At 43.4% G+C, this 66,894-nt stretch overlaps 3 protein-coding genes across 6 annotated transcripts; 2 read left to right on the top strand and 1 right to left on the bottom strand.

Annotated features, from left to right (window-relative positions):
• Positions 1–17,711: 17,711 nt before the first annotated feature.
• LOC109900330 (NXPE family member 3) lies at positions 17,712–35,719 on the top strand. Of its 4 annotated transcripts, none has more exons than XM_031837607.1 (6): positions 17,712–18,237; positions 32,014–32,129; positions 32,562–33,343; positions 33,489–33,559; positions 33,837–34,058; positions 34,167–35,719. In XM_031837607.1, the coding sequence occupies exons 2-6, from the start codon at positions 32,037–32,039 to the stop codon at positions 34,706–34,708; spliced, it is 1,710 nt and encodes a 569-aa protein (XP_031693467.1). In that variant the 5' UTR covers positions 17,712–18,237; positions 32,014–32,036; the 3' UTR covers positions 34,709–35,719. The 4 variants fall into 4 exon arrangements, with proteins under 4 accessions (XP_031693467.1, XP_031693465.1, XP_031693466.1 ...); XM_031837605.1 differs by having other exon boundaries at positions 18,201–18,237; positions 32,559–33,343; XM_031837606.1 differs by lacking the exon at positions 17,712–18,237 and adding an exon at positions 18,530–18,724.
• A 3,647-nt stretch (positions 35,720–39,366) lies between these two features.
• Positions 39,367–55,103, top strand: ufsp2 (ufm1-specific peptidase 2). Its single transcript, XM_020497028.2, has 12 exons — positions 39,367–39,475; positions 45,483–45,552; positions 49,198–49,381; positions 49,683–49,746; positions 49,925–50,079; positions 50,478–50,670; positions 51,733–51,879; positions 52,141–52,305; positions 52,767–52,891; positions 53,069–53,145; positions 53,524–53,648; positions 54,914–55,103. Exons 1-12 carry the CDS (start codon positions 39,473–39,475, stop codon positions 54,998–55,000), a joined length of 1,395 nt encoding a protein of 464 aa, XP_020352617.1. The 5' UTR covers positions 39,367–39,472; the 3' UTR covers positions 55,001–55,103.
• On the bottom strand, positions 55,092–58,458 carry ankrd37 (ankyrin repeat domain 37). The gene is made up of 4 exons (XM_020497029.2): positions 58,281–58,458; positions 57,619–57,768; positions 56,799–56,890; positions 55,092–56,430 (listed from the first exon to the last, which is right to left on the bottom strand). The coding sequence occupies exons 1-4, from the start codon at positions 58,305–58,307 to the stop codon at positions 56,187–56,189; spliced, it is 513 nt and encodes a 170-aa protein (XP_020352618.1). The 5' UTR covers positions 58,308–58,458; the 3' UTR covers positions 55,092–56,186.
• Between the last annotated feature and the right edge of the window lie 8,436 nt (positions 58,459–66,894).

The raw sequence follows: 66,894 nt of genomic DNA, 5'->3' as shown, positions 1-66,894 counted from the left end.
AGGAAAAAAAGAACAGCGAAAGTTAGCCAACTTTTGGCTAGCTCTCTTTAACAGTAACGTTACATCGATTAGCAAAAGCTTGCCAAGTTCATTTACCTCTGTTGAAATGAGACAAAACAAAGTCGACAAAACATTTTCATACACACAACAGCTATTATATAGCACTATCTGACAGATAGCTAGAGCCGAGGTTAGAGCTGAACTGGTTGTAGTAGCTACTACTAGCTACGTTAGCTAATTCATTCACCTCAGTTGAGAGGGGATGACACATTACCTAAAGTTACACCACTAGCTCAGCACTGGGAATAAACACAAGTTTAGTTTTTTTTCTTCAGTTAAATCAAACAGCAGTTCTCTTGCCAGCTACATCAGTCAACTAAAGAGTGGCCAGTTTCTCCTCCACTTGCTTTTACAACTCGGAAAAAGAACTCAACACATACACACTGATAGTAGCTGCCTCTGTTCAACTCTCCCGTGCTTGTCCTATAAGCCAGCTTTTCAGAAGCTTTGCCTTCACAGGGGAGGACTGAAAAAAATCATTCAGGCTGGGAATTTGACTCCATCCCAGGCCACCCTGTTCACGCAAACCATCAGAACGCTAATTTTGTAGGCTAACCCTATTTGTTGATGTAACGGGTACCAAACTAGTTATACAATTGGCCACTATGTTCATCTGGGAAGAAAGTTATCCACATTACAATATACAAACATTTGGGACTGACCAACAAGTAGCCCGAGTTTAAGGTATGCTATGGCTATGGGTGCACCCTCAAAAACTCACTAGGAATACACCAATCATACCACATACAAATGTACAAGGCTAGACGCACAAAACAATTAGCCTAAACTTTTTTTAAAAGAGAATGAGATATACAGAGTTAGCTCAAATGTTCAAATGATTATCTTTATATTCAAGCATTAAGCATATAAAAAAACTTCACACACACACACACATTCACTGAACTTGAACATAAGCTACAACAAATGTAAGTAATACATGTATAATACAAAAGTTGAAAAAGCACTCCTCTACAAAAAAAAAAATGTAGATTACAATGTTCACTCATTGGTGTCCATAAAGCAAGCAGCACAAAACTTAACACATCTATACACCGAGCCAATGAAATTGAACATTGCTGCAAGTATAATACGAATGAACTCACAGCAACCTTTCTTTCGCCCTTGTCAGCCTGTTAAGGAAGAGTCATAGCATAGCTGCTTCAGAGTAAGCAGTAAGTAATTACCACTAGTAAACCAGTAGGTGGTGCAGTAACTCACTGCTCGCTGCCTTCTTGTCAATGATGTCATCTTGGTCAAGTTCCATGAGAATCTCCTTCTCTGTTGCCATCAAAAGGAACCCTTCAAGATTATTTTGAGTGAGGAGGATTCTTAGGTGGTTCTTCACGAATTTCAGGGTGGAAAAGGTCCTCTCACAAGCCACCTGAGTGATGGATAGGGTGAGGAGGAACTTGTAGCCCAAACCGATGATGTGATAAGCATTTGTGAGCGATTGTACTGAGACAGGAGAAGATAACTGCCCGATATGCTGCTTTTACACGTGGAACAACTTCTGCTCACCAACTCCACACTTTCATCAAGATCCTCAAAGCCTTCCCCTGATTCATCACTGGCAGCGGTGTAAAAAATTGTCATTTTAATCCATAGAGACGTGAAGGAGAAGCTCGTCGGATGTTGATCTCTTCTCGGCTGGGTCCTCATTTGGGACCAAAGTTCCTGCTGTTGTGCTCCTCCAATGCTGACTATCAGTCTTTCCCACTGTTGTGCAAGGCTGATCAGTTCAGCCTGCAATGCCTCAACAGTGGCATGTTCATCACATTCCAGTAAGCATTTGCTGAGCTCCTTCATGGCTGTCTGTGATAACATGCGTCTTCGTGAGAGGTGTAGGAGTCAGGCGCAGGAGAGCAGGGATGTCTGAGAAGCGTGTTTTAATAATATAGTCCACCAATACAAACGGCACAGAAAAAAATCCCAAAACTACGCTCTCGAATACTCACGGAGGAACAAACACAGTTCCGACACTTTACCTACACGTGCGTAATAGCGAAAAAACAACAAACATCAAATACACTCCAGCGCAATACACACAAGTCTAATCCTGCACGAATTACGGCAGGTAACAGGTGCCCTATATACCAACAGAAATCAAAGCAATTGAAAACCAGGTGTGAAAAGGAACACAGACAAAACAACCAGAAAAAGAAAAAGGGATCGGTAGCGGCTAGTAGACCGGCGACGCCGAGTGCCGAGCGCCGCCCGAACAGGGAGAGGAGTTACCTTCGGTAGAAGTCGTGACACTGTCTTTGGAAGGCCCTTTTCTCTGATCTCAGGAAAATGCTTCGAATTCATGCAGCAGACATCTGCACACAGCACTGCATTTGCTGCATAACGGCGGTGAATACTTTCAACAACAGTGTCCAGTACCACATTGTGAATCTTGATTTTGTAATCCATGTCTGCATTAGCAATGGGCTCGTCTTCTGCCAACTCACCTTGCTTCTCTTCTTTTTTTTGTTCTCTTCTCTGGGAGAGCAGTCTGAGCTTCGGCATCACAGTCCTGCTGCTCCTCGAGAATGCCATTGGCCGAGTCTTGGGCGCACTTTCTCAGTTTATCCTCCGTTCCCGTCACCAAGTGCTGTGCTGTTACGATATCCATGCCACTTGTTTGCAAGTATTTAGAGAGAGGGGACGTCTGCTCAAAAATCCAGAGAAAATCCTCAGCTGTAAGTACAGTTTCATACTTTAGGAGAGCATCCTTGTACCCTTGGGCCTTGCTTCGGATGGCAGGTTTTATGGTCACATCCTTTTCAATTATTTCCATAGTGATGACCACATCCGTGTAAAGTGCACGGCCAGGCTTTGCAAAGCTTACAAATACTTTCCTCAAGGCCTCGTCTTTGATATGCAGCTTTGTGTCCTCTATAGCTAAGCCTACATTTACCAATAACTACACCAATCACACGTTCCATGACCTGCCTCCTCTTTCTGACCTGGTCTCGTTGAACTGACATCTGCTTATCCCTTAGAAGGGTACGGATGTCTGCTTTGCTGGCTCTGAGGAAAAAGGCTTCTGCACTTTCTTTTGCTTCTCTCATGTTCCTGTACTCTCTGATGGGAATGTTTCCAGGCCTTTGACAAATGCCCTATCACTGGCTGAAGGTTTTGCGAATGCAAGACATACTGAGCAGAACAAGGAGTGAGTTACTTCATTGTATGTCAGCCATTTTCTGTTTGTGCCATCTTTGGAGTGGAATACTCTGGGAATGACTCTTCGAGGGGTTTGTTTTGGGTGGTCCTGAAAAAATAAGTCAAAATCCTTGGACTGAGGACGGGCCAAATAATCAAATGGATTTTCAGTGCTTTCACTGTCCCTTTCTATTTTCCCTGTACTGGGCCTCTGAACCTCTCTCTCTCTCTGCACATCTGGTTGCTCTACAGAATGAGATTAACATTGTAAATAACCTAAACTTAAACTTGTATTACTTGTGTAGTCATCGATTGTATGCCCCCTGATTTTACAGTCCTACTGATAATCTCATAAATAAAGCACATATTAATCTAAAATCATGTTTAGGTTTGTGCTCTTAAGTTGTACCTACCTGAGTCTGAACTGACCACCATCTCCAGTTCTGCAGGAGCACCTGAAGCTCTAGTGCTACTGCTGCTTCCTTCGCCACCTTTGCAAAGAAAAGACTCTATTATCATACTCACTATCATTAGTGTATCAGTAGGCTACATGAATACAGCTTTGGAAAAAATTAAGAGTGGTCTCTTAATTTGGAGTGGTGTCACGCCCTGACCTTAGAGAGCCGTTTTATTTCTCTATTTGGTTAGGTCAGGGTGTGATGTGGGGTGGGCATTCTATGTTTTGTTTTTCTATGATTTTGTATTTCTAGGTTTTGGCCGGGTATGGTTCTCAATCAGGGACAGCTGTCTATCGTTGTCTCTGATTGGGAACCATACTTAGGTAGCCCTTTCCCTCCTTTCCTTGTGGGAAGTTAACTTTGTTTGTGGCACATAGCCCTTAAGCTTCCCTTAAGCTTTGTTTTTGTATTGTTTATTGTTTTTGTCGGCGTCATCCTAATAAAAAGGAATATGTACGCTCACCATGCTGTGCTTTGGTCTACTTCATTCGACGGCCATGACAGAACTTCCCACCACCAAAGGACCAAGCAGCGTGGTAAAGAGGACTCCTGGACATGAGAGGAGATCCTGGACGGTAAGGGACCCTGGAGGCAGGCTGGGGAGTATCGCCGTCCAAAGGAGGCGATGACGGCAGTGAAGGAGGAGCGGCGGCGATATGAGGAGGCACGTCAGCGAAGCAGGCACGAGAGGCAGCCCTTCAAGGTAAGCACGGGGGGCACACAGGGAGTTTGGCTGAGTCAGGTTGGAGACCTGAGCCAACTCCCCGTGCTTACCGTGGCGAGCATCATACTGGTCAGGCACCGTGTTATGCGATGGAGCGCACGGTGTCTCCAGTGTGTGTTCACAGCCCAGTGCGCTACATCCCAGCTCCCCGCATCTGCCGGGCTAGGGTGAGCATCCAGCCAGGATGGATGGTGCCGGCTCAGCGCGCCTGGTCTCCAGTGATGATCCATGGCACGAAGCCTCCAGTGATGATCCATGGCACGAAGCCTCCAGTGATGATCCATGGCACGAAGCCTCCAGTGATGATCCATGGCACGAAGCCTCCAGTGATGATCCATGGCAAGAAGCCTCCAGTGATGATCCATGGCAAGAAGCCTCCAGTGATGATCCATGGCACGAAGCCTCCAGTGAGGAGTCATGGCACAAAGCCTCCAACGACGGCCTCCAGTCCGGAGCCTCCAGCGACGGTCTCCAGTCCGGAGCCTCCAGCGACGTTCTTCAGTCCGAAGCCTCCAGCGACGTCCTTCAGTCCGGAGCCTCCAGCGACGGTCTCCAGTCCGGAGCCCCCAGCGATGGCATTTTGTGAAAGTGTGATATGTGGTGCAGTTATGTGTGTCTGATGGCAGGGTATTCCAGACATGGGAAGCTCTCACAGAGAAAGCGGTTTTAATAAAGGTGCTTTTCCTTGTTTGGGATAGGAGGCAGCATTTTCATGTTTGGATGAAAAGCGTGCCCAGAGTAAACTACCTGCTACTCAGGCCCAGTTCCTAATATATGCAAATCATTAGTAGATTTGGATAGTATAACAGAACTCATATGGTAGGCGAAAACCTGAGAATATTTCCAACCAGGAAGTGGGAAATCTGAGGTTTGTAGTATTTCAACTCATTGCCTATCGAATATACAGTGTCTATGGGGTCATATTGCACTTCCTAAGCCTTCCACTGGATGTCAACAGTCTTTAGAACTTTGTTTGATGCTTCTACTGTGAAGGAGGGGGGAATGGGAGCTGAATGAGTCAGAGGTCTGCCAGAATGGCATGAGCTGGTCACTTGCGTTCACGTGAGAGTTAGCTTGCATTCCATTGCATTCCATCCAGGAATTCTCCGGGAATTCTCCGGTTGGAACATTATTGAAGATTTATGATAAAAATATCCTAAAGATTGATTCTATACATTGTTTGACATGTTTCTACGAACTGTAATATGACTTTTCTTCTGAGTTTGGATTTGTGAACTGAACGCGCTAACAAAAGGAGGTATTTGGACATAAATGGTGGACTTTATCGAACAAATCAATTTACAGGTCTGTTACAGGTCTGTGAGAGCCAGAAATCTTGCTTGTTTGTAGGTGACCAAATACGTATTTTCCACCATAATTTGCAAATAAATTCATTAAAAATCCTACAATGTGATTTTCTGGATTTTTTCCTCATTTTTTCTGTCATAGTTGAAGTGTACCTATGATGAAAATTACAGGCCTCTCTCATCTTTATACGTTGGAGAACTTGCACAATTGGTGGCTGACTAAATACTTTTTTGCCCCACTGTATGTGTTTTGTGACTAGGCTCTGACCTAACATAATCATATGTTGTGCTTTCGCTGTAAAGCCTTTTTGAAATCGGACACGATGGGTAGATTAACAAGAAGTTAAGCTTTAATTTGGTGTATTGCACTTGTGAATGTATGAAAGTTACATATTTCAAAAACTTTTTTTTTAATTTCGCGCACTGCCTTTTCAGCGGAATGTTGTCAAGGGGTTCCGCTAGATAAGAAGAGAACTATACCTCTCATGGCAGACCTTGTGTATCTGCTGCCATATGTTTGGGTTTTCTGTTTAACAAAAATACTGAGTGGAAGGGGAGCCAGGCCATTTAGGATCTTGAATGGCGTCAGTGTATTGCACAAGATTTTCCCAACTCAGGAGCTCATGCTTTCTGAGGATGTAACAGTGATGGTGGCTATTGGGCTTCCTGTCAAGCACTTTGAGAGCCTGTTTGTAGACCGACTGAATAGGTTGTAATGTTGTACAGCAAGCTTGGGCCCAACTAGTCAGGCAGTATGTTAAGTGGGGGAGTATCATATATTTGAAGTACAGTTTTGCTACCTCTGTAGTCAAACAATTTCGTATAAATCGGAAATTAGCTAGGTTGAATTTGATTATCGGACCCAAAGACCGCCGGAGCGGTCTTCTAGTGAGGCTTCAGATGCGCACACACCACCCACTGCTCCCGAATATATTACTCGCTAATGCTCAGTCCCTACTTAACAAAGTCAACGAAATATGGGCAAGAGTTGCTTTCCAAAGAGATATCCGGGATTGTAACATACTCTGTTGCACGGACACATGGCTAGCTGGGGACATGCTGTCGGAGTCCATACAGCCAATGGGATTTTCAGTGCATCGCAACAACAGGAATAAACATCTCTCCGGTAAGAAGAAGGGCGGGGGTGTATGTTTCATGATTAACCACTCATGGTGTAATTGGAACTCAAGTCGTTATGTTCACCTGACCTAGAATTCCTCACAATCAAATACTGACCGTACTATCTCCCAAGAGAACTCTCCTTGTTTATCGTCACTGCCATGTATATCCCCTCGCAAGCGGATACCAAGACGGCCATCAAGGAACTTAACTGGACTCTATGCAAACTGGAAACCATATATCCTGAGGCTGCATTTATTGTAGCTGAGGATTTTAACAAAGCTAATTTGAGAACAAGGCTACCTAAATTCTATCAGCATTTCAATTGTTGTACACGAGCGAGTAACACGCTCGACCATTGCTACTCTAACTTCCACGATGCATACAAAGCCCTCCCCCGTCCTCCTTTTGGAAAATCTGACCATGACTCCATCTTGTTGCTCCCATCCTATAGGCAGAAACTAAAACAGGAAGCGCCCGTGCTTAGGTCTATCCAACGCTGGTCTAACCAATCGGATTCCACACTTCAATATTGCTTCAATCACGTGGAAAGGGATATGTTCCAGGTATCCTCAGATAATAACATGGTACGCTGACTCAGTGAGCGGGTTTATAAGGAAGTGTATAAGAGATGTTGTACCCACTGTGACTATTAAAACCTTCCCTAACCAGTAACCATGGATTAATGGCACCATTCGCGCAAAGCTGAAAGCGTGTACCACCGCATTTAATCATGGCAAGGCGACTGGAAATATGACCGAATACAAACAGTGTAGTTATTCCTTTTGTAAGGCAATCAAACAAGCCAAGTGTCAGTCTAGAGACAAAGTGGAGTCGCAATTCAACGGCTCAAACACGAGATGTATGTGGCAGGGTGATACTGGGTCCGTAGTAATCTTTACTATTATAGCTGTGTTTACTATAGTTCTGTTGCACTACTTTACAGTGCAGACTAACTATCATAGTTTCCACTAACTATCCTGGTTTTCCTTGGAAATGTACTTTTCAGCTATATTACACTGCGGTATTGTCCAGTGTGTAGCTGGGTTTACTATAGTTATGTTACACTACTTTACAGTACAGACAGGAACTATCCTAGTTTCCCTTAGAAACTCACATACAGCTAGATAACACTGCTGGTCTTACACTGTGTGTAGCTGGGGTTGCCATATTCTTCTGTTACACTGCAGGGTATACACTACCCTTCTCTTCTTCCAACAAAAAGAAACTACCATTTCCAGTATGGCATCAAGTGCAGGCTTATGCAATTGTAGGCCTAATAAAACAAACTCAAAGTCTATCATCACTATTATGTTGATTGATTAGTTCCAGTTAATCATTTGGGATTGAAAAGATGTAGGCAACCCAAGTTTGCATATAAACCAAATGTGATCATTCACATTTTCTCCTGACAAACAATTGGACTATAAATACATAACGTTACCAATTAGTTTACCCTGACCAGTTGGCCAGGGTGCATAGGCTGTATGCAGCTGCTATTATTAGTAGCCTACAGTTGATCAGACTGAAAAAATTTATAATTTGCATCCCATACAGCATGTCAGATCTCTAATGTTTAGGTGTAGCCTGGGCTGCTGCAACATTTATGTAAAGTGTTTTTGCTTGTGTCTGTGTCTAAATACCGAAGGAAAGTGGAACAAAATGCACTACTTCAACCTGTCTTTTTAATCTCACTTTTAAAGGATGATGCGATGGAAGTGATCAAATCATTCTGAATTGATTTCGACTTAATGATTAATGATGATTTCGGGTTCTTCAACAAAAACAAATCCACTTTGTTGTTAGCATTAGCTAGCCATTCTGTCTGAGAAAACTGCACTCTGGTTGGTAGCTAGCTACTTGCTACTAAAGTTAGTGCAATTTATTTCAATTTACCTTGCTAACGACACAAAAATACAGATGTAAAACCAAAACTAAATATACACTGAACAAAAATAAACCATTGAAAAGATTTTAGTGAGTTAAGGTTCATGTAAAGGAAATCCGTCAATTGAAATGAATTCATTCGTCCCTAATCTATGGATTTCACATGACTCGGAATTCAAATATGCATCTGTTGGTCAAATATATATATTTTTTAAAGTAGGGACATGGATCAGAAAACCAGTCAGTATCTGGTGTGACCACCATTTGCCTCATGCAGTGCGACATCTCCTTCACATAGACTTGATCAGGCTGTTGATTGTAGCCTGTGGACTGTTGTCCCACTCCTCTTCAATGGCTGTGCGAAGTTGCTGGATATTGGCGGGAACTAGAACACGCTGTCCAACACGACGATCCAGAGAATCCCAAACATGCTCAATGGGTGACATATCTGGTGAGTATGCAGGCCATGGAATAACATTTTCAGGAATTGTGTACATAGGAATTGTGTACAGTTTTAGAAACTTCCAGGAATTGTGTACAGATAATGCGCGACATGGGGCCGTGCATTATCATGCTGAAACATAAGGGTGATGGCAGTGGATGAATGGCACGACAATAGGCCTCAGGATCTCGTCACGGTATCTCTGTGCATTCAAATTGCTATCAATAAAATACAATTGTGTTCATTGTCCGTAGATTTTGCCTGCCCATACCATAACCCCACCACCTCCAGGGGCACTCTGTTAACAACTTTGACATTAGCAAACCGCTCGCCCACACAATGCCATACATGTGTCCTGCGGTTGTGAGGCTAGTTGGACATACTGCCAAATTCTCTAAAACAACATTGCAGGTGGCTTATGTTAGAGAAATTAACATTGAATTCTCAGGCAACAGCTCTGGTGGACATTCCTGCAGCCAGCATGCTAATTGCACGCTCCCTTATCTTGAGGCATCTGTGGCATTGTGTGACAAAACATCATATTTTAGAGTGGCCTTTTATTGTACCCAGCACAAGGTACTCCTGTGTAATGATCATGCTGTTTAATCAGCTTCTTGATATGCCACACCTGTTAGGTGGATAGATTATCTTGGCAAAGGAGAAATGCTCACTAACAGGGATGTAAACAAATTTGTGTAAAACATTGAGTGAAATATTTCTGGGATCTTTTACTTCAGCTGATGAAACATGGGATCAACACTTTACATGTTGCGTTTAGATTTTTTTGTAGTGTATAATCTACCTTCGGTAGATTGAAGAAACTAATTTGAATTGAATAATATCCTAGAAATGCTCAACTATCCCTCTTCACTTTCAATCTTTATCCAATATGTCACCAACTCACCAAGCTTCTCAACACATAAAACTCCAATATTGCCCTGTGGCACAATGTAACGGTTGTTGTAGGTGGAAGAAGAGGAGGACCAATGCGCAGCGTGGTAAGTGTCCATATTCTTTAATAAAATAATTGAACACTGAAACAAAACAATAAAACGACAAACGAGCAGTCCTGTATGGTGCTGAAACCAGGCCACCTAAGTATGGTTCTCAATCAGGGACAATGATTGACAGCTGCCTCTGATTGAGAACCATACCATGCCAAACACAGAAATCCCAAATTATAGAAAAAAGAACATAGACTGCCCACCCCAACTCACGCCCTGACCATACTAAAACAAAGACAAAACAAAGGAACTAAGGTCAGAACGTGACACACAACCCCAATCCTCCACATTGTTCATTCTCTGATCCTAATCATATGATAGGATGGACAACATGTCAGTTCATGTTGCAAAAGCTTGGATTTGGTTGGAGGACATCCTCCGGAAGTGGTCATAATTACCATGTAGATATATGGAAGGGTGTAAGGCCTACGAGCCTCCTAGGTTTTGTATTTAAGTCAATGTAGCCTGAGGAGGATGGGAAAAGCTGTCCTCTGGCTACACCAGTACCTTCCCACCGTGTACCCTTTGACTTCCACGTCAAGCCTAGAGACCACCAAGATGGAGAAGATCGCCAGCAAGCAGAGGTAGGAGAGAATACATTATTCAGACTCCTTCACTTTTTCCACATTTTGTTACGTTACAGCCTTATTGTAAAATGTATTCAATTGTTTTTTTCCTGATCAATCGACACACCATGATGACAAAGCAAAAACAGGTTTTTTTGAAAATTTTGAAAATGTATTAAAAAAAATATACAAAATAAATAGCTAATTTACATAGGTATTTAGACCCTTTGCAATGAGACTCAAAATTGAGCTCAGGTACATCCTGTTTCCATTGCTCATCCTTGAGATATTTCTACAAATTGATTGGAGTCCACCTGTGGTATATTCAATTGATTGGACATGATTTGGGAAAGCACACAGCTGCGTATATAAGGTCCCACAGTTGCAAAAACCAAGCCATGAGGTCGAAGGAATTGTACGTAGAGCTCCGGGGACAGGATTGTGTCGAGGCACAGATCTGGGGAAAGGTTACAAAAAACACAAAAAAAAATTTGCAGCATTTAAGGTCCCCAAGAACACAGTGGCCTCCATCATTCTTAAATGGAATAAATTTGGGACCACCAAGACTCCTCTTAGGGCCCAGACAAACTGAGCAATCACGGAAAAGGGGCCTTTGTCAGGGAGGTGACCGAGAACCCGATAGAAAATGGGAGAACCTTTGTGGAAATGGGAGAATCTTCCAGAAGGTCAAAAATCTCTGCAGCACTCCACCAATCAGGCCTTTATGTTAGAGTGGCCAGACGGAAGCTACTCCTCAATAAAAGGCACATGACAGCCAGCTTGGAGTTTACCATAAGACTCTCAGACCATGAGAATAAAGATTCTCTGGTCTGATGAAACCAAGGTTGAACTATATGGCCTGATTGCCAAGCGTCACATCTGGAGGAAACCTCACCACCCCGTGAGTTAAGCATGGTGGTGGCAGCATCATGCTGTGGGGATGTTTTTCCAACATCAGGGACTGGGAAACTATTCAGGATCGAGGGACAGATGAGCGGAGCAAAGACATCCTTGATGAAAACCTGCTCCGGAGTGCTCAGGACCTCAGACTGGGGCAAAGGTTAACTTTCCAATAGGACAACTACCCTAAGCACACAGCCAAGACAATGCAGGAGTGGCTTCGGGGACAAGTCTCTGAATGTCCTTGAGTGACCCAACCAGAGCCTGGACTTGAACCCGATCCAACATCACTGGAGACCTGAAAATAGCTGTGCAGTGATGCTGCCCATCCAACCTGACAGTGCATTGAGAGGATCTGCAGTGAAGAATGGGAGAAATTCCCCAAATACAGGTATGATAATCTTGTATCGTCATACCCAAGAAGACGAGGAATCGCTGCTAAAGGTGCTTCAAAAAAGTACTGAGTAAAGGGTTAATTACTTATGTACAGTGGGGCAAAAAAGTAACTTCTTCTTTAAGAGGCTCCTCTGTCCTCCACTCGTTACCTGTATTAATGGCACCTGTTTGAACTTGTTATCAGTATAAAAGACACCTGTCCACAACCTCAAACAGTCACACTCCAAACTCCACTATGGCCAAGACCAAAGAGCTGTCAAAGGACACCAGAAACAAAATTGTAGACCTGCACCAGGCTGGGAAGACTACATCTGCAATAGGTAAGCAGCTTGGTTTGAAGAAATCAAGTGTGGGAGCAATTATTAGGAAATGGAAGACATACAAGACCACTGATAATCTCCCTCGATCTGGGGCTCCACGCAAGATCTCACCCCGTGGGGTCAAAATTATCACAAGAACGGTGAGCAAAAAACCCAGAACCACACGGGGGGACCTAGTGAATGGACCTGCAGAGAGCTGGGACCAAAGTAACAAAGCCTACCATCAGTAACACACTACGCCGCCAGGGACTCAAATCCTGCAGTGCCAGATGTGTCCCCCTGCTTAAGCCAGTACATGTCCAGGCCCGTCTGAAGTTTGCTAGAGAGCATTTGGATGATCCAGAAGATTGGGAGAATGTCATATGGTCAGATGAAACCAAAATATAACTTTTTGGTAAAAACTAAATTCGTTGTGTTTGGAGGACAAAGAATGCTGAGTTGCATCCAAAGAACACCATACCTACTGTGAAGCATGGGGGTGGAAACATCATGATTTGGGGCTGTTTTTCTGCAAAGGGACCAGGACGACTGATCAGTGTAAAGGAAAGAATGAATGGGGCCATGTATCGTGAGATTTTGAGTGAAAACCTCCTTCCATCAGCAAGGGCATTGAAGATGAAATGTGTCTGGGTCTTTCAGCATGACAATGATCCCAAACACACCGCCCGGGCAACGAAGGAGTGGCTTCGTAAGAAGCATTTCAAGGTCCTGGAGTGGCCTAGCCAGTCTCCAGATCTCAACCCCTTAGAAAATCTTTGGAGGGAGTTGAAAGTCCGTGTTGCCCAGCAACAGCCCCCCAAAACATCACTGCTCTAGAGGAGATCTGCATGGAGGAATGGGCCAAAATACCAGCAACAGTGTGTGAAAACCTTGTGAAGACTTACAGAAAACGTTTGACCTCTGTCTTTGCCAACAAAGGGTATATAAAAAAGTATTGAGATAAACTGTTGTTATTGACCAAATACTTATTTTCCACCATAATTTGAAAATAAATTAATGAAAAATCCTGCAATGTGATTTTCAAAAAAAATTTCTTCTCATTTTGTCTGTCATAGTTGAAGTGTACCTATGAGGAAAATTACAGGCCTCTCTCATATTTTTAAGTGGGAGAACTTGCACAATTGGTGGCTGACTAAATACTTTTTTGCCCCACTGTAATTGTGATATTTACATTTTATTAATTTTTTTTGCAAAAACGTCTAAACCTGTTTTGGATTTGTCATTATGGGGTATTGTATGTAGATTGGAAAAACAATTTAAACCATTTGACAATAATGCTGTAACGTAACAAAATGTGGGAAAAATGAAGGGGTCTTGAATACTTTATGAATGCACTGTATTTTTTTTATTTTATTTATTTTACCTTTATTTAACCAGGTAGGCAAGTTGAGAACAAGTTCTCATTTACAATTGCGACCTGGCCAAGATAAAGCAAAGCAGTTCGACAGATAAAACGACACAGAGTTACACATGGAGTAAAAACAAACATACAGTCAATAATGCAGTATAAACAAGTCTATATACAATGTGAGCAAATGAGGTGAGAAGGGAGGTAAAGGCAAAAAAAAGGCCATGATGGCAAAGTAAATACAATATAGCAAGTAAAATACTGGAATGGTAGTTTTGCAATGGAAGAATGTGCAAAGTAGAAATAAAAAAATAATGGGGTGCAAAGGAGCAAAATAAATAAATAAATACAAATTAAATACAGTTGGGAAAGAGGTAGTTGTTTGGGCTAAATTATAGGTGGGCTATGTACAGGTGCAGTAATCTGTGAGCTGCTCTGACAGTTGGTGCTTAAAGCTAGTGAGGGAGATAAGTGTTTCCAGTTTCAGAGATTTTTGTAGTTCGTTCCAGTCATTGGCAGCAGAGAACTGGAAGGAGAGGCGGCCAAAGAAAGAATTGGTCTTGGGGGTGACTAGAGAGATATACCTGCTGGAGCGTGTGCTACAGGTGGGAGATGCTATGGTGACCAGCGAGCTGAGATAAGGGGGGACTTTACCTAGCAGGGTCTTGTAGATGACATGGAGCCAGTGGGTTTGGCGACGAGTATGAAGCGAGGGCCAGCCAACGAGAGCGTACAGGTCGCAATGGTGGGTAGTATATGGGGCTTTGGTGATAAAACGGATTGCACTGTGATAGACTGCATCCAATTTGTTGAGTAGGGTATTTGAGGCTATTTTGTAAATGACATCGCCAAAGTCGAGGATTGGTAGGATGGTCAGTTTTACAAGGGTATGTTTGGCAGCATGAGTGAAGGATGCTTTGTTGCGAAATAGGAAGCCAATTCTAGATTTAACTTTGGATTGGAGATGTTTGATATGGGTCTGGAAGGAGAGTTTACAGTCTAACCAGACACCTAAGTATTTGTAGTTGTCCACGTATTCTAAGTCAGAGCCGTCCAGAGTAGTGATGTTGGACAGGCGGGTAGGTGCAGGTAGCGATCGGTTGAAGAGCATGCATTTAGTTTTACTTGTATTTAAGAGCAATTGGAGGCCACGGAAGGAGAGTTGTATGGCATTGAAGCTTGCCTGGAGGGTTGTTAACACAGTGTCCAAAGAAGGGCCGGAAGTATACAGAATGGTGTCGTCTGCGTAGAGGTGGATCAGGGACTCACCAGCAGCAAGAGCGACCTCATTGATGTATACAGAGAAGAGAGTCGGTCCAAGAATTGAACCCTGTGGCACCCCCATAGAGACTGCCAGAGGTCCGGACAGCAGACCCTCCGACTTGACACACTGAACTCTATCAGAGAAGTAGTTGGTGAACCAGGCGAGGCAATCATTTGAGAAACCAAGGCTGTCGAGTCTGCCGATGAGGATATGGTGATTGACAGAGTCGAAAGCCTTGGCCAGATCAATGAATACGGCTGCACAGTAATGTTTCTTATCGATGGCGGTTAAGATATCGTTTAGGACCTTGAGCGTGGCTGAGGTGCACCCATGACCAGCTCTGAAACCAGATTGCATAGCAGAGAAGGTATGGTGAGATTCGAAATGGTCGGTAATCTGTTTGTTGACTTGGCTTTCGAAGACCTTAGAAAGGCACGGTAGGATAGATATAGGTCTGTAGCAGTTTGGGTCAAGAGTGTCCCCCCCTTTGAAGAGGGGGATGACCGCAGCTGCTTTCCAATCTTTGGGAATCTCAGACGACACGAAAGAGAGGTTGAACAGGCTAGTAATAGGGGTGGCAACAATTTCGGCAGATAATTTTAGAAAGAAAGGGTCCAGATTGTCTAGCCCGGCTGATTTGTAGGGGTCCAGATTTTGCAGCTCTTTCAGAACATCAGCTGAATGGATTTGGGAGAAGGAGAAATGGGGAAGGCTTGGGCGAGTTGCTGTTGGGGGTGCAGTGCTGTTGTCCGGGGTAGGAGTAGCCAGGTGGAAAGCATGGCCAGCCGTAGAAAAATGCTTATTGAAATTCTCAATTATGGTGGATTTATCAGTGGTGACAGTGTTTCCTATCTTCAGTGCAGTGGGCAGCTGGGAGGAGGTGTTCTTATTCTCCATGGACTTTACAGTGTCCCAGAACTTTTTTGAGTTAGTGTTGCAGGAAGCAAATTTCTGCTTGAAAAAGCTAGCCTTGGCTTTTCTAACTGCCTGTGTATAATGATTTCTAGCTTCCCTGAACAGCTGCATATCACGGGGGCTGTTCGATGCTAATGCAGAACGCCATAGGATGTTTTTGTGTTGGTTAAGGGCAGTCAGGTCTGGGGAGAACCAAGGGCTATATCTGTTCCTGGTTCTAAATTTCTTGAATGGGGCATGTTTATTTAAGATGGTTAGGAAGGCATTTTTAAAAAATATCCAGGCATCCTCTACTGACGGGATGAGATCAATATCCTTCCAGGATACCCCGGCCAGGTCGATTAGAAAGGCCTGCTCGCAGAAGTGTTTCAGGGAGCGTTTTACAGTGATGAGTGGAGGTCGTTTGACCGCTGACCCATTACGGATGCAGGCAATGAGGCAGTGATCGCTGAGATCTTGGTTGAAGACAGCAGAGGTGTATTTAGAGGGGAAGTTGGTTAGGATGATATCTATGAGGGTGCCCGTGTTTAAGGTTTTGGGGAGGTACCTGGTAGGTTCATTGATTATTTGTGTGAGATTGAGGGCATCAAGTTTAGATTGTAGGATGGCTGGGGTGTTAAGCATGTTCCAGTTTAGGTCGCCTAGCAGCACGAACTCTGAAGATAGATGGGGGGCAATCAGTTCACATATGGTGTCCAGAGCACAGCTGGGGGCAGAGGGTGGTCTATAGCAGGCGGCAACGGTGAGAGACTTGTTTTTAGAGAGGTGGATTTTTAAAAGTAGAAGTTCAAATTGTTTGGGTACAGACCTGGATAGTAGGACAGAACTCTGCAGGCTATCTTTGCAGTAGATTGCAACACCGCCCCCTTTGGCAGTTCTATCTTGTCTGAAAATGTTGTAGTTTGGAATTAAAACTTCAGAATTTTTGGTGGTCTTCCTAAGCCAGGATTCAGACACAGCTAGAACATCCGGGTTGGCAGAGTGTGCTAAAGCAGTGAATAGAACAAACTTAGGGAGGAGGCTTCTAATGTTAACATGCATGAAACCAAGGCTATTACGGTTACAGAAGTCGTCAAAAGAGAGCGCCTGGGGAATAGGAGTGGAGCTAGGCACTGCAGGGCCTGGATTCACCTCTACATCGCCAGAGGAACATAGGAGGAGTAGAATAAGGGTACGGCTAAAAGCTATGAGAATTGGTCGTCTAGAACGTCTGGAACATAGAGTAAAAGGAGGTTTCTGGGGGCGATAAAATAGCATCAAGGTATAATGTACAGACAAATGTATGGTAGGATGTGAATACAGTGGAGGTAAACCTAGGTATTGAGTGATGAAGAGAGAGATATTGTCTCTAGAAACATCGTTGAAACCAGGAGATGTCATTGCATGTGTGGGTGGTGGAACTAATAGGTTGGATAAGGTATAGTGAGCAGGACTAGAGGCTCTACAGTGAAATAAGCCAATAAACACTAACCAGAACAGAAATGGACAAGACATATTGACATTAAGGATAGGCATGCTTAGTCGAGTGATCAAAAGGGTCCGGTGAGTGGAGAGGTTGGTTGGTGATTTAGACAGCTAGCCAGGGCATCGGTAGCAAACTAGCATAGGATGGAGGTCTGTTAGCCACCCCTTACGTTCCGTCAGTAGATTAGTGGGGTTCCGTGTGGTAGAGGGGATTAATCCAAATCACACAACAACAACAAAAATAAAAACAATAGATATAGTTATAGAGGCCCAAGAAGAAAAGATAATAATAATAATTTTAAAAATAATTTAAAAAAAATAATAATAAAAAAATTGTCCGATTGTCTATTCAGATAGCAGCCGGTAAGACAGCTAACGGTTAGCAGGCCGCAGATGGGCGTTCAGGTAACGTCGCGACGGAGGAGCCGGCCGAATAACTCCTTCGGGTAGATAACGTCGGCAGTCCAGTTGTGAAGGCCCGGTGGGGCTCCGCGAAGGCAGTAAAACGGGTCCGGATAGGTGACTGCAGCCCAGGTGTGATTGATGGAACTCAGGAGTGATTGACGGAGCTTGCTAGCTCCGGAATAATTGATGTTTGCTCCGGAATCGACGAAGGCCGATGGTCACACGGATAGCAGCTAGCTAGCTGTGAGATCCGGGTATGAATGTCCAGGGACATGGAGAGAAAAATTGGTCCGGTATGTTCCGTTCCGAGCCGCGCTGCGCCGTACAGAACTGGCGATAGATTTTCGAGCTAAAGGATAGCTGATGACCACAAACCGTGGTTAGCTGAATATTAACGATTTGCCAGTAAAGGAGCTAACTAGCTTCTGAACTAGCTTCTGGATTAGCTTCTGGCTAGTTTCAGGCTAGCTTCTTGGAGTTTCTGGCTAGCTTCTTGGAGGATTACAGATCTGAGGTAAATAATACTTTTTTATAAATATACATTGGTGAGGCGGGTTGCAGGAGAGTGTTTTGAAGATGAGTTGATGGAAAATAAAAATAAAATGTATGTGAAAAAGTTGTAAATATATATATATACAGGACACGACAAGACGAGGACAAAAGACGTCTGAACTGCTATGCCACCTTGGAGTATACTCACACTATTTATCTGCCATTTTTAGGTTAATGATTAAATCACTCAGTTGTGCCTATCTTTCATGCTCAGAGGGTTGTAAACATAGGAGCAACTGTATCTCCATTTTGTAGTACAACATTTCTTCTCAATGGCCCTGCCCATGGTAACACTGGTTTTGTTCCTATTGCACCCTATACCAACATGTATGGTTATTAAGGACATGTGATTGCTCTTCAAACAGACAGCTTCAAATAACAGTGGACAGGACATTAACTTCGTTAAGTATTTCTTCTATACAAAGAGAAAGAGGGACCATACATAAACGGTAAGCCATAATAGCACAATTAACACAATCATTCAGAACAAGAACCACAGGAACATGTTGGTACAGACTGCATTTCATTGGTATTTTCATGCTTCCTCTTACTCCATTCTTCAATCTATTCCTGCTCTAAACATTTAAAAGAAGTCAGGAGAGGAGTCGACCAGAGTGAATGTGGAATCAAGGATTGGAAAATATATTTTTTTTAAAGAAATGACAAGTAGTTCGGGCTACTCTATAATTTTAGTTTTGTCTGTTCCTTGACGGGTTATTGATATATGTGTTGTTGGTCAGAGTTTGCAGTGGCTTGCAGCCAAATATATTTCTGGTATCAAGGCCATTTTTTTATTTCACAAAACAATATGGAAACAGAAGTAAAAGGCCCACTGTACAAAACATTCTCTAAGATGGTCAACATACGATTTCCAAATTCTGTCAAATGTGTCTGGTTTATGTTTGATTTTATTAGAGTCTAATGGGATTTTATTTTATTTTTATTTTACCTTTATTTAACCAGGTAGGCAAGTTGAGAACAAGTTCTCATTTACAATTGCGACCTGGCCAAGATAAAGCAAAGCAGTTCGACAGATAAAACGACACAGAGTTACACATGGAGTAAAAACAAACATACAGTCAATAATGCAGTATAAACAAGTCTATATACAATGTGAGCAAATGAGGTGAGAAGGGAGGTAAAGGCAAAAAAGGCCAAGATGGCAAAGTAAATACAATATAGCAAGTAAAATACTGGAATGGTAGTTTTGCAATGGAAGAATGTGCAAAGTAGAAATAAAAAAATAATGGGGTGCAAAGGAGCAAAATAAATAAATAAATTAAAATTAAATACAGTTGGGAAAGAGGTAGTTGTTTGGGCTAAATTATAGGTGGGCTATGTACAGGTGCAGTAATCTGTGAGCTGCTCTGACAGTTGGTGCTTAAAGCTAGTGAGGGAGATAAGTGTTTCCAGTTTCAGAGATTTTTGTAGTTCGTTCCAGTCATTGGCAGCAGAGAACTGGAAGGAGAGGCGGCCAAAGAAAGAATTGGTTTTGGGGGTGACTAGAGAGATATACCTGCTGGAGCGTGTGCTACAGGTGGGAGATGCTATGGTGACCAGCGAGCTGAGATAAGGGGGGACTTTACCTAGCAGTGTCTTGTAGATGACATGGAGCCAGTGGGTTTGGCGACGAGTATGAAGCGAGGGCCAGCCAACGAGAGCGTACAGGTCGCAATGGTGGGTAGTATATGGGGCTTTGGTGATAAAACGGATTGCACTGTGATAGACTGCATCCAATTTGTTGAGTAGGGTATTGGAGGCTATTTTGTAAATGACATCGCCAAAGTCGAGGATTGGTAGGATGGTCAGTTTTACAAGGGTATGTTTGGCAGCATGAGTGAAGGATGCTTTGTTGCGAAATAGGAAGCCAATTCTAGATTTAACTTTGGATTGGAGATGTTTGATATGGGTCTGGAAGGAGAGTTTACAATCTAACCCTCAATGGGTTAGCTAGATGTAGCTAGATAGTTCAGCTTTCCAATATGGGTCCACATTTTTTTTGCAGCAGCAATTACACCTAGATTACAAAATGTTCTTATATTGATCGACAATATTTACATTTCTCAATGATAGGATATGCATTATCGCAGAATGGTATTTGTCACAGGCAGTGGTGGGACTAGAGATTTATACATGGGGTGGACAAGGCTACTTCAGGGGGTCCATAGACCATGACAGAAAATTAGTGTGTAACCCTAACCTGGCATCTAAGGAGCATGAATGAATCGTATGATTGCTGATTAGAGGTTGAAGTGATCATTCACTTGACCCGGAGTTCTTCAATGTGGCAGATAGTGTGGTCCAAAAGGGTTACTTCACTAGAATTCTTTAACATACTATGAATAGTCAGTGTCTCTACCTCGGAACTGCAGCTCAATTTCTTTCTTTCTCACTCACTCACTCACTCACTCACTCACTCACTCACTCACTCACTCACTCACTCACACACACACACACACACACACACACACACACACACACACACACACACACACACACACACACACACACACACACACACACACACACACACACACTTATATTTATATATACTGGAGAGACTTAGGTCACTCTGTTTTCATGAATATATAATCTGGGTCTATAAGTGTTGAACATCTAAAATATTTTCAGAAAATAAAGCTCAAGCACCAATGAGATAAGATAGCATGTGTGTTACTGCATAGTTTATTTACAAAAAATGTAATTGACAAAAAAACACTGCAAGTTGACATACCAGGTACAGTTGAAGTCGGAGGTTTATGTACACCTTAGCCAAATACATTTAAACAAATTTTTTCACAATTCCTGACATTTAATCCTAGTAAAAATTCCCAGTTTGGATCACGACTTTATTTTAAGAATGTGAAATGTCAGAAAAATAGTAGACTGATTTATTTCAGCTTTTATTCCCTTCCTCACATTCCCAGTGGGTCAGAAATGTACATACAGTCAATTAGTATTTGGTAGCATTGCCATTAAAGTGTTTAACTCTGGTCAAACGTTTCAGGTAGACTTCCACAAGCTTCCCACAATAGGTTGGGTGAATTGTGGCCCATTCCTCCTGACAGAGCTGGTGTAACTGAGTCATGTTTGTAGGTCTCCTTGCTTGCACACGCTTTTTCAGTTCTGCCCACAAATTTTCTATGGGATTGAGGTCAGGGCTTTGTGATGGCCACTCCAATACCTTGACTTTGTTGTCCTTAATCCATTTTGCCACAACTTTGGTCATTGTCCATCTCCAAGACCCATTTGCAACCAAGCTTCCTGACTGATGTCTTGAGATGTTGCTTCAATATATCCACATAATTTTCCTTTTTCATGAAGCCATCTATTTTGTGAAGTGCACCAGTCCCTCCTGCAGCAAAGCACCCCCACAACATGATGCTGCCACCCCCGTGATTCACGGTTGGGATGGTGTTTTTCGGCTTGCAAGCCTCCCCCTTTTCCCTCCAAACATAACGATGGTCATTATGGCCAAACAGTTCTATTTTGTTTCATCAGACCAAAGGACATTTCTCCAAAAAGTACGATCTGTGTCCCAGTGTGCAGTTACAAACTGTAGTCTGGCTTTTTTTATGGCGGTTTTGGAGCAGTGGCTTCTTCCTTGCTGAGCAGCCTTTCAGGTTATGTCGATATAGGACTCGTTTTACTGTGAATATAGATACTTTTGTACCTGTTTCCTCCAGCATCTTCACAAGGTCCTTTGCTGTTGTTCTGGGATTGATTTGCACTTTTCACACCAAAGTACGCTCATCTCTAGGAGACAGAACGTGTCTCCTTTCTGAGCGGTTGTCACGCCCTGACCTGAGATATCTCTGTTTTCTTTATATTTTGGTTAGATCGGGGTGTGACTAGGGTGGGTACACTAGTTTTTGCATTGTCTAGGGGTTTTGTATTGTTTAGGGTTTTTGTAGGTCTAGGTGATTTGTATGTTTAGGGTGGCCTGATATGGTTCCCAATCAGAGGCAGCTGTTTATCATTGTCTCTGTTTGGGGATCATATTTAGGTATCCATTTCCCTTTGGTGTTTGTGGGATCTTGTCTATGTGTAGTTGCCTGTCAGCACTCGTTTGTATAGCGTCACGTTTTGTTTTGTAATTTTGTTAGTTTGTTCAGTGTTCATTCTTTAAATAAATAAGAATGTACGCATACCACGCTGCGCCTTGGTCCGATCCTTATAACGAACGTGACAGCTGTATGACGGCTGCGTGGTCCCATGGTGTTTATACTTGCGTACTATTGTTTGTACAGATGAACGTGGTACCTTCAGGTGTTTGGAAATTGCTCCCAATGATGAACCAGACTTGTGGTGGTTTACAATTATTTTTCTGAGGTCTTGGCTGATTTCTTTTGATTTTCCCATGATGTGAAGCAAAGAGGCACCGAGATTGAAATACATCCACAGGTACACCTCCAATTGACTCAAATTATGTCAATTAGCCTATCAGAAGCTTCTAAAGCCATGACATTTTCTGGAATTTTCCAAGCTGTTTAAAGACACAATCAACTTAGTGTATGTAAACTTCTGACCCACTGGAATTTTGATACAGTGAATTATAAGTTAAATAATCTGTCTGTAAAGAATTGTTGGAAAAATTCCTTGTGTCATGCACAAAGTAAATGTCTTAAACGACTTGCCAAAACTATAGTTTGTTAAACAAGAAATTTGTGGAGTGGTTGAAAAACGAGTTTTAATGACCCCAACCTAAGTGTATGTAAACTTCAGGCTTCAACTGTATCAAGCAGAAATAGACATTAAAAATGATTTGTGCCCATCAATATTCAAATTTACAGTATCATATTTATAATATATATATATTATATTATGTTAACTAATAGCAAAGAAAAGTGTTGGAATTGGCCTAATCAAGACCAAATTAAATCTGTGTGACATGATACCCTTTGGATATATCATTTTAGAATTCAGTGTACTTATTAGTACACAGTGCAGGTTTTAATCATGACCAGAGGGACAGCCTTAGTGCCAAATTATTCTAGGTAGATTTAAAACAGCATAATTCTGCGGTTCTGGTGAGAATTGGCAATATGTTTCAAAAACTCCTCCATGTTGAGGGAGCGTGCCCTCCTTGACTCAACACTGAGAATTCCGAGGTGACTTAACCTGTCATTAACCATTGTTGTCCTAAGGTGGGTTTTAATCCGTTTTAAAGCTGAGAAGCTTCTCTCGCAAGAAGCACTGCTGACTGATGTAACAACAGAAATCTTACAAAGTCGAAATAGCTCATGGAAGACCTCTTTATAAGGTTCTAGAAACACTACAAAGTCAAGGAGAGTAGACTGTCTGTCCCTTCCACTTTTCTCTCTCCTATCAAGAAGCCGCTTGGTTTGATGATCCTCATGTTTGTGGTCCTCTAAATCTGACTCAAAAGTCTGAGCAAAGGCGAACAGAGGCTCCTCATTCAAGAATGTTGTACTCTTTGGGTTTTGCATTATCTCGCAATTCTTCTTTGAAAAACGCCTCTGCAGCTCAGCTGTAAGACTGTCAAGCACCTGATAAATAATAGCTCTTTGGAAGCTCTCACCATCACTTTGGTCACTTTTGTCCTACAGTGCTCATCATCAATGAGTCATGAAATCTTTAGCTTGTTTTAGGCTGTCTTTTACACACTGTTTTTACACTTATTTTGCAGTGCTCTGCAATCTCTTCAACCTCGTTCCATAGTTCTCCAAAGTAACCCTCACTTCTGTAGTTCTGTAATGTGTCTGTAAGGGCACCTACTAGATCCACAGCCCTTGATTGGTCAGAAAGACATTTGGCATCACCAAGCACTTTACAAAAGGTAACCAAAAGCCCTATGAAATGTAAATCTATCTTAGAAAGAAGGCCCCTTGCCTCCACTGATCGATAACCACTATTTTCAAGTTGTTCCTGTTCCCAAGAAAGCTAAGGTAACTGAGCTAAACGACTACCGCCCCGTAGCACTCACTTCCGTCATCATGAAGTGCTTTGAGAGACTAGTCAAGGACCATATCACCTCCACCCTACCTGACAACCTAGACCCACTCCAATTTGCTTACCGCCCAAATAGGTCCACAGACGATGCAATCTCAACCACACTGCACACTGCCCTAACCCATCTGGACAAGAGGAATACCTATGTGAGAATGCTGTTCATCAACTACAGCTTGGTATTCAACACCATAGTACCCTCCAAGCTCGTCATCAAGCTCGAGACCCTGGGTCTCGACCCCGCCCTGTGCAACTGGGTACTGGACTTCCTGACGGGCCGCCCCCAGGTGGTGAGGGTAGGCAACAACATCTCCTCCCTGCTGATCCTCAACACTGGGGCCCCACAAGGGTGCGTTCTGAGCCCTCTCCTGTACTCCCTGTTCACCCACGACTGTGTGGCCACGCACGCCTACAACTCAATCATCAAGTTTGCGGACGACACAACAGTGGTAGGCTTGATTACCAACAACGACGAGACGGCCTACAGGGAGGAGGTGAGGGCCCTCGGAGTGTGGTGTCAGGAAAATAACCTCACACTCAACGTCAACAAAACTAAGGAGATGATTGTGGACTTCAGGAAACAGCAGAGGGAACACCCCCCTATCCACATCGATGGAACAGTAGTGGAGAGGGTAGCAAGTTTTAAGTTCCTCGGCATACACATCACAGACAAACTGAATTGGTCCACTCACACAGACAGCATCGTGAAGAAGGCGCAGCAGCGCCTCTTCAACCTCAGGAGGCTGAAGAAATTCGGCTTGTCACCAAAAGCACTCACAAACTTCTACAGATGCACAATCGAGAGCATCCTGGCGGGCTGTATCACCGCCTGGTACAGCAACTGCTCCGCCCTCAACCGTAAGGCTCTCCAGAGGGTAGTGAGGTCTGCACAACGCATCACCGGGGGCAAACTACCTGCCCTCCAGGACACCTACACCACCCGATGTTACAGGAAGGCCATAAAGATCATCAAGGACATCAACCACCCGAGCCACTGCCTGTTCACCCCGCTATCATCCAGAAGGCGAGGTCAGTACAGGTGCATCAAAGCTGGGACCGAGAGACTGAAAAACAGCTTCTATCTCAAGGCCATCAGACTGTTAAACAGCCACCACTAACATTGAGTGGCTGCTGCCAACACACTGACACTGACACTGACTCAACTCCAGCCACTTTAATAATGGGAATTGATGGGAAATTATGTAAATATATCACTAGCCACTTTAAACAATGCTACCTTATATAATGTTACTTACCTTACATTATTCATCTCATATGCATACGTATATACTGTACTCTATATCATCGACTGCATCCTTATGTAATACATGTATCACTAGCCACTTTAACTATGCCACTTTGTTTACATACTCATCTCATATGTATATACTGTACTCGATACCATCTACTGTATCTTGCCTATGCTGCTCTGTACCATCACTCATTCCCCACTCATTCATATTTCGTAAAAGTTGTTCAGGAAACTTAAACCCGATGCTAAACCTTAAAACTTGCTTAAAATATTGTAACGACCCTGGGTTTATAAGCGCGGAAATCGACTCTGCCGTATGAGCGTGCTTTTGCGGCACAGTCGATAGCGCGCCGGATCTCGGGCTCGAAGGTCCAGGGTTCGAGACCTGCTCCCTGCCTGTTTCATTACATTGGTGTCGGAAGTGATCGGCCCTCGCATCCACGACAGTGCGCGTGCTTGGCCTGTGAGCGCGTTCCTATAAACTCTATAAGCACAAGCATTTCGCTACACTCGCATTAACATCTGCTAACCATGTGTATGTGACAAATAAAATTTGATTTGATTTGATTTGATTTGATGTCCTGTAGTAGCACTCTCAGAACTGCTGGAAGCCTGTCCCTCAGATTACTGCATGCCATGTATCTGCATGCCCACCTTACATCCGTAAGTCTCTGTAGTTCCCTGGGCTGCTGCTGTGGATACAGCTCTTTCTGAACTGCAAGCCAGATACAAAGTTATAAAGCTTCTGCAGGAAAGCAATAAAATGTAACTGCCTCAGGCAGTGCCCATAAAATGCAAATCTTGTATTTACGCTCATGACGGATGCACCGTCATAGCCTTGCCCAACAAGATTATTTCTGTAGTCTAGACCATGTTTTTCAAAAATTATGATTTTTTTGAGACCTGCTGCATCTAAGCTTTCAGCTGACTGAAAGTGTAAAAAGCTTTTGTTGATGGCCCCGCCCCATTGTAATAGTACCTCACAACTAAATATATGTGTTCTTTTACTTCTCTTATTATTTCACTTTGCACCATCTCAGCTAAGCCCTCAAGAACTTTGTTCTGGATTTGGTGGCTTGTGTACTTAGCATTGCCACATGCATTCATCCTTTTCTCTATAAGAGGGATATGCTTTGCTATTTTTTCTAAGATTGTAAAAAAATGACCCTTGTTGTGAGAGTCATCAGATTCTCGATGACCTCTCTGCGCTATATTTTGAGTGGCAGTTAATAGGTGCACATCTGCAATTGTTTTAATGTAAGTCCAGTTTTCCTCTACTTTCTTTTTCCGGTCCTCATTCATGAGTTGCTATCAATAGCCCTTTTATGCTGAATCCAAGCATACATAGCATTGTTATGATGCTCTGCCTTCGAATGGAGCTTAAACCCAGAATCTTTAAACAATGCCTTTTTCCAGTTACAAAACCTTGACTGTGATGTGCAGGCAGATTCAGGTGTATTGGGCAGAGAAAAATGCCTACAGGAAAAACAATAAGTTGAATCTTGGCTTACAGAATATTCAAGCCATGAATTGTTCTCATACCGGGAGCTGTTGAAAGCCCTTTTCCTAATACCATACTCAGTTCTGGGAAATGTTTTCAAACACGGCTGTACAGGACCCTCTTCTCTGGATCTTGAAATGTCTTAAATACACGTTAAATAATGTGTCATATATCTATAGAAATGTATAATTAATGGATCCACAAGATTAGATACTAACAGCTGCTAACTAAAATGTGTAGTTTAAAGTATAGGCCTGGCCTACCATTGGGTCCTTCTGGAACAGCATATCTGGTGCTTGATGCAGTTGGGAGGAGCTCGATGACACCTCCTGGCAGCTCTGGCTCACTGTCTTGCTCAGAGTCAGAGGTCTCTGTGTCATCCCTTGATACATCTATTACATTAAAATAACACAAGAACCATTAGTGTATAATCAAAATAAAAATGCCACGGCCATCAAAACAAGAACACACAATGAATCAACAACCAACATTTTAAAGTGAGGCTTAATCTGACAAAACCATCTATTACAAGCTGAAGCTAAACTTACATTCTGAACTGGGCATGTGACTGACTGCCTGATAGATGCTCTGACCTGGTGGTGGTAGACTGGGTCCTTGTGAAGTCTGACCACACTGACTCTGACGAGCCTCATGTAGGGAGCTGCTCTGGGGTCCAGTGGTGATGCAAGGGCTGGGGTCTGTTTGCACCTGATCTGCCTGTTTGTGCTTCTTTAAAAAGAAGTCTGATATCTCCCTTTCTTTTCATGTGTAATTGACCCTATGCAAAAATAAGACAGTCTATGGTTACATCTAAGCATCCAATTACCCAAATGTTTGTCCAATCTCAAGTACAAATCCCCATTATCATAACTGTACCTTAAAATCAACTACCAGCCTTAGGTACTAGTTAGATCATGGCTAGCCCTACTCTGCAGTAAGTAACTTAGTTAGCTATAATTTCTTACACCTTTACGATAGCAAACAGGCTATCTGCAAATTGTGGTCATCTTTTGAGTAACATGATTGTTCGTTTTGAGTTCAAGTACGAAAATCTAACTGAGTTCATGGATTTCAAATGGCTGAATGTTAACTTGCTTAACAGTTGTTAACTTGCTTAACACTAGTAGCCTACTAGTTACCACACATTAACTAAGCATTCATATACTGAAACAGATGTAAATATAATGTTAGGCTAAATTGGGAACCGGTCTCTCTTATCTGATTAACTGTCTGTTAATGGAGCCAAAGGTAAGTTTTAAGGTTTAGCATCGGGTTTAAGTTTCCTGAACAACTTTTACGAAAGTTGAGTCGCTGTTTAAATTAACATGTTAATTGAAATGTTCATTTACACAGCGACTCAACTTTCGTAAAAGTTGTTCAGGAAACTTAAACCCGATGCTAAACCTTAAAACTTACTTAAAATATTGTAACGACCCTGGGTTTATAAGCGCGGAAATCGACTCTGCCGTATGAGCGTGCTTTTGCGGCACAGTCGATAGCGCGCCGGATCTCGGGCTCGAAGGTCCAGGGTTCGAGACCTGCTCCCTGCCTGTTTCATTACATTGGTGTCGGAAGTGATCGGCCCTCGCATCCACGACAGTGCGCGTGCTTGGCCTGTGAGCGCGTTCCTGTAAGACGCGCCCTTTGAAAGGATTGTAACGACCCTGGGTTTATAAGCGCGGAAATCAACTCGTGCTCGAAGGTCTAGGGTTCGAGACCTGCTCCATGCTGTTTCATTACAACCGTGAAAAGAGCTCTTGGAGCTATGGAAATATTTTCTTTCTGTATGTTATTCTTCTGTATCTCGCAACCAACGTTAATATTCTCTCTTCCACGTCCTCGACTTGAAAACGTCAAAATAAATGATATTTCAAGAAGAAATGAGATGTCAATCAGCATCAAACTGCCAGTAGCGAATGAAATTCGGGCATAGCTTAAGTAATAGGGTTCCTCTGTGCTTTTTGCTTGCGACATTTCTGGGTGCATTACATGCATTCGGGCAGGAGGGTATGATAAATGATCTTAAATTGCAGTGTTTATGTTGTAGGAGCAGGTATCTAACCAATGGTTCTTCTCAATTCTTCCTTTAGATATGTTTGCCATTTGTTCCTTACAGGTTCTCAACTATCAGGTAGAGTTTAATTCAACCCTTGATATAACTTGGCAATCAAATTCTTTGGCGTAGCAGTTTCATTCGGCAATTTGTTGACGCGATTGAACAAGATTTCTGAACTAAAATCAGAACGGCCTTGGATAATCCAAATCTTTCTTGTCATTGATTGAATGATCCATCATAGTGCACATGTTCAAAAATCATGATGCCACTTTGGAAACAGGATTTAAAGGTGTTATCATTAAACGCTGAAGGTACGGTGAGGTTATTCCAAATAGGGGTGCCTGGCGAAATTGGTTCTTTCCACCTCATTAATTTATGTACATTTTCTCAAACAATTTTAAAACAGTGTTTGCTGATATACACCGAGTATACAAAATATGAAGAACAACTGCTTTTTCCATGACAGACTGACCAGGTGAAAGCTATGATCCATAATTGATGTCACTTGTTAAATCCACTCCAATCAGTGTAGATGAAGGGGGAGGAGACCGGTTATAGAAGGATTGTTAAGCCTTTAGACATTGATTGTGTATGTGTGCCATTCAGACGGTGGTATGGTAGTAGATGCCAGGCACACCGGTTTGTGTCAAGAATTGCAACGCTGCTGGGTTTTTCACGCTCAACAGTTTCCCCTTTCATGGTCGCAGGAAGATGTTTAGGGTTGGGGGTGCTGAAATGTTTTTGTGCGCTGCTGATTACTATTTTGGTCCACTCATACAGGAGTAGTAAAGGCTCAGTGCACTACTTTTGTGACGAAAAATATATATTTTAACCCCAAAATATATACAGTGGAGCAAAAAAGTATTGTCAGCCACCAATTGTGCAAGTTCTCCCACTTCAAAAGATGAGAGAGGCCTGTAATCTTCATCATAGGTACACTTCAACTATGACAGACAAAATTAGGAAAAATAAAACCAGGATTTTTAATGAATTTATTTGCAAATTATGGTGGAAAATAAGTATTTAATCACCTACAAACAAGCAAGATTTCTGGCTCTCACAGACCTGTAACTTCTTATTTAAGAGGCTCCTCTGTCCTCCACTCGTTACCTGTATTAATGGCACCTGTTTGAACTTGTTATCAGTATAAAAGACACCTGTTCACAACCTCAAACAGTCACACTCCAAACTCCACTATGGCCAAGACCAAAGAGCTGTCAAAGGACACCAGAAACAAAATTGTAGACCTGCACCAGGCTGGGAAGACTGAATCTGCAATAGGTAAGCAGCTTGGTTTGAAGAAATCAACTGTGGGAGCAATTATTAGGAAATGGAATACATACAAGACCACTGATAATCTCCCTCGATCTGGGGCTCCACACAAGATCTCACCTCGTGGGGTCAAAATGATCACAAGAACGGTGAGCAAAAATCCCAGAACCACACGGGGGGACCTAGTGAATGACCTGCAGAGAGCTGGGACCAAAGTAACAAAGCCTACCATCAGTAACACACTACGCCGCCAGGGACTCAAATCCTGCAGTGCCAGACATGTCCCCCTGCTTAAGCCAGTACATGTCCAGGCCTGTCTGAAGTTTGCTAGAGAGCATTTGGATGATCTAGAAGATTGGGAGAATGTCATATGGTCAGATGAAACCAAAATATAACTTTTTGGTAAAAACTCAACTCGTCGTGTTTGGAGGACAAAGAATGCTGAGTTACATCCAAAGAACACCATACCTACTGTGAAGCATGGGGGTGGAAACATCATGATTTGGGGCTGTTTTTCTGCAAAGGGACCAGGACGACTGATCCGTGTAAAGGAAAGAATCAATGGGGCCATGTATCGTGAGATTTTGAGTGAAAACCTCCTTCCATCAGCAAGGGCATTGAAGATGAAACGTGGCTGGGTCTTTCAGTATGACAATGATCCCAAACACACCGCCCGGGCAACGAAGGAGTGGCTTCGTAAGAAGCATTTCAAGGTCCTGGAGTGGCCTAGCCAGTCTCCAGATCTCAACCCCATAGAAAATCTTTGGAGAGAGTTGAAAGTCCGTGTTGCCCAGCAACAGCCCCAAAACATCACTGCTCTAGAGGAGATCTACATGGAGGAATGGGCCAAAATACCAGCAACAGTGTGAAAACCTTGTGAAGACTTAAAGAAAACGTTTGACCTCTGTCATTGCCAACAAAGGGTATATAACAAAGTATTGAGATAAACTTTTGTTATTGACCAAATACTTATTTTCCACCATCATTTGCAAATAAATTCCTTAAAAATCCTACAATGTGATTTTCTGGATTTTTTTCTCATTTTGTCTGTCATAGTTGAAGTGTACCTATGATGAAAATTACAGGCCTCTCTCATATTTTTAAGTGGGAGAACTTGCACAATTGGTGGCTGACTAAATACTTTTTTGCGCCACTGTACATATATTATCAGGGGTTACTTCAGCACCCCGACTATGCATCGAGAATCGAGAATAGTCCACCACCCAAAGGACATCCAGCCAACTTGACACAACTATGGGATGCATTGGAGTCAACATGGGCCAGCCTCCCTGTGGAACTCTTCAACCCTTGTAGAGTCCATGTCCCAACAAATTGAGGCTGTTCCGAGGTCTGTTCCTAATTTTTGGTATACTCAGTGTATACCAAAAATCATCAAAGTTTTGATGTCTTCACTATTATTCCACAATGTAGAAAATAGTAAAAATAAAGAACAATCCTGGAATGAGTAGGTGTGTCCGAACTTTTGACTGGTACTGGTGTGTGTGTGTGTGTATATATTACTATCCAACTTTAGCAGCCCAATTGTAACTGAACAGGATTTGAACCCAAGGTACTCTGTGCTCCACAAGACTGTTAGCCGCCTAAGCTAAAGTAATGCATATTTTCTAGTTCTGCTCTACTTCTGCACATTGCCGAATTGTTAACAGCTTTTTTGTGTCAACATCAGGGGAATTGACAGAGGACAGCACCATGTGGAGGAGCCTGTCCAAATATGTCTGTGTCTTCTTCCTGCTGGCCCTGTCAGGCCTATTTTTCCTGATAAACAACATCAACGTTCTGGAGGTAAGGGAAGCCATCTGCACTCATAACAAGTCCAACCTCCTTTATTGCTCCCGAGTGGAGCAGCAGTCTAAGGCACAGCATCTCAGTGCAAGAGGCGTCACTACATTCCCTGGTTCGAATCCAGGCTGTATCACATCCGGCTGTGATTGGGAGTCCCATAGGGCGGCGCACAATAGGACCAGCGTCGTCCGGGTAGGCCGTCATTGTAAATAAGAATTTGTTATTAACTGACTTGCCTAGTTAAATAAAAATACAAAATTAAAATAATATTCTTCCCACATTGCTTCCATCACCATCTACCTCCTTTACCTCTCATCGAGCCGTGCTGTTTACGCCAGTTTTCATTAAAATTAATGGGAAGGTTGCACGCTCTGCAAAAGTCACACTTTATGCAGCGTGCCTTTTAGTGACCTTTACTTTTCTCCTTAGCAGAATCTGAACTGCCAAACAGTGTCAACATTATACCAGCTCCAGAGCAGCATCCACACAGCTTTCTTTTCAGAGGCCCCTTTTCCTCTGGACCGCAACCATAGCTACTGTGGCCTCCTGGGCCAGGAGCCCTCACCCGAGGAGGCTCTGGAAGAGCGTTACCTCCTGGAGTCCATCGCCTGGCCAGAGCCTATGCACCATTCTGAGAGTGTGTCCCTGGACCACACCAGTGATCCTGCACACAGCTTTTTTGTGATCCTGCCAGCAAGGGGCAGGAGTGAGTGGTATGTGGGAGACCAGCTGGAGGTTTTTGTCCAGATGTACGATTTTCAGGGGCATCCCAAGAGCCATGGTGGAGACTTCTTGCTGGCCCGACTGCACTCCTCTGAATTGGAGGCAGGCGTAGCAGGACAGGTGCTGGACCACAGGAATGGGACCTACTCCGCCATTTTCTCATTACTATGGCAAGGTTCTGCACAGGTGGAGATGACACTGGTTCATCCAAGTGAGGCAGTTCATGTTCTACGACGGTTACGAGAGGAACGGCCCGACCGGGTTTTCTTTAAGAGTCTCTTCCGCTCTGGAAAACTGTCCCAGACAACTGTATGTAACTTGTGTCTGCCAACAAGCCAGAAGCCGCTGTGCAATTACACAGACGCCCACACGGAGGAGCCCTGGTACTGCTACAAGCCCAAGCTGCTGAGTTGTGACACACGGATCAACCATGCAAAGGGAGGCTATGTGAAAGGTCTGCTCACCAACAAAGAGGCATTGCTCTTCCAGAGGTTAGTAAGGTGTACCGTACGTGAGTGAATGGGTGTAAAAGTGTGTCTCATTTAATCACAGACTTTGTTTCCGATGTATCAGATTGCTTGTTGCAGTGTATTTATTTAACATTAACTGCTGTGTATTTATTAATTTTTTTCTCAGTGGTGTAAACATCAAAGTTCACATTCATCCTTCAGGGTCTGACAGTGTCACTGTGCTGCCTGAGAAAAAAGGTAGGCGAGCAAGGAGATGCTACAGTAAAACGGTGTGTTTATTGGTTTTGTACTTCCTTGCCAGCCTACCTGCTATTCAACTAGCTGCTATTAACTGCCACGTGGCTGTATACTTCAACCCTGGAGAGGTTCTGCGTGTGCAGGATAGTATTCCATCCCACTACTGCATCTACAGTAATGTAAGGCAGGGAAGCGCCAGCACCTTTGTTTCCATTGTGTTGTGTACCTGCAAAGTGATGATGCTAGCTGGTGCATCATGCTTGTGTTCCTCTTTCAGACAAAGCAGACATGGAGAGAAGCAGCATGAAGATGGAACCTACCAGAATCACTCCTTCCGGGTATTACTTCCAAGGGTCATGGCGAGCGCTGACTGGTGGTGTAATACGCCAGTTTAACGACTCGTCTGCCATTACTCAGTGTCTGAAGGGCAAGGTGGTGTACATGTACGGAGACTCTACTGCCAGACAGTGGTTTGAGTACCTCAACGACTTATTACCAGGTGATGCTGTCTGCAAGTAATGTGACGTCTCTCACTCTCTGCTGCCTCAAGTGCTTTCTAACGCTCTCTTCTGTCTTTCCAACTCCCAACCCTCCACTGTTGTCACAGAGCTGAAGCAGTTTGACCTTCACAGTCCTAAGAATGTGGGGCCCAACATGGCGGTGGACAGCACCCATAATATCCTTCTGAGGTACCGTTGTCACGGTCCTCCAATCCGCTTCACCAATGTCATTGCCAGTGAGATACGCTATGTAGCTAACGAACTGGATGGCCTGACTGGTGGGTCGAACACTGTGGTGTTTATTAGCATATGGTCCCATTTCAGCACCTTCCCTGTGCAAGTCTACATTCGCCGACTACGCCACATTCGGCGGGCGATGGTGCGGCTTCTGGACCGGGCTCCGGGGACCATGGTGGTGTTGCGTTCAGCCAACCTCCAGGCCCTGGACCCGGAGGTGAGCCTGTACAATAGTGACTGGTACTCATTGCAGCTGGACTGGGTGCTCAGGGCCATGTTCAGGGGTCTGGATATCTTGCTGATAGACGCCTGGGAGATGACCCTTGGCCACCACCTTCCCCATGCCCTCCACCCTCCCCCCATCATCATAAAGAACATGATAGATATTATCCTCTCTCGTATCTGCCCATGAAGAGCTAACAGATTCTGGGTTGGATTCTGTATCGCTTAAATATCACGGAAGATCCACGTAAGAATGTTGCGTTCATTTCCGATTTATCTCACATATGCAGTGTTTATTGTGAATGCAGTCTCCGCAACCGCGGGAACATTGCCGTTAATTGTCAGTCCTGCTATAAAGCAGTTCTACAGCGCTATGGATTGAATAGAGCCCTGAGTGAAATGATATGTCAGATTTCTCCATTAGTCAACATATACATATTAAAAAATGCCTGGCAATTCAAATTTGACCTACCGAACATTCTGTTGATTTATCTGTTTCCATGTCAGGCTTGAATGTTACTCTCTCAAAATGTGGCTTGGAATGTAAAAAATGACCTGCACATTTGTCTGTGAAGATTTGCCATATTCTCAACTCCAGAGCATTTAACCAAACTGAAATGATCAAACATATAACTAAGAGGGAAATCACACAAACGAATAGGTGCGTAGCCTGAGAAACAATAGAACACAAACTTCCAGACACATAAACACAAAAGTGTACATGTGCGCACACACAGACACAAACACACACAATAATAATAATAATAATGTAATGGGAATTTTTATGTTTGTGCTTTTCTTAAAACTAATTTTGGTCTTCTATTCATGTGCTGTTCTAATAACCAATTTCTGTGTTCATGCAAGTCGCTGACTGTACAAATTCTCACTATCAGTAGCTGCAATTTGGCAGTACGCCCAGACCATGGTTTGAGAACGAACAAAAGATATCTCAGTTTTAAGGTCTCAGCTTAGAGAGAAAGAAGCCTCTTGAGGTATTGGTCGGTCACATGAAAGAAACAAAACGGTAATAATTAATTGTGCTAAATCATGCAAATATAACTTGTCTGTGTACAGTCGTATATACGACAACTGCTGTGTTTGCCCAGGCAGAGCTCCTGATTGACATGTGTACAATGGTGCATTGAGTTGGTTGGAACCTCTCCAGCACACTGACAATAAACAATGATTCATTTAAGATTGACTTTGAGTGTCCTTGTGTAAGAATTTCCATGACAATAACAACAATTTAATACTAATAATATTCATCATCAGTGTTTTAATTAATTTAGCACTAGTATAGAAATAATAAAGAGAGAACAAAAAAGTAAACAAATGGTTTATTTGTTTTGTTGAGTAACCTCTCTCCCCGCAGACACCCCTCTGATTCACTTTGCCCTCCCTCCTTCCCTCCCCCTGACATTCAAGTATATCCCAATACTCAAGTCTTTCTTTCCTCATCTTATTTCCTTCTTCACCACTGTTAGATGTGAGCACAGAAAAGAGATCCACCAGTGCATTTCACCTGTCGAGGCCTGTCAGATCAGCTGTTGTGAAGGAAAGGAGACAAAGAAAGGAAACCAATTAAGTGTATTGGAACAAAGCCATCCAGTAGTTTCACAGCATTTGAGACTAGAGAGAGACCAACCTGTGTGGTGACATTTGCAGGTGTGTCTGTGTCACTGGTGCACCGTTGGTCCAATAGAACACCACAGACAGACATCATTCTGCTGACATCTGCCTTTTTTAGGTTGTATGATTGTGTCTGTCTGTCACTGTGTACGTGTGGCTCTATGTGTCTATGTGTGTGTGATGAATTGTGGTGTGTGTGTCAGAAACCAAGAACCACAAACACTGCTCTACAGGACTGACACCAGCAACACACCACCTAGGATTGGAACATACATTTTAGGACTTGATATATTCCTAGTATTCACACCCCTTGATCTTTTCCACATTTTGTTGCGGTACAGTCAATTTAAAATGGATTAAAATACCCTATAATGCCAAAGTGGATTCATGTTTTTCTAAATGTCTTGGGTCAGTAAGTATTCAAGCCCTTTGTTATGGCAAGCCTAACTAAGTTCAGGAGTAAAAATGTGCTTAACAAGTCAGATAATATGTTGTGTGGACTCACTGTGTACAATAATAGTGTTTAACATGTTTTTTGAATAACTAACTCATCTCTGTACCCGACACATACAATTATCTGTAAGGTACCTCAGTTAAGCAGTGAATTTCAAACACAGATTCAACCACAAAGACCAGGGAGGTTTTCCAATGCCTCGCAAAGAGCACCTATTGGTAGGCTGGTAATAAAAAATAGCAGACATTGAATATCCCTTTGAGCATGGTGACGTTCTTAATTACACTTTGGATGGTGTATCAATACACCCAGCCACTATAAAGATAAAGGCATCCTTCCTAACTCAGTTGCCTAACTCAGTTATTGCTTAGGGATTTCACCATAAGGCCATATATGGCTTTAAAACAGTTAGAGTTTAATAGCTGTGATAGGGGAAAACTGAGGATGAATCAAAAACATTGTAGTTACTCCACAATACTAACCTAAATGAGAGTGAAAAGAAGGAAGCCTTTTCCATTATAAAAATATTCCAAAACCTGCATCCTGTTTGCAAATCAAATGTTATTGGTCACATGCACATATTTAGCAGATGTTATTGTGGGTGTAGCGAAATGCTTGTGTTCCTAGCGCCAACATTGCAGTAGTATCTAACAATTCACAACAATACTCTTCTTGACTTTTTCATTGTATTAATCATATACCTATTTTTGACCTTTACCTTGCACTGTACTCATGTAATGTACAGTATTTGCAAGGACCTTGCATTCAGAATTGCTATGTAATATTTTATAGCTTGTGTGGTCTATGGTTCTGTCTGTTTGTGTGATATATAATAATATACAGATGGTCATCTGTGTCAAGATGTGATCAGGAGTAAAAAAATTTGTGAGCCTTTATTTAACCAGACAAGTCATTGAGAACACATTGTCTTTTATAATAACACCTTGACCAAGATGGCGCAATGAACCATACAGTAAGCAGACAACTGTCAATTTACAGACAAAGTAGCTATAGTTTAGATCCCTGTAACATGGATACAAGGTTATAGTACGATGAGCCCAGAAGAGTGTACCACCAGTACATCTAGTCACTGTTAGTCAATACTTAATGCTTTCCTTGTACCTATGTTTGTCCTGTGTAACTGCATGCTTTTCTTTTGGTGGTGAAATCTGTTTTCCAATGGAGTAGGAAGTTACAACTTCAAGTCTGCACTACCACTCAATACTTTTTATAAATATCCATTGTTTAACACTTACTGTGTAGGGTGCCATGGGGTAAGACGCCCCCCTAAGATCAATGTCTAATTGCTGGGAAAAAAGCAACGTTTTGAAAATAATTTGTTGGTGGATGATGGCCATGTTTAGGGTAACAAGCTAAAAAGGGAAATTGACAGATTTTTCTTTCTTTAATAAAATGCTTTTTTTTCTGACCCTAACCTAACCCTAAACCCTAACCCCTGTTCTGACCCTAACCCTAACCCCTATTCTGACCCTATCCCTAACCCCTATTCTAATCCTAACCCTGGCCCCTATTTGAACTCTGAACCCTAACTATAATCCTAATCATGCTAACTGGGGGTTAGCTAGCTATGCTAGCAGACATTAGCTTATGCTAACAATCTGTCTAGTATTTATTTAATCTCAGACATTCTGTTTGTGAAGCTGCTAGTTAGCTAACTGGGCTAGCCAGTGCCTAAATTACAGTTAATTATCAACCATAAAGGGGTGGCCCCCTCAAGGGGGCGTATCCTACCTGTGATTGTTCTGATTGTTATAGTGTTTTCAGTTGAATTTGGAATCTATGTTTGTTTTTTAAATGGCGTTTTGCCAAAACTAAAAAATCTGCCATGCAATGATGGGCTGCTACTTCTCCATTAACAAACAACGGCTAGCTTGTCAGAGGTCACGTAAAATGATAATTTTATCTAAAACGGCAGATTTCAGCACCCAAAGAAAAGCTCATAGTTACACAGGACAAACATGGGTACAAGAAAAGTGTTAATTTAAAGAATGGACATTTTTACAAGTAGGCCTACCAACTGATAGCTACTTGAGTCTAGATGTTGTTCGCCAACAGTCATTGCTACTCAACTCCATTTGGTTAGACATTTAGTTGGAGTTAAGTTTACTAAGCTACAGACAAAGCAGACAATTAGCCTATTTTAAAATGACTTAAAACATTTCGGAAATATACGCATTTACAAAATGGATTTGGTGCAGAATGTGTGCAGGTATGTGAGTATCTTATTGCACTGTCATCACAAACTTTTAACATTCAATGTGTGAAGTTTGCATTTGAATCAATATATCAATTCTACACACATCTAGTTCCAGTAGGCCTATTACAATTTAGAAAATTGGCATTAGCCCATATGCATTGTATTTAGCTTTAACATTAGATATTGCTAACAGACGCACTCTACACACACATACATTTTAATATTGTTATTTTGCTGTATTATTGACTTTGTATTGTAGATATGCTATGGTAGAGTAGTGTATAATAATGTCTTGTGTTATGTATCGTTTATTATATGTCATTCTGATTGGACCTCAGGAAGAGTAGATGCTCCCTTGGCAGCAGCTAATGGGGATCCGGAAAATAAATACAAATACACTAACATTAAAATACGACCAATAAACACAATATTGTACTCATGAATTCATGAATTCTCATGAATTCAACGAATCATTTTGACGTTGTGGCTGTAATAAACCACACAGCACGCAGGCGGAGTTATCTTTCTCGAAGATGTCATTGATTGGGCCAAATGATGTGCGTCACACAAAAACAAACATGTCTGACTTCCGTTTTGGAGGGTCGATATAACGAAGAAATCATTACATTTGATCGTATTTTTAAGCTTGCAGAATGGTAAGTGTTTACATGAAAGGATTCTGCATATGTTTGCCATGTTTACATTTGCTCATGTTTTGCTTGCCACCCATCCGATCACACCAAAACATGAAAGTAGCCAGTTAGCGAGCATAAGATACGTTCAGTCAGTGGTGGCTAGCTAGCTAACTAACGCGGTAGTTGCATAGTTTAAACTTTTTCCATAAGGAGCCAGCGTATTTTCTGACACTAATGTCTCTGATTAAAGTCCATGAGCCAGACCCCCAAATGTGGGCCGACGATGTCTCATAGTGATTTGTTGGAAAACATGTGGAGCCGTGCAGCAGTGTTAGCTTTCCCATATGGATTTGACCCTATGACAAACCAGTTAAGTTATTGCTCGGAAAGCTTAGATTCACAGCTATCCATCAGACATATTTTCGGTAAGTTCAGTTCAACATAACTTTGACCTCTAGGGTACATAAGAATTACCTCTACAAATGGCTTTAAAAAGGAAGCCCTGATACATGTTTTACTTTGTTTGACAACTAGTTATGAAAGGTCATGAAATTACTTTTCAAATTATATATAATATAACCACATTTGAAACGAACAGCTACAACTATTATTAAAAAAATTGTCCATTTACATTAGAATGTTGGAGGCTTAGCCATACAATTCCATGTAATTGGGCAGCTGTTTATGGATTGTAACATTGGTAATAGAGGCACACATAAAGCTAGAAAAAGGGTTGTGTAGATGCAGGGTCATCACAGAATGCATGCATTAAACCCACAGAAGCCTTTTTCCAATATGGCCACCAAACAACCCAATAATGGGGTCTTATTGGACAATATCACATGACCATACCTGTATGAAATATAATTGTAGTATGCCCAAAAGTATATTAAAATGCTTATAGTGATGTAAAATACACAACTACATGAGCCAGGTGTGCCAGATATATATAAATATGTTAAATTATTCACCTAATTGTGGTAAGAATGTGGCCATAAAGCTGTCTGAATCGCTGATTTCTGATCAATAATATCAATAATGTCAATACGTAATTTTCAAACATGTAAAATTGATATGGTACATGTGAATAGTCATTTATGTGAACTGATTAACATTATATACTATGTTATCCTATAAACTGTTTTCATAAAACAGGACTAGAAACTTGTAGAATTCCATAGGATAAGTTTTCACATGATGAAGATGAGAGCAGCAAACCATTACACGTAGTTACACTAAATTAAGATGTTTTCTTACTATGGGGCCAAAGCAGTAATATAATTTGCTTTAACAGGCCAACACTAGATTTGACTATACTGACCAAAAATATAAACGCAACATGTAAAGTGTTGGTCCCATGTTTCATGAGCTGAAATAAAAGATCCCCGAAATGTTCCATACCCACAAAATGCTTATTTCTCTCAAATGTTGTGTACAAATGTTTTACATTCCTTTTAGTGAGCATTTATTATTTTCCAAGGTAATCCATCCACCTTAATCAGCTCACATCTGTGACTATTCACATGTACACTACCATTCAAAAGTTTGGGGTCACTTAGAAATGTCCTTGTTTTTGAAAGAAAAGCAAATTGATCAGAAATACAGTGTAGACATTGTTGATGTTGTAAATGACTTTTGTAGCTGGAAATGACAGATTTTTAATGGAATGTCTGCATAGGTGTACAGGAGGCCCATTATCAGAAACCATTACTCTTGTTTTCCAATGGCACATTATGTTAGTTGGGGCGGCAGCGTAGCCTAGTAACCGGAAGGTTGCAAGTTCAAATCCCAGAGCTGACATGGTACAAATCTGTCGTTCTGCCCCTGAACAAGGCAGTTAACCCACTGTTCCTAGGCCGTCATTGAAAATAAGAATTTGTTCTTAACTGACTTGCCTAGGTAAAATGAGTAATTATGTTAGCACAGCTGAAAATGAAGGTTTCGTATGTAACCACGGTTATGTGAGCTATATGGATCACTCCAATATATTGGTATCACTCCGTGGCGGAATGATACATCCGAGGTGAGGATTTACAGATTTACTCCTGTATTTACTTGTGCAAATCTGTAAATCCTCACCTCGGAGGTATCCCTCCGGATGTATCCCTAATATATATATATAGACCCCTTGGCCGCAACACGTTCTCTACATCATTGTTGAGGCACATATAGCACTGTAGAGGATTGGAGTGATCCATATAGCTCACATAACCGTGGTTACATATGTAACCTTTGTTATGTTTCACTATATTGGATCACTCCGATATACACGTACCAGATTAGCTGGTGCTAGAGGTCCCAGCGTGGGACCGAGATGCAGGGGCCGTCAATGTGGAAGGGGGTCCCGGCACAGTCCCCGGAAGGGGAGGAGACGCCCAGGACCGCTGAACCAACAGCAGATGGAGGTGCCACATTTACCCAGTAGTACCGGGCAAAAGTGCAAGAGGAAGCCCAGCTGGCTGTAGCACAGATCTCAGCGAGGGGCATTCCTCTCAATAGAGCCCAGGATGCAGCCACACCTCGTGTTGAATGTGCCACCACAGATCCCAGCACTGGCATGCCATCCTGGCGGTATGCTGTCGTAATTGTGTCCACTATCCAGTGAGAGAGCCTCTCACCATAGCAGACAAAGAGCTGATCTGTTCTTACTGACCGTGTTCGCTCCACATAGGTAGCTAGTGCCCGCACAGGGCACAGCATGCCAGAGGGAGGCCCAGACTCCCCCGCCACTGCCGGGGGGTCGTAAGCAGACAGGATAAAAGGGATTTTCACATGCTTGTCTGACAGGACCTTCGGGAGGAATGAAGGGTTGGGACGGAGATATACTCCTCCCCCCAGGGTCCACCCGGTAGCACTCCGAACTCACTGAAAGAGCATGGAGCTCATCCACCCTCATAGAGAAGTGTTTCAGGGAGGCAGACTCCCAACGGTTCGAACGGTGGCTTTGTCAAAGCTGCCAAGACCACATCCCAGCTCGCCAGTGAGCGGGTCCTAGCTGGACTCAGGCGACGAACCCCCTTCATAAACCTGTAGACCAAGGGATGGCGCCCCACTGGCCTCTCTATCCACCCCACATGGCAGGCAGATATAGCGGCCAAATACCCTCTCAGTGTAGAGACTGCCAAGCCCTCATCCAAGCGAGACTGCGGGTATTTGAGGACATACTGTACCCCACATGACTTGGGCACAACCTCAATACCAGTGCACCAAGAGCAGAACCAGTGCAACTGGTATGCCGAGGTTGTAGCCGGCACCCTTGCGCTCTGCATGGTGTTCATTACACCCTCCTGTAGTCCGAAAATGGATCATTGGTGCCGTTCAGTGGCCAAGCCCACAGACTGAGGCGGTGCGGCTTTGGATGCCACAGAGTTCCCCCGGCCTGAGACAGCAAGTCAGGTCTCAGGGGAAGTTGCCAAGATGTCCCAGACAACAGGGACAGGAGAAGGCTGAACCAGGGTCATCTGGGCCAGTATGTGCCGCCAGAGGCAGACAATGCTCTGCCATCCTGGTCCTGTCCAGAACAGCCTGGATCAGGGGAAAGGGGGGAATGCGTAATGCTCCAGCCCTGGCCAATCGTGAGCCAGAGCATCCAAGCCCAGAGTCCCTGGTGGCTCCGACATGGAGTACCACAAGGGGCAGTGTGCATTGTCCAGGGAGGCAAACAGGTCCGCCTGCACCCTCCCGAACTTGTCCTACAGGTGCTGCACCACCTGGGGATGTAGGCTCCAGTCCCAAGGTGGCGGACCCTCCCTCGAGGGCATATCCGCTGCCACACTCAGGATGTCAGGTATGGTAGACAGCCGTGAGCCCAGAGAAGCTCCCGTGCTATAAGATTGAGGCGGTGGGATCTCAGTCCACCCTGATGGTTGATGTAAGCCACCACCACTGTGGTGTTGTTCGTTCTCACCAGGACATGTCTTCCTTTCAGATGTGGAAGGAAAGACCGCAGGGCCAGCAGTACAGCTCGGCGCTCTAGTGTATTGATGTGCCTGCTGCTCCAAGGGGGTAGCCAACAGCCGCTGGCCAACCTGCCCATGGTCACACCCACCCAGCCGATCTGGGAGGCGTCTGTGCTGACCAGCTCCCGGTGGCACATCCTCAGCATCTCCACCCCACCTGAGAGAAAGGAGTGACAGCTCCACCTCAACAATGCCCTGAGGCCCTGTGCGGTAACCTGCAGCTGGCGGTGATGGTGGCGCTTTAGGTGCAGCCAGTGGGAGTTGAACAACTGCTGAAGGGGCCGGAGATGGAGCAGGGCCAGTGGAATCCGCAACGAGGCCGCCGTCAGCAAGCCCAACAGGCGTTGGCGGGTCAGGGCGCATACCACCCGCCCCTGCCAAAAGTGGTTGAGGCAAGATAAGATCGCCCTTCTGGTGGGCAGGTCTGCTCTCATAAGGACTGAGTCCAGTTCCATGCCAATGAAGGCCACCCTCTGGGTTGGCGCCAGATGACTCTTCTTGTCGTTTACAGTAATGCCCAGCCCGCTGATGTGGGTCAGGAGCATGTCTCTGTCCGACAGGACCTGGGACCTGGTCGGGGCACAAATTAGCCAATCGTCCAGGTAATGCAGGATCAACAATCCTCGGGACGTGAGAGGTGCCAGGACAGCGTCCATGCACTTTATGTCTGCTCCAGAATGACATCAACCCCTCGGCCAAACGTCAGCCCTGGGGTGACGGGGTGAGTGGCAAATGTGCTCTGAAGAGCATGTGGCAGACTGGATTGGGCCAGCCAAAAGTGGCACCGGGAGGTAACCACCTGCACCATGGCCTTCTAGGCAGGGTTCCTCTGTCCAGTGTCTGTGTTCTTTTGCCAATCTTTTCTTTTTATTGGCCAGTCTGAGACATGGCTTTTTCTTTGCAACTCTGCCTAGAAGGCCAGCATCCCGGAGTCGCCTCTTCACTGTTGACGTTGAGACTGGTGTTTTGCGGGTAATATTTAATGAAGCTGCCAGTTGAGGACTTTTGAGGTGTCTGTTTCTCAAACTAGACACTCTACTATACTTGTCCTCTTGCTCAGTTGTGCACCGGGGCCTCCCACTCCTCTTTCTATTCTGGTTAGAGACAGTTTGCTCTGTTCTGTGAAGGGAGTAGTGCACAGCGTTGTACGAGATCTTCAGTTTCTTGGCAATTTCTCGCATGGAATAGCCTTAAATTCTCAGAACAAGAATAGACTGACGAGTTTCAGAAGAAAGGTCTTTGTTTCTGGCCATTTTGAGCCTGTAATCGAATGCACAAACGCTGATGCTCCGGATACTCAACTGGTCTAAAGAAAGCTAGTTTTATTGCTTCTTTAATCAGGACAACCGTTTCAGCTTTGCTAACATAATGGCAAAAGGGATTTTCTAATGATAAATTCGCCTTTTAAAATTATACACTTGGATTAGCTAACACAACGTGCCACTGGAAAACAGGAGTGATGTTTGCTGATAATGGGCCTCTATAAGCTATATATCTATCTATATATCGATGTAGATATTCGATAAAAAATCTGCCGTTTCCAGCTACAATAGCCATTCACCTCATGAACAATGTCTACACTGTATTTCTGATCAATTAGATGTTATTTTAATGGACAAAAATGTGCCTTTCTTTGAAAAACAAGGACATTTCTAAGTGACTCTAAACATTTGAACGGTAGTGTACATATCCATTTTACATGTTTGATGAGGAAATATTGCAATTATTGATCATAACATGTTCAGAAATCAGCGATTCCGCCAGTCTCATGTATTCTACATCACTCTGAAAATGTCTGGGCATACTACAATTATATTTCATACAGATATGGTCATGTGAAATTGTCAAATAACAACAGCTTAAACAAACAATGGAGTAGGCCTAATAGCTAAATCCTGTGTGGTCATGATAACAGTAGGCAGTTATACTATCCCATTGATTAAAGTATTCATACGTCTTCTCCCCCCAAAACATTAATAGGCTATACTATTTAATGCTTAGAAATGACCAATGAGCTTCTGGGAATTATACAGATTCAGACTTAACTTTCTGACTTTATCATTATGTAGGTTGTCGGAAACATCATCTTACGCTTGAGAGGGTCTCTGGAGTTCAAGTGCCAGTTGGACAGCACAGATGGTATGTACTGTAGAGGGAATTCTGCCTGTGATTTACATTTCCTCAGTCGGTTATGCTCATAAAGTGTGTGTGTGTGTGTGAGAGCGAGAGCGAGAGAATCCAGAAATATTAGCCCTGAGCTAATGGGTATCTCGTTAAACTCAAATGTAAAAGTCAGAAATGGTAGTTCTGACATTCATGATTTCCACTAGCGCCTGCTGTTGGCTATATAGCTGATTTAGACTTTTAATTTTTTATTTAACCTGGTAGGCCATTTTTAAACAAGTTCTCATTTACAACTGCGACCTGGCCAAGATAAAGCAAAGCAGTGCGACAAAAAACAACATCACAGAGTTCGACATGGAATAAACAAAAGTACAGTCAATAACAATAGAAAAATCTATATACAGTGTGTGCAAATGGAGTTAGGAGGTAAGGCGATAAATAGGCCACAGTTACAATTTAGCAAATTAGCACTGGAGGGATTGATGTGCAAGTAGAAATACTAGTGCGCCAAAAAAGTAAATAAAAACAATATGGGGATGAGGTAGGTAGTTTGATGGGCTATTTACAGATGGGCTGTGTTCAGCTGCAGCAATCGGTGAGCTGCTCAGATAGCTGATGCTTAAAGTTAGTGAGGGAGATATAAGTCTCCAACTTCAGAGATTTTTGCAATTCATTCCAGTCATTGGAAGCAGAGAACTGGAAGGAAAGGCAGCCAAAGGAGGTGTTGGCTTTGGGGGTGACCAGTGAGAAATACCTGCTGCAGCCTGTGCTACGGGTGGGTGTTGTTATTGTGACCAGTGAGCTGAGATAAGGCGGGGCTTTACTAAGCAAAGACTTATACAGTTGAAGTCGGAAGTTTAAATACACCTTAGCCAAATACATTTCAACTCAGTTTTTCACAATTCCTGACATTTATTCCTAGTAAAAATTCCCTGTCTTAGGTCAGTTAGGATCACCACTTTAATTTAAGAATGTGAAATGTCAGAATAATAGTAGAGATAATGATTTATTTCAGCTTTCATTTCTTTCATCACATTCCCAGTGGGTCAGATGTTTACATACACTCAATTAGTATTAGGTAGCACTGCCTTTAAATTGTTTTACTTTGTTCAAACGTTTCGGGTAGCCTTCCTCAAGCTTCCCACAATAAGTTGGGTGAATTTTGGCCCATTCCTCCTGACAAAGCTGGTGTAACTGAGTCAGGTTTGAAGGCCTCCTTGCTCGCACACACTTTTTCAGTTCTGTCCACACATCTTCTATGGGATTGAGGTCAGGGCTTTGTGATGGCCACTCCAATACCTTGACTTTCTTGTCCTTAAGCCATTTTGCCACAACTTTGGAAGTATGCTTGGGGTCATTGTCCATTTGGAAGACCCATTTGCGACCAAGCTTTAACTTGCCGACTGATGTCTTGAGATGTTGCTTTAATATATCCACAATTTTCCGCCTCATGATGCCATCTATTTTGTGAAGTGCACCAGTCCCTCCTGCAGCAAGCACCCCCACAACATGATGCTGCCACCCCCGTGCTTCACGGTTGGGATGGTGTTCTTCGGCTTGCAAGCCCCCCCCCCCCTTTTCCTCCAAACATAACAATGGTCATTATGGCCAAACAGTTCTATTTTTGTTTCATCAGACCAGAGGATATTTCTCCAAAAAGTACCATCTTTGTCCCCATGTGCAGTTACAAACCCTAGTCTGGCTTTTTTATAGCGGTTTTGGAGCAGTGGCTTTTTCCTTGCTGAGCGGCCTTTCAGGTTATGTCGATATAGGACTCGTTTTGCTGTGGATATAGATACTTTTGTACCTGTTTCCTCCAGCATCTTCACAAGGTCCTTTGCTGTTGTTCTAGGCTTGATTTGCACTTTTCGCACCAAAGTACGTTTATCTCTAGGAGACAGAATGCGTCTCCTTCCTGAGCGGTATGACGGCTGCGTGGTCCCATGGTGTTTATGCTTGCGTAATATTGTTTGTACAGATGAACGTTGCACCTTCAGGTGTTTGGAAATTGCTCTCAAGGATGAACCAGACTTGTGGAGGTCTACAATTTTTTTCTGATGTCTTGGCTGATTTCTTTTGAATTTCCCATGATGTCAAGCAAAGAGTCTGAGTTTGAAGGTAGGCCTTGAAATATATCCACAGGTACACCTCCAATTGACTCAAATTATGTTAATTGGCCTATCAGAAGCTTCTAAAGTCATGACATCATTTGAAATTTGGAATTTTTCAAGCTGTTTAAAGGCACAGTCAACTTAGTGTATGTAAACTTCTGAGCCACTGGAATTGTGATACAGTGAATTATAAGTGAAATAATCCGTCTGTTATTAATTGTTGCAAAAATTACTTGTGTCCTGCACGAAGTAGATGTCATAAACGACTTGCCAAAAATAGTTTGTTAAAACAAGAAATTTGTGGCGTGGTTGTAAAACGAGTTTTAATGACTCCAACCTAAGTGTATGTAAACTTCCGACTTCAACTGTATATATATATATATATGCATACACACACACACACACACTACCGTTCAAAAGTTTTGGGTCACTTAGAAATGTCCTTGTTTTTGAAAGAATAGCAACAAAAAAATGTCCATTATAATAACATCAAATTGATCAGAAATACAGTGTGGACATTATTAATGTTGTAAATTACTTTTGTTGCTGGAAACGGCATATTTTTTATGGAATATCTACAAAGGCGTACAGAGGCCCATTATCAGCAACCATCACTCCTGTGGTCCAATGGCACATTGTGTTAGCTAATTCAAGTGTATAATTTTAAAAGGCTAATTGATCATTAAAAGCAAAGCTGAAAACGGTTGTCCTGATTAAAGAAGCAATAAAACTGGCCTTCTTTAGACTAGTTGAGTATCTGGAGCTTCAGCATTTGTGGGTTCGATTACAGGATCAAAATGGCCAGAAACAAATAACCTTCTTCTGAAGCTCGTCAGTCAATTCTTGTTCTGATAAATGAAGGCTATTCCATGCGAGAAATTGCCAAGAAACTGAAGATCTGATACAACACTGTGTACTACTCCCTTCACAGAACAGCGCAAAACTTGCTCTAACCAGAATAGAAAGAGGAGTGGGAGGCCCCGGTGCACGACTGAGCAAGAGAACAAGTACATTAGTGTCTAGTTTGAGAAACAGATGCCTCACAAGTCCTCAACTGGCAGCTTCATTAAATTGTATCCGCAAAACATCAGTCTCAACGTCAACAGTGAAGAGGCGACTCTGGGATGCTGGCCTTCTATGCAGAGTTCATTTGTACAGTGTCTGTTCTTTTAACCATCTTAGTTTTTTTGGGGGGGGGGGCCGGTCTGAGATATGGCTTTTTCTTTGCAACTCTGCAAAGCTTGTTTACTATTTGACTCCATGTGCTTGTGGAAAACACTGATTTGGTATCAACAATTACATTTGTTATTCAAATCTAATTACTACATGAAGCAGGAGGCCTCCTATAGGACACTAGCCTATAACCAGTCAGTTAGTTTTGGTGTCTTTTGAAACCTTTTGTGTGTTTTAAAATATGAGTACTACTTCATTTTTTGTGAAGTATGTATGACGTCTTATCTGTATCTTTATACACATTCACCATTGATTGCAAGGAAATCTGGTATCTCTGTTAATGGTCATATTGATTATGTCTCTTGTGTCTTTACAGTACCACACGTACAAAAGGTCATCTCGAGGACTTTCGAGGCCCTCGGATCCCAGGTGAAAGCAGAATCGCTTGTTCTTAGTCTCTCTAGCAGTCCAGTTTTTCTTTGGCCTAACAAAGGAGGACATGCAACAGCTGGAGAGATATCTCCGAACAGACCATGTAAAGATCTCCAACAGTTGATCCAGTAAGTGACCATACTTCACCATTTGGAGCCTCTTGTTCTGGGAAAGTAGATTATAAGTCAAGTTGTTTTAGAGTCCACTATTTACCTGGTGTTGTCTTACATGGTAGTATGGTAATTAGATATTATTACTTAGTAACAGTAAGGTACCAAGTAGTTACGACTTATTTTGTGCAAGTTAATGCATTAATTGCCTAATGCATCAACTACTGTAAGTTATTGGCCGAAATGCAGGTTTAGTGTCTCACATGATCATTATGGAATAGAAACCAAAGTAAATGGAAAAACCCTCATCCTGTTTTAGGACAGATGACCAGGAAAGCAGTAGAAAAAAGTCTGCAAAAAAGGACAAAAAGAATCCAACAGCAGTAAGTGTGCTGCTTTTATACCTTAAAAATAGTCTACGGACATGAACTACTTCCTGTAAATCACTTCGCCACACATTTTCGTGCCACTTGTTTGTCAATGACAAGATAATTTTTTTGTGTGGTTTTTAGTTTTCCTGTACCTCATATGTATTTTATTGACTGTCTGTCTTGCTTGCAGGGTATTATAAACCTGACCCTGATGACCGAGGTGACAGAGCCAGGCGTCCTCTCGGCACCCACCCTCCTGAGAGGAAGTAAGAAGCACCACCTCCTGCAAACGACTCTGCCCATGGACTGCGTGGTCAGTGTCCTTTCCAGCGAGAGCATCTCTGTGTATGTCATCCTCAATCACTCTAAAGGAAACAACATGATTTGGTTCAACGCAATTTCAATGAAATTAGACACAGGTTTTAGGAGAATAGAGAACATATTTTTTATTATGTCAAATCATATCAAAGGTCCAATACCAGAACTCTAAGGTAAACTGATAGATAAGTCAATCAATAACCACCAGAGATGTAGCTAGTTCACAAGACAATACAACCACAAACAGGATGAAACAAAAGAAACTCAGCCTGATTATGAACTCAATTCAAACTTCCTTATTCGCAAGGGACAATTTGGTTGTTTAGTTAAACAAAAAATATTTTTACGTTTAAACCCGGAAACCAGCTCATAATGTTCAACTGAATCGGGCTCTAAATCTTTTTGTTTGTCTGTCGTACATGCAGTGTCTGTGGGACCCTAGTGGGGGCGCTGTGCAGTCAGCTGAGTGACATGGAAAAGGTGGCTCTGCGGCACATGAAAGGGACGGCCCTGCTTATTCCACAGCCGTTCCACTTCCTCCTTCCTGCCCCTGTGGGCCTGGTGACAGTGGTCTACCCAGCGGGTGTGCCCGACAGCCAGCTGGAAACGCGACGCAAGGCAAGGGAAGAATTCCAAACTGACCCCTAGCCCCTACTATGCTACCCCTAGTACTCTACACTTGTGTGTATGTGAAATGCTATGATATGTATTAAGCAATATGGTAGCAGTGGTGTAAAGTACTTAAGTAAAATACTTTAAGTATTTTTGGGGGGTTATCTGTACTTTACTATTTATATTTTTGACCACTTTTACTTCATTACATTCCTAAAGAAAATAGTGTACTTTATACTCCACACATTTTCCCTGACACCCAAAAGTACTCATTACATTTTGAATGCTTAGCAAAACAGAAAATGGTCCAATTCACACACTAATCAAGAGAGCACCCCTGGTCATCCCGACTGCATCTGATCTGGCGGACTCACTAAACACAAATGCTTCCTTTGTAAATGACTGTTGGAGTGTGCCCTTAGCTATCCATAAATTTAAAAATACAAGAAAATTGTGCCTACTGGTTTACTTAATATAAGTATATTTTAGCAATTACATTGACCGTTGATACTTTATTATATTTAAAACAAAATACTTTTAGACTTTTACTCAAGTAGTATTTTACTGGGTGACTTTTACTAGAATCATTTTCTATTAAAGTATCTTTACTTAAGTATGACAATTGGTTACTTCTCCACTGTATGGTAGTAGCTCCACTATTTCCCTTGACAGGCTATGTGGAATATTGCTAACCATCTCTACAAAGAGGCAAAATGGACACCTTCTCCAACCTCAGTCCCAACCTCAGTCCTATTGAGCTTTTGCAGGCTTTCCCTTCAGCCCTGCAGTAACACCTGATTCTGCCTATCATCTGGCCCAGACAGTTATTGATTAAGTGTGTTATTGATGGGCTGGAAGAAAATCATGCACACCCAGTTGTTCTGCAAGAGCTGGAGAACCTACCCTACCTACAGTATAGATCTGAAAGGATATGAGGCGTTTGCAAAATGTAAAATAACCGTGAAATATTATATATTTCTTATTTTGAAATGCTCTGAGTGACTGTCTAGTATGAGAGAAATAACGTTGTGTACATGTATTTGATATTGCTGTTTTATGTCTGTGTAGGAGCTGCACAGTCTGTTTGAGCTGCCAGACGACCGGCCATATCTGAGAAGAGCCAACGCTCTACATTTTCCTGATGAGCCCTACAAAGATGGCTACCTCCGAAACCCTCATGTCCACCTGAATCACCCTGCCTTGGAGAACGGCAAGGTTGGTCAGCACACACAGACGCAAACACACACACTGTCACACACTAGGGCGGCAGGGTAGCCTAGTGGTTAGAGCGTTGGACTAGTACCTGAAAGGTTGCAAGTTCAAATGAGCTGACAAGGTACAAATCTGTCGTTCTGCCCCTGAACCCACTGTTCCTAGGCCGTCATTGAAAATAAGAATTTGCTCTTAACTTGCCTTGTTAAATAAAGGTAAAATTTAAAAAATGATATGCTCTTATGTGTTTCTCCCTTGTCCCAGCCTTACTTGGTCCAGGGGGTCTACAGCTACCACCACTACATGCAGGACCGCGTGGACGACAACGGCTGGGGTTGCGCCTACCGCTCCCTCCAGACCATCTGCTCCTGGTTCCAGCAGCAGGGCTACGTGGAGCGGGCTGTGCCCTCCCACAAGGAGATCCAACAGGTCAATAGCCTTGACCCTTAGCCTCGAACCCCATATGGAGACCTGAGTGTTGGATAGGTCTACAATGTGATTTGGGCAAACTATCCCTTATTATACAGAACTCTCTCTCTTTGGTAAAGCTGTGGCTCTAAACTTGTCTATTGAACATATTCCAATAATGTGAGACTGTGAATTCGAGCCAGCAGGTAGAGCCTGAGTCCATGGTAAATAAGAATTGATAGGTGATTACAATGGGAGTCTCTTTCTCCTTTCCCACAAGTTGGCCTATAACTCATTGACTGGTAGATAAAGCTATTATAAAATGCATTGTTTTTAATCACATTTTTACTACTTTCAATAGGATTCTATAATTCATAGCCATGTCAGCTAAATAGTACCTTTTTTTTTGTGTATATGAAAAGCACTTTATGATTAAAAATCAAGTTAATTCTTGTTATTTTCTCCCCATCGCTGTCTCACAGGCCCTGGTGGAAGTTGGAGACAAGCAAGGGTCTTTTTTGGGCTCTCGCCAGTGGATCGGCTCCATTGAAGTCGCGGCTGTGCTGGATCAGTTGCTGGGGGTCACCTCCAAGATCATGTTTGTGAGGTGAGATGAGGTGTGTGCTTATGTGCCTGCATGGATGCATGTGTGTGCTTGTGCATGCATGCGTCCATGTAAATTCACCAGTCAGGGCAATGCAGAATGCTTCAGGTAGTTGTGTTCCATATTACATATTTTTTTGCTTAGTTTTCACATCTAGTTGTGTGTTTGTGTGTCCTAAAGCCAAGGGTCTGAGCTGGCCTCCAAAGGCAGAGAACTGGCCAACCATTTCCTTTCTGAGGGAACTCCTATTATGATTGGTGAGTGAAAACTGAAACTATTACAATGTAGAGACACTGATGAGAGACTAATATTATGCACAAATCCCTTGTAGTGATTGTACTGAAGATCTGTTCAAATGATAAGGTCTGGGCCCTGTCCAATGAGTACATGCTACAGTACCACAGTCATACATAGTTTCATATAAACAGCATCTATATTTCTGTGGTCAAATAAATAGCTGAATGCTTTTGGTAAACATTTTGGTCGACTCTCCTCACATGTAAATACCTCCAGTTTTTAGGTTGTGTTTGCATTGCACTGGCTTAAACAAAGTTACTACAAACATTGCTTGAAATTGAATCTGTTCATTTGAACTCTGCAGATTTGTAATTTCCTTCTATTTTGCTCCACACCAGGAGGGGGTGTCCTAGCACACACTATCCTCGGTGTGGCGTGGAGCGAGACCACGGGCCAGATCCGCTACCTCATCCTGGACCCACATTACACAGGGGCTGAGGACCTGCAAGTCATCACAGAAAAGGTACCGGATGGTGTCATGGGGCAATATGTAGAAACTGTCTCAGAGTAGGAGTGCTGATCTAGGATCAGATCCCCTCTGTCCATGTAATCATATTAATTGTGATCTGAAAGGCAAAACTGATCCTAAATCAGCACTCCTACGCTGAGGCGCTTGAGACATCCAGGCCCTGGGCCCAAGTTAGTCCCAGCGTGAGTTAAAATGAAAGTTCATACCAAAATGAACATCTGATGTTTTCAGACCTCATCTTTTGTGTAGATCCAGCTGGATACTTCAATCCTGAGTGTGCCTATCTTTCTCATCAACATCTGATAAACTACCACTTAAATGTACACTACATGACCAAAAGTATATGGACACCTGCTTGTCGAACATCTAATTTCAACATCATGGGCATTAATATGGAGTTGGTCCAATTCATCCCAAAGGTGTTTGATGGGGTTGAGATCAGGGCTCTGTGCAGGCCAGTCAAGTCCTTCCACACTGATCTTGACAAACCATTAATGTATGGACCTCGCTTTGTGCACAGGGGCATTGTCATGCTGAAACAGGAAAGGGCCTTCCCCAAACTGTTGCCACAAAGTTGAAAGCACAGAATTATCTAGAATGTCATTGTATGCTGTAGCGTTATGATTGCCCTTCACTGGAACTAATGGGCCTAACCATGAAAAACAGCCCCAGACCATTATTCCTTGTCCACCAAACTTTACAGTTGGCACTATGCATTCGGGCAGGTAGCGTTCTCCTTGCTCCTAGGTGTTTCCACTTCAAAGTAACAGCACTTACAGCTGACTGGGGCAGCTCTAGCAGGGCAGAAATGTGATGAACTGACTTGTTTGAAAGCTGTCATCCTATGACATTGCCATGTTGAAAGTCTGAGCTCTGCAGTAAGGCCATTCTCCTGTCAATGTTTGTCTATGGAGATTGCATGGCCGTGTGCTCAATTTTATACCTGTCAGCAACGGTTGTGGCTGAAATAGCCAAATCCATTCATTTGAAGGGGGTGCCCATATTCTTTAGTGTATGTCCACAAGCAGTTGTATATGTTTGGTGATGGGAGGAATGAACACCCATAGGAAAAGTTGTATTGAACAAAATGCAGGGAGTGGAAGAACATTTTGCAAATCAAGCTTAGAGGAAATGTACTTATTTAGTCATAAACTTCAGTATCTAGAAGCTCTGTATAATTGTTGCAGTATATATTCTCAAAAACTGCAATCTATTTGCGTGAGAAAACGCCTCCATTTTGGGTTGTCTTCTTTCCCCAGGGCTGGTGCGGATGGAAGGGCCCAGAGTTTTGGGACCAGAACGCCTACTACAATCTCTGTTTGCCTCAGAGACCAAAGACCATATGATTGTGTGTAGGTTTCAATGTGTGTTGTGTACAGGCACCTGTCCAACAGTATTACAACAAATATCTGAGAATAAATGTCAAAACATCTGAGGTGAAGAAATGAATGTGCCTTTTTATTTCAGCTTTCATCTGTGACTAATGAGTCGGTATTCTGTTTTTACATCAGCATGCCACCATCGTGTGTCTCATTTATGAAGAAGTGCCTGCTTTTTATTTAATTTAGTCAAACATATAGAATGTCACCTTTTATTTGAGGGTATTTTCATACATATCTATTTTACCGTTTAGAAAGCACTATGTATTTAGTCCCCCATTTGAAGGTGTCATAAATATTTGGCCAAATTCACTTTGTGTATTATAGTAATATGGTCCCATATTCCTAACACACAATGACTACATCAAGCATGTGACTACAGACTTGTTGGATGCATTTTCAGTTTGAGTATAGATCCAAATTAAAAGATATAGCTTCACTGTCAATAAATACATAGGGGAGTGTACCTCAAAGGATTTACACTGTAAACAAAGGACTGTGTAAAGTTGATATGTACATCTGAAACTGGTGTCCACAGAATCAGAAGGTCCCATATTGCATCTGAGCATGAAATCCACACAGTGGTTGTTTCCTTGTGATGGCTAGGCCCGGAGCCTATGCTGAGCACACCTCAAGACAGTGGAAAGATTTCAATTGCATACACTTCGCATCATCGTCTCATTCTCAAAACCCATTGGATGAGAGAGCCGGAGGTCCCTCCCCTCTGACCTTCTCCAATGGGTATTGAAAAAGCGGGGAGTAAGGAATTGAGATTCTCCCAGTGTTTAGCCCTCTGAACCAAAGCCTAGGCAATAGCAGCGGGAGCTAACAGGAGTCCTAAGTTCTCAAAGCAAGGTTACTCATCACATGAGCGTAGTTTTCTGAACCATCTCCGCAACACACGTCTGCCTCTGTCACTGCAGGAGAAGGATGCATTCTGCTCCTATTCAAGTTAACCACTGACATTATACTTGCCAATCATTGACACACAAATACATAGGAGACTCACAGACACACCCCAGTAAGTGTTTAGGAACAGAGTCAGGTTTGGTGTCAGACACAGTAGCGGGGACTTCGTCATGCATGTCCTGTATTGGACTTGGCTGAGAAAGCATTGTCCTCCTTTTCGAATTATAGAGGTGCATTGTTAAAATCACCAGTCTCGAGCCCTCTTTCTGTCTTGTGCCCCGGTGGCAATAAGTGCCCTCTTCTGTCCTGCTACCTTACTGCTCTGGGCGCCAGTCAGCGGGCATGCTACTAGCCCGGCAGGCATCAGAGGAGTGCTGCTGCTCGTCAGGAGTCGCGTCATTCGGAGTGTGTTCAGGAATCGTCCGCACTCCTCGAATCCGTACGACAATGCCAATTCTTCAGCGGTTCTGCCCTCGTTGTTGCAAAGTCTGCTCAGGAAAAAACATTGTGGTAAGGTCAGGGATTGTAAAAGCAACTGGCTGCATGGAAACAGTTGCCAAAATATAATGGTTTAAACTCATTTGAACCAACTTCAGCTCAGGTAATGCCAAAAGTGTATAGAATTTTATTTACAAAATTTGCATCGATTACATTAGTCTGAAAATAGGTATTTCGCAGCTCAATTTCTTATAAGCATGGCGCTTATAACGTCAGGGTAGTGGGTTCAATTTCGAGGACCACCCATACGTAAAATGTATGCACACATGACTAAGTTGGCTTTGGATAAAAGCATCTGGTAAATATTATATATTAACATCTATGCAACTGTTTTGCATGTGTGAAAGTTGACACTCACCCAAGTTGGGCATCACTGGCAACGAGCACGCTGATGCATTCCAAACTGCCGGCCTTGGCGGCTTTGTGCATGGGCGTCTCACCATTGTTGTCCTTCAGCAAATATGAAATAATTTGGGGTACAGAGAAACAAGTAAATAAAGACTGGTGTTTTGGATCAGTTGAAATGAGAACCTGTAAAATTAGCTTTGCCTCTGATGTAAATTTCTGGATCTTGAGCAATGGATCTGGTCAATGTGTTTGTGATCCCTAATTGAAGTTACACTGCAGTTACTGTGTCCAAAATATTAGCCTACACTTTATTTACTGCAGTGTCACGTAACATCTTTCAACTATTTTGGGATGATGTGTCATTTTGTCATTTTACTTAGATAAATATATGCAAAAGCATTGGGCAATCTTATTGTATTGTAGGCCAGTGGACCAATCCCCCTCCCACTCAGTCTGGGTCTCAACTTACTGTTGAGCGTTAGAATTGTAGAATACACAAAGTGCCATTTTGAAATGTGGTTGTGCATCAGCAGTCTAGCCAGCTATTTAAACTTGTAGTAATTATGGTTGAATTGCCAACCAGGGGCCCCCATTTCACTCTCACTCAAATATCATATTAAAAACTGCAGAAATCTCTATACCCTATGGCAAAATGAGTAGAATTATATGAAATTAGTTATAAAATTATTTGCCATGGCAAAGAGCCCCCAAAAGGCTTGGGTGAATGTGTGTGTATGTTTGAGAGTATACTGACCCGCGAGCCACTGCGGCCCCATCCCCATCAAAGAGGCCCATCCCTGCTATAGACAGACAAGAGAAAGTAAATCTACCTGCTGATTTGCATCCGCTCCCGTTTGCAGTAGCCATAGCAAACAAAAGGCTTGTCCGCTGCATGCCGCCAAGTGTGCAGGGGACTGTCCCAACACATTGCTTGAGTTGACAGCATCTCCGCCTTCGAATAAGTTACTAATACAGTCCAGCTGCATAATACAGGAAACAAAGAATAACCTAGGTTAACGCTAGCTATTTACAGTATATTACATCTGCGCTTACTCTGTTATTCTGAAACGTGTGCGCAATTTTTTTTTTGCTTTTCATATGGACCAGTTGGTGTCACATGAACGTGAATTGTGTGATAAATTGCGTTGTAAATAAACATATAGCCTAGATATGACTGCATATTATGTCAGAGTGATTTGTGAAGCAAAAATATGGCCACCTTCTAAACATAGCCTAATTAGAGTTAGCCTTGCCTACATATAATTCAGCAAATGACAAACGATGTCGAAAACTTAAATGCCATTTTATATAATTATGGCCTACCTTTCCTTACACCTAACTAAACAACCAAAATAAACACAGTGATGCAATATTAAATAAATTGTATAAGCCTGCAATGCCACAAAGTTATAGGCTAAATAGTCTATAATGTCCATGCTATTACACGCATAAATGCGGAAGACAACTGACTAGGTATCCCCCTTTCCCTTACCTGTGAGTCGGAATCGAGCAGAAACATGATCAGATCTAAGTATCCCCACTAGAGGTTTTTAACTTGTGAGCACACAGCCGCTTCCTTCGATGTAAATAAACCTATACAGTTGGTTGAAAAGAACACAAGCACGAAAGCAGGCTGCAGCCTGTACTCAACTGACACGTGACATTGATACTTGTTCATATCCTAGTCGGAACTAGGAAACTCGGAAATGTACGACTTTCTACTGGTTGTAGTTATACACGTGCTGTGTTCGGACAGAAAGTCGGAAATGTCAAAGTTTTCTTGTTCCGAATAGCACTCGAACGCGACATTACCATGCGCGATGAGCATGGATGCAGCCCGGCGCATGTATCCATACAGGCGGGTCTACCAGAGAGGACGAGGTTGTGCGAAACAACACGTACGCACAGGCGGTTGTAAGGGCGGGCTTGCTGGCTCTTGTCAATCTGCTGATCTGGGCTCGAGAGCTTTCGGTTTACTCTGACCATTTAATTTTTTGGGAAAATGTAATATTGTTGAATGTTTTGAAAGCAATATCTATATTATTTAGAAAACGCAGAGAATCAAGGAGCATGTGTCAAATGTGGAATGAGTTTGTTTCTTTCTCCATTTCTGATGTATTTTAATTTCCCCAATTTGGCATAGGCCAATGCATTAAATTACTTCACAAAACACATATACCCAAATAATTTGACAATTATTTTTCACGATTTTCCATGAATACATTATATCGACTGATAATTCATGTGCTTTCTTCAGTAAGAACAACTGTTTTCCCCAATAATCAGTGGTGGAAAAAGCACCCAATTTTCATGAAGTAAAGATATTTTCTATGAAAGTAACTCAAGTAAAAGTGAAAGTCACCCAGTAAAATACTACTTGAGTAAAAGTCTAAAAGTATTTTGGTTTAAATATACTTAAGTTTAAAAAGTAAACATATAAATCATTTAAAATCCCTTGTTTTAAGCAAACCAGACAGCACCATTTTATTTAGGGATAGCCAGGGGACTCCCAACACTCAGACATAATTTACAAATGAAGCATTTGTGCTTAGTGAATCCGCCAGATCAGAGGCAGTAGAGATGACCAGGGATGTTCTCTTGATAACTGCATGCATAGACCATTTCCAGTCCTGCTAAGCATTCAAAATGTAACGAGTACTTGTGTGTGTCAGGGAAAATGTATTGAGCAAAAAGTACATTATTTTCATTAGGAATGTAGTGAGGTAAAAGTAGTCAAAAATGTAAATAACTTAAAGAACAGATACTTTAAAGTATTTTTACTTTACACCACTGCCAATAATCTACTGCACTGTAAAGGTGTTACTGTAACAGTAACTAAACATTTAAAAAATACCATATTTATCCCACAAGGGGAATGGTGTAGGCAGCAGTGCAAATAGGTAAAACATAACAATTAACATAAGAAACGATCATAACAACTGCCAAATACTTTTAAAATGTTACCCTGCTCTGCAACTAGGGGCTCGATTCGATCCGTAGCACTGAAGATCTTTGCTACAGTACGATAGAAATGCAAAGGTAATGTTCCCACATTAGCGGAGACTGCATTCACTGTAAACACTGCAGCTCTGTGCTAAATCCGAAATTAGCTTCACATTTCAACTGCGCTATAACTCTGAACTTTGGCGATTCAGATTGAATTGAGCCCTAGGTATGCAATGGCATGTGTTATGAGCATCAGCAAACAGATGAAGGAACTATCCGTTGTTATGGGCAATGCAACACGAGTGCCCTACCCCCACAACTACACCTTATTTTAGCAGCCCATACCAATACCCCTCCTACATCCCGCAATATAGCAGCCTTCCTCACCTGGAGCCTACAAGCCCCAACCAAGCCCAAACACTGATACCGGGAGTCAGCCCAACTCACTCCCCGGTGAGACCCTCTACAACCTCCCAAGTTGAACTGACACAGCTGGTTCCAGCTCCTCAACCCGAGTCCCAGTCAATCCAGCCTGTCCGTCCACCTTCACCGATTGGGCCACTAGCAGGTCTAGACCCAGCTCAGCCTGCCCAGTCACCTCCACGACCTGAGCCACAGCTACCTCTAGACCCAGGACAGACAGCCCAGTCTATGCCACGTCCTGGGCTACAGCTAGCCTTAGACCCAGCTCAGTCTGCCCAGTCACCCTCACGACCCGGGCCACAGTAACCTCGTCCCTAGGCTATTGCACACAGTGCATATAAGCCTGGGATATCAACCAAAGTTGGCTTTACTGGGAGTGACTATAGAATTATATAGGAGTGACCTGCTGAGTAAAGTATATGTCAACATTTAATTTTTTGTGAATCATGTGACTGTGAGGTATGGTCTGTGCTTGTGGTGTGCTAGGGAGAGGGTTAGGGGGAAGGTGTTGTGGGAGATGATTCCTGATGACTCCTTGCTGTCCCCAGTCCGCCTGGTCACTCTGCTGCTACAGTTTGAACTGTTCTGCCTGTGGCTATTGTCGTGTCTTTGGGTATCCCGAATTAAGTGATATGTCATGCTATTCTATAAAATAATTTCTCCGTAATTAATATTACCTGATTGAGCTAATCATGTAAATGTAATTAACTAGAGAGCGGGGCGTCAGGGTAGCCTAGTGGTTAGAGCGTTGGACTAGTAACCGAAAGGTTGCAAGTTCATATCCCCGAACTGACAAGGTACAAATCTGTCGTTCTGCCCCTGAACAGGCAGTTAACCCACTGTTCCTAGGCCGTCATTAAAAATAAGAATTTGTTCTTAACTGACTTGCCTAGTAAAATAAAGGTTAAAAAAAAAAGTCGGGCACCATGAAATAATATTTATAGAGCTGTTATCTTCCAAATAAACTCTTAAAGACCTAGTAATATTTTACATCAATAGCAGTCAATATTAATCATCATCTTAATTCAGTCTCATCTGAAAGTTGTAAATTCTTAGTTATCTGCACAACCCTGGCTAACAAGTTGAATCAGCAATACAAAATTGGGTTGAATTATTTATTTACTAAATACCTAACTAATCACACAGAATTACACATACACATAATTAAATCATAACTTGATTACAAATTACATCATAAAGGAAAACGTCCCTAGCTGGCGGAACAGATATGACGGCTTGTTACACAAAAGAAAAGGGGCTGGGTTTGAGTGAAAGAGCGGGAAGACTGAGGAACAAAGGGAATAAGCTGTACTATCGTAAATACAGTATCTTATGCATTCTAAATTACCGCCCATTTGGAAAAGGAAAATGCAATAAATATTTACTCTGAGCTGCGCTTCGGTAGGTCGGTGGTAGATGGAAGGCCGTGTTGCCCAACCGAGTTCTGTGAAGAATGTCTCTGGTTGTCAATTGGAAAATGTTGTAGTAACATTGTTGGGTGATAGACAGGATACTCTGTCTGTTCCTTCCTAACCCTCGTTTGCATCTGCTGTTGCTAACTCAACGGCTAGGAGGTATCACTTCTGTAGTGAATAAGAGTTCAAAGTTCCTACCATTCGCAACCAAAGCTCACGCTGATGTTGACTTCGTTCTGTAGTTATTATCTGAACCATTCTGACATAGGACCGTCGTCCTCACGTCCTTGGAACAGGAGGTTACATTTTCGTCAAGGGCTTATATAGGAAGGGATGGAGGGCGTGTTTGAAAAGTTTTATAGCCCATGTCCCTTCACAGGGGCGGGCCACTGATTGAGCAGAGCCCTATCTTATGAAAACCCAAATCTCACATTTTAGAAGCTAAGTACCATTAAGTACCACCGCATATGTTCCATTGGTCGGATTACCAGAATATAGTTCATTTCCCCCCACCTTCTGATGTTCCCAGAACCTCTGTCACGCGGGACTAGGTGTGTGTGCAGGAATCAGACGCAGAGAGAGAGTAATGGAGTAAAGTGCTTTACTATTGCACACCAAACTGATAAGCCCAATACAATACAGGGCGCAGGACACTATACCAGACAACCCAAAACCACAGGGTGTCCAGTATAGAAAATAAAATACACCACGACCTAATATGTACACACGTAACAAAAGACAATCCTGCACAAAACAAGGGCGGGTCAAACTACTACATATAGGGAAGCTAATTAAACCAAAATACACACAGGTGAAACTAATAAGATAAAACCAACAGACAAACGAAAAAGGGATCAGTAGCGGCTAGTAGGACGTTGACGACGACCGCCGAGCACCACCCGAACAGGCAGGGGAGCCAACTTCGGCGGAAGTCGTGACAGTACCCCCCCTGACGCGCGGCTCCCGCAGCACGCTGCCACCGGCCTTGAGGACGACCCGGAGGACGAGGCGCCGGGCGATCCGGGTGGAGGCGGTGGAAATCTCTCAGGAGAGAAGGGTCCAAAATGTTCCCCACAGGAACCCAGCATCGCTCCTCCGGACCGTACCCCTCCCAGTCCACGAGGTACTGTAGGCCCCTCACCCGGCGTCTCGAGTCCAAAATGCCATGGACTGTGTACGCCGGGGACCCCTCGATGTCCAGAGGGGGCGGAGGGACCTCGGGCACCTCACCTTCTTGCAGGGGACCAGCTACCACCGGCCTGAGGAGAGACACATGAAAGGAGGGGTTAATACGGTAATACCTAGGAAGTTGTAACCTGTAACACACCTCGTTTATTCTCCTCAGGACTTTGAACAGCCCCACACACTGCGGCACCAGCTTCCGGCAGGGCAGGCGGAGGGGCAGGTTTCGGGTCGAGAGCCAGACCCTGTCCCCCGGTGCAAACACGGGGGCCTCACTGCGGTGCTGGTCAGCGCTCCTCTTCTGCCGTTCTCCCGCTAACCTTAGCGATTCCTGGACGGCTTTCCAGGTGTCCTTGGAGCGCTGTACCCATTGCTCAACCGATGCCATGGGGCCAGGACCGTCTGGTAACGTAACACACACTCAAAAGAGGACAAGTTAGTTGAGGAGTGGCGTAGGGAGTTCTGAGCGAGCTCAGCCCAAGGAACATACCTTGCCCACTCACCAGGCCGGTTCCGGCAATATGACCGCAGAAACCTGCCCACATCCTGGTTTACGCGCTCCACCTGCCCATTACTCTCGGGGTGAAAACCTGAGGTTAAGCTGACCGAGACCCCCAGTCTCTCCATAAACGCCCTCCATACTCTGGACGTGAATTGGGGACCCCGATCAGAAACGATGTCCTCAGGCACCCCATAGTGCCGGAAGACATGGGTAAACAAGGCCTCCGCAGTCTGCAGGGCCGTAGGGAGAGCGGGCAACGGGATGAGACGACAGGACTCATCCCGATCCACAACGACCAGGATTGTAGTACTTCCCTGGGATGGGGGAAGATCGGTAAGAAAGTCCACCGATAAGTGTGTCCACGGCCATTGTGGAACGGGGAGGGGTTGTAACTTCCCTCTAGGCAAGTGCCGAGGAGCCTTGCTCTGAGCGCACACTGAGCAGGAGGAGACATAAAATCTCACGTCCTTAGCCAGCGTGGGCCACCAGTATCTCCCTCTAAGACTCCGCACTGTCCTCTCGATGCCAGGATGACCCGAGGAGGGGAGAGTATGAGCCCAACGGATTAGCTTATCCCGGACCCCCCTCGGCACGTACTGAGCCCCCGCTGGACAGTTAGCGGGGGCCGGCTCTAACCGTGAGGCCCTCTCTATCTCCGCGTCCACCTCCCATACTACCGGTGCCACGAGACATGAAGGTGGAATGATGGGAGTTGGCTCAACGGACCGCTCCTCTGTATCATAGAGGCGGGACAGTGCGTCGGCTTTGGTGTTTTGGGAGCCTGGCCGGTATGAGATGGTAAACCGAAAAATGGTGAAAAACATGGCCCTTCTAGCTTGACGTGGATTTAGTCTCCTCGCTGCCCGGATATACTCGAGATTACGATGGTCAGTCCAGATGAGAAAAGGGTGTTTCGCCCCCTCAAGCCAATGTCTCCACACCTTCAGAGCCTTGACTATAGCTAACAACTCCCGGTCCCCCACGTCATAGTTTCGCTCCGCTGGACCGAGCTTCCTTGAAAAGAAGGCACAAGGGCGGAGCTTGGGTGGCACGCCCGAGCGCTGGGACAGCACGGCCCCGACCCCCGCCTCGGACGCGTCCACCTCCACTATGAACGCTAAAGAGGGGTCCGGATGCGCCAACACGGGCGCATTGGTGAACAGCTCCTTCAAACGACTGAAAGCTCTGCCCGCCTCTGCTGACCAACGCAAGTGCACCGGTCCTCCCTTCAGCAGTGAGGTGATGGGAGCAGCCACCTGACCAAAACCCCGGATAAACCTAATAGTAATTGGCAAACCCTAAAAACCGCTGCACTTCTTTCACCGTGGTCGGAGTCGGCCAATTACCCACATCCTCCATCACCACCCCGGAGGTGGAAATACGATAACCCAGGAAGGAAACGGCAATAGCCAGGGAATGCCCAACACCACTGGAAATGCAGGTAAATCTATAAGGAACAGACTAATCCAGCAGTCGCCCAAGTACCTTTACGCACCAGAGACACATGCGCCGCGCGTGTGGCAGAATAGATCAAGATGTCATCGATGTACACTGCCACTCCCTGCCCGAGCAGGTCTCGGAGAATCTCATCTACGAAGGATTGGAAGACGGCTGGAGCATTCTTCAACTCATATGGCATGACGCGGTACTCATAATGACCAGATGTAGTACTAAATGCGGTTTTCCCCTCATCTCCTCCCCAGATACGTACCAGATTATACACACTCCTCAGATTATACACACCAGCGCGACCACAATTGGTGCAGGAGGACACTCCTCCTCCGGTCCCCCTCGAAGCCGCCCCTCCTAACTCCATAGGGATAGGGGCGGCTAGTAGGACGGTGACGACGCCCGCCGAGCACCGCCCGAACAGGCAGGGGAGCCAACTTCGGCGGAAGTCGTGACAATCTCTATGTTAACCAAGGGTTTTGCAAAGCTAACATCAGTAGTGTAAAGAGAGGAAAAAGGGGGAAAGAGGTATTTATGTCTGTCCTAAACCTATCCCTCAGGCCAACGTCATGACACTATGGAAACCTGACCTGTTCACTGGATGTGCTACCTTGTCCCAGACCTGCTGTTTTGGACTCTCTCTCTACCACACCTGCTGTCTCTAACTCTGAATGATTGGCTATGAAAAGACAATTGATATTTACTCCTGAGGTGCTGACCTGTTGCACCCTCTACAACCACTGTGATTATTATTATCTGAGCCTGCTGGTCATCTATGAACGTTTGAACATCTTGGGCATGTTCTGATATAACCTCCACCCGGCACAGCCAGAACTGGCTACCCCTCAGACCCTTGTTCCTCTCTAGGTTTCTTCATAGGTTCTGGCCTTTCTAGGGAGTTTTTCATAGCCACCATTTTTCTACACCTGCATTGCTTACTGTTTTGGGTTTTAGGCTGGGTTTCTGTACAGCACTTTGTGACATCAGCTGATGTAAAAAGGGCTGTATAAATAAATTTGATTGAAATTTGATTGATGATTGGTTGGTAGATTAAGCCGGTTAAGCCTATGCCTATGCGCCAGGTGTTTCGAACGGCCCTCTGGATTGGCTAACGAAGGCCAAGTTTGACACGTAGTTCCACCAGACTCTTTTGGGCGGAAGTGTCTGGGACCTGGATTCGGGCACAGCTACCTCTAGACAACAGCTCAGCCAGCCCAGATACCTAACCGGCATGTACCACAGCCACAGCTGTATAGGGAATATGTATACAGTGTTATTTCATTATAACCATTGTCAGGCAAGGTATATTTTACAGGTATTATTTTGATAACCTTTATGGTATACTGTTATGGTCCACATGCTTATGTGCATTTCTCCACTTGTTCTGTATAAACTTATACAAATGGTGTCAGATAGTCTTCTATAAAATTGTGCTGGAGGGGATGGCTGGATCCTAACCAAATGTGCTAGTTTGTGTGTTTTTTTGCATTGTTTGCAACATATTTTGTACATAATGTTTATGCCACTGTCTCTTATGACCGAAAAGAGCTTCTGGATATCAGAACAGCGATTACTCACCTCGAACTAGACAAAGATTTCTTCTTTAATGAGTCTGCCGCGAAAGATATACTGCTGCTCCCGAACCAGGCTCAAATCCCCGTCATTCACATGAAGATGAGACGCCGTAGATCTGGGTGCCTTGTGAGAATTAGTCGGGGTGTGGGTAACCCGCCTCTACCATCCATACTCTTGACCAACGTGCAATCGTTGGAGAATTAACTGGATGAGCTCCATTCAAGACTATCCTACCACCGGGATATTAAACACTGTAATATCTTATATTTCACTGAGTCGTGGTTGAACAACGACATTGATAATATACAGTTGGCTGGGTTTTCCATGCATCGGCAAGACAGAACAGCTACCTCTGGGAAGACGAGGGTGGTGGTCTGTGTCGATTTGTCAATAACAGCTGGTGCGCGATCTCTAATATTAAAGATGTCTCAAGGTTTCGTCCGCATGAGGTAGAGTACCTCATGATAAGCTGTAGACCATACAAATAAATCTGTATTTTTGGTAGCTGTATATTTACCACCATAAACCTTATGCTGGCACTAAGACCGCACTCAACGAGCTGTATAAGGCCATAAGCAAACAAGAAAATGCTCATCCAGAGGCTATTGGCCAGG

This window comes from Oncorhynchus kisutch, linkage group LG12, assembly GCF_002021735.2.
Source record: "Oncorhynchus kisutch isolate 150728-3 linkage group LG12, Okis_V2, whole genome shotgun sequence".
NCBI lineage: Eukaryota > Metazoa > Chordata > Actinopteri > Salmoniformes > Salmonidae > Oncorhynchus > Oncorhynchus kisutch.
This window is presented reverse-complemented; position numbering and strand designations above follow the sequence as displayed.

Bases quoted from the DNA above. Each gene is read 5' to 3' on its own strand.
- LOC109900330 (XM_031837605.1), top strand. From the start codon at position 32,037: ATGTGGAGGAGCCTGTCCAAATATGTCTGTGTCTTCTTCCTGCTGGCC. The intron at 32,130-32,558 runs GTAAGGGAAGCC...TTTTCTCCTTAG, and splicing joins ACAACATCAACGTTCTGGAG to CAGAATCTGAACTGCCAAAC. The intron at 33,560-33,836 runs GTAGGCGAGCAA...TTCCTCTTTCAG, and splicing joins TGTGCTGCCTGAGAAAAAAG to ACAAAGCAGACATGGAGAGA.
- ufsp2 (XM_020497028.2), top strand. The intron at 49,382-49,682 runs GTAAGTGACCAT...ATCCTGTTTTAG, and splicing joins GATCTCCAACAGTTGATCCA to GACAGATGACCAGGAAAGCA. The intron at 50,671-51,732 runs GCAAGGGAAGAA...ATGTCTGTGTAG, and splicing joins AGCTGGAAACGCGACGCAAG to GAGCTGCACAGTCTGTTTGA.
- ankrd37 (XM_020497029.2), bottom strand. From the start codon at position 58,307: ATGTTTCTGCTCGATTCCGACTCACAG. The intron at 57,769-58,280 runs GTAAGGGAAAGG...TGTATTATGCAG, and splicing joins TGCTCGATTCCGACTCACAG to CTGGACTGTATTAGTAACTT. The intron at 56,431-56,798 runs GTGAGTGTCAAC...TTTCCTGAGCAG, and splicing joins GCCAGTGATGCCCAACTTGG to ACTTTGCAACAACGAGGGCA.